The following is a 72089-nucleotide window of genomic DNA, read 5'->3' as shown; positions in this document are numbered from 1 at the left end:
AAAAAATAATGAAGACATATTGGTTGTAAAAAGGCACTTGGTTTCCTGTCATTGTCCAATTTTCACATTTATTAGTGGTTTTTGCACCATCTCATTCTCTTCCTATTGTTCTTTTGTTTCTTCAGAAATTATATCACTTCTAACAGAAAGTTTCCAAAAGCCAACACAGTGAAGACAACCTCATGGATGTTCACATACATCTGAGCCTTGCTTACCAGGGGGACATTCCAGTATTCTCGCTACACTGTTCAGGAGAGCAAGCAAGGAGATACCACATTTTAGAAAGGCTTCATCAATAAAGTATTCAAAACCAAGTTGTAGGGTAAGGTAAAAAGTATCAGGCTTCTCTGCCCTCCCGCCATTAGGATAGATGAGGGAACCCTGTGGTCCTGGATGCATGCCTGATGGCGGCACCTGAAGTGGGTACACCTGGGCTGAGAGACTGAGTTTATAAGAGCGGCGTCATGGGGACGCCAGCAGAAGCCAAGAACGAACGGAAGCCGAGAGAAGCAGCGAGAACGCCAGAGAGAGCCCAGGTAGAGTGAGGATTTGCTCTACCAGCACTCCTGCCTGCCATGTGCCTGGTAAATCTAAATAAAAGACGTGCAAAAGCCGCTGAGGACTCTGACTCCTCCGTTACCTGGTCTGCTGGATCAGAAAACCTGCTCAGTGCCCATTCCTGCCTCTACACAAGTCAAGTCCCCAGGTCTCAGATCCTCAGAAAATCCCATAGAGCCAAGTCTTTTGGGTTATGAGAAGACCTTAGAGGCCACCTCATACAGCTTTCTTTTTAGGCAATGAAACTGACAACTGAAAAGGCAAGGACCATTTGCTCTCTGAGACTGTGGAGACTAAATTGAGAATGAATTAATGTGTCTTATTTCAAAAACAGACACTCTTTTGTATGCATAGACCTTCTTATATAAACCTGTAGTTACTATATAAACACAGGAGCCATTTAGGTCTATTTGAGAAAATAAGCATGCTAAGAAACAGGAACTAGCTCATGACAGTGACTTTTCTTATGAAACTGTCAACTTTCAGGAAACAGTAGCCTCCCTAGAGAAGGTGTCTCTGTCCCTGACAAGTGCCGAGCTGGACAGAGCAGGGAGGCTGATGAGAACATAGCAGTGCTGCTGTCTTCTCTGAGCCTGCTTTCTGGAGGAAGCAGCAGGATCCTAGGAAATTAACCACCTGGGATCTGCTCTTAGATCTGCCATTAAGCAGCTGTGTGATCTCAGGCAAGACAAGCAGTAGCTTTGATTTTTCATCTGCAAATTAAAAACGTGAAATTCCTTCTAGCTCTGTAGTTCTTTGAGTTCATTATGCAAAGCCAGAGAGTGACTGTATGATTTCCATATACGTATTCAGGGAAGATGTGGGTCTGAACACTGCAATAGCACAGAATCAAGTGGGTAGAAAGGGCTAAAGGTTTAAGCATGTTGGAGTAGTGGCTGAACAAAAGGCCACAGCTCCTGATAGTGTATTTGCTATTTTATTGCTAAGAGAGGTTACAGAGAAATGAGTCTTTTTCCAGGGGAATCAAGAAAAACCAGAGGATCTTTTTGACTCCAGAGTTCAAGAACAATGGAGAGAAGTGATAGGCAGGGTGAGGACTGCACTGATAGAAGCAAATACATAACTCCAGTGGCACACATGAATAAATCAACCCAATAGGATTATGCCTTTATCATCTGCAACCAGCATGGTCTGGAACTTTCAAACATCTCTTAGCCCAGAATTCTTCTGTGGCCTCTACTGTTGGTTAGAGAACCAGTAGCCTTCACTCCCCACCCCCCACCTGCCCCGACACACACACACCAAATCTCAAGCAACCATGAGCTCCAGACAGACTGGGCTCCTTCTCAGACTCAAAGTGCAAAGTTAAAGAATCCCATTCAGGTGTTAAATTTGAAGAAGGCAAAAACACTAATTTGAAGGGATCTATGCACTCCTATGTTCATTGCAGCACTATCTACAAGAGGCAAACTACAGAAACAATCTAAGTGCCCAGTGGCAAATGAGTGGATAAAGTGGGTATGTATACACAGTGGAGTGTTACTCAGCTATAAATGAAAGATGAATTCTTGCCATTTGCAACAACGTGGATTGATTTGGAGGGGATTATGCTAAGTGAAACAAGCCAGAAGGAAAAAGACAAATGCCAGATGATTTCACTCATCTGTGGAATATAAAGGAACAAAACAAAGGATCTGACAAAACAAAACTAAAACCTACCCAACATGAAAAACAAACTCAAGATATTTGATTGCAGGATTAGTATACCATAGGAGGAAAAGGGGGGGGGGGAGCACAGGAGGAGAACAGTGGACTGTGGTGGAGGACTAGGGGTGCTTTGGTGGTGGGTGTGGTGTGGAATTATACATCTGAAAAGGTGTGTACTTTACCTTTAAATCATAGACACTGTTACAAAGCAACATTACTTCAATTAAAAAATTAAAAATAAAATGTGAAGAAATATAATAATGCCTAAACCCACACCCAGATGTTAATTTTAGTCTCTTGCCAGACATAGATCAATCACACAGTCAGCTTTCAAAAGTGAGCAGCTCTGACTCAGGTACTGGGTAAATAAGTACTCCATAACCACATTTCTATACAGAAGTGTCAGAGAATGGTAGAGTGAGGTCCAGTCTCAGTAAGAAGGAACAGTGAAGATGCAGTAATCATGTACTACTATCTCATCCTTGAAAGGACTGGCAAAACAGCTCGGATTCCAACCAGCCAGAATACCAGCTGGACCCCCTGGGCAACTGTCAGAAGATGGCAGAAGCAATATGTTTATGTTTTTTGTTTACTTTTTAAGAAAAAATTGTATTGGGCCTCCCCGATGGCGCAGTGGTTGAGCGCTGGGTTGCGAAGCTGCCCACAGCCTCCGCAGCTCTGGCTCCATCCCCGGCCGCCGGGCGAGGGTCCCACATGGCGCGCAGACCTCTCCTGCCGCCTGCTGCTCCCCTCAGCAGTGTATTTTGTCGGTCTGCCTGTTCTGCTCTCCGCTCTGGCTCTGGTGAATTCTCTCACCCTCCCGCGCTTCTGACTGTACCCAGTGCTTATATGTATAAATAAATAAATCTTTTCAAATAAATAAATAAATAAATAATTGTATTTTCTGTGCTGTCAAAGTTTTTCAGCATTAAAAATGTATTACTTCTATTGCTAGAAAAGTAAACTGTAAATATTTTCATAATGGTACGAAGAATGAATTTCTTCACAAGAATTTCTTTTAAAACATGATATATAAAGTAGCATGTATATGTGTGTGCATATATATTCTAAATGAACCAGTAGCTAGCATAGTTCTTCCAAGAAAAAAAATTGTGAATACTATTTTTTTTTCCTAGTGAAATATTACCTGGGAATTACATCTGAGGTAGGACAATTATAGACTACAATGTCATTAGCATTTCTCCATACGTAAATTCACAGACATCAAAGTGTAAAATGTGCTCATTCAATCTCCAAAAGAACCTCAAGTCAGGGCCTCCCTGGTGGCGCAACCTATGAAGCTATCTACAGCCACTGCAGCACCGGTTTGATCCCCAGCCAGGGAGATACCCATGCCACAGCAGACCTCTCCTGGCTCACCCACGGCTCCCCTTAGCAGTGTCTTTCAGTCAATCTGCCTGTTCTGCTCCCCACTCTGTTTCTGGTGAATCCTCTCACCCTTCCCCCACGCCTCTGGCCTGTACCCCAATTCTTTTTTTTTTGAGTCCTTTTTTTTCTTTATTATTTTTTTATTTTATTTTTATATTCCCCATACAATTGCAACCCCGATTTTGACCCCAATCCCTCTTTCCCCCTCCCCCAAAGAGTGTCTCTGGTTCATAGTTGTTTGTTGATTTTGATTTTTTTCTTTCTTGCTTTTTTTTTTTAAAAAGATTTATTTATTTATTCACTCATTCACTCATTCATTCAAGCACTGGGTACAGTCAGAAGCGCGGGAGGGTGAGAGAATTCACCAGTGTCAGAGCAAGGAGCAGAGCAGGCAGAAGGACCGAAGTACACTGCTGAGGCGAGCAGCAGGTGGCAGGAGAGGTCTGCGCGCCATGTGGGACCCTCCTCCGGTGGCTGGGGAGCAGCCAGGGATAGAACCAGCGCTGCAGAGGCTGCAGGCAGCTTCGCAACACAGCGCTCAACCGCTGCACCACGGGGGAGGTCCAATTTTTTCTTTCTTATAGTTATTCTTTTTCCTGGTCCATATTTAGGTTTTCTAGATTCCTGGTATGAGTGAGACCATCTGGTATTTTTCTTTTTCTTTTTGGCTTATTTTGTTGAGCATGATCCCTTCCAGCTCCATCCATGTTGCTGCAAATTGCATGTGTTTATCTTTTTTGAATGCTGAGTAATATTCCACTGTTTATATGTACCACATCTTCTTGATTCAGTCATCTGTTTTTGGGCATTTGTGTATCCCAATTCTTGTACGTGTGAATGAATGAATCTTTAAAAAAAAAAAAAAAGGAAACTGAAGTCTGATATAAACCCTTATTTTGAAAAAAATTGTCCTTATTTTTAAAGTATTCCAAAAGTTCTTGGGACAGCCTGTTATCCAGTCCAGTCATACTCACAGATCATAACATCTTCCTGTGTCTAAAAACAGACTTTTCACAGGTGCTGTCTAATGAAACTCCCTCTGTCCAGAGAGATGGGAAAGGCCGGTCGATGTTCTCCATTACCCCCCTCACTGCCCAGAGATGCTGATCTTGTCTTCTGTCAGCCTTCTCCAGAAAAATAGTCCACCTCCTTTCCTTATGTACATAACCTTCAGTCCCTGCCATCATTTTTCTCCTTTGATACAGGAATTCGATACAAATTTCATATATATGTTTTAACTTACAGACTCAAAGTGTAATGTGCAAACAAGACTCAACCTACAATGAATTTACACCAGAATTATTTCCCAGCTGCAAATGATACTTTTCTTAACATAGTCCAGGATAATATTGCTTCACAAATGCCATCACTAGGTTAGTGACTGGTATATTTCTGGAATGCCAGATCTTCTTTAGCCAAGTTTATTTAAAATTATACTCTCTCTCTAACCCCTTCTCCAACCACCAACTACTCCCCAAAAGAAGTCGCTATTAATAAATTTATATTTTAATTCTTCCAGTGATTTCTACTTTAAATAAATTATGTATATATATACCTCTTTCCTGATTTTTCAACTTTAGGCAGCCATGAAATTTCACTCATTTATATACCTTCCCTCTCTCTCCACCTTCTCCCTAATTCAGATAAATTCATGAATTTTTAGTTCTTCAGTTGGCTGGCTGTTATACTTCCATTTCTGGATCTAGCAGTTATGCTGCCATTTCTGGATCTAGTAGTTTAGTGAAAAATACTGATTTTAGCACTCTGGGACAAGAAAGTTAACACAATATTGCATTTCTGGACTTCAGGGTATAACTTTTAGACTGCTCACTGTTTACAATAGCTAAGCTTTGGAAACAACCCAAATGCCCAAAAATAGATGACTGGATCAAGAAGATGTGGTACATATATACCATGGAATATTACTCAGCATTCAAAAAAGATAAACACATGCAATTTGCAGCAACATGGATGGCGCTGGAAGGGATCATGCTCAGCGAAATAAGCCAGAAAGAAAAAGAAAAATACTGGATGGTCTCACTCATAGCAGGAATCTAGAAAACTTAAATAAGGGACCAGGAAAATGAATAACTATAAGAAAGTGAAAATCAAAATCAACAAAAAACTATGAACCAGAGACACTTTTTGGGGGGTGGGGGGCGGGAGGGGAGGGATTGGGGTCAGAATGGGGGGGTTGCAATTGTATGGGGAATATAAAAATAAAATTTATTATTAAAAAAATAACTTTTAGACTGCTGAAGGTTATAATTATTTGAGTTCTGTTTGTAAATACTGTTGTGACTTCTGATCTTATTTAGAAATGTTATTTATTGCAGACACAAGAAAAAGGAAATTCACGTCACCAATATCCTATTCAAAATAGTATTCCAAGCATCATTCAAATGGATTCCCTATTTTTTAAAATTTAGATATAATTAACCTAAAACATGTTAGTTTCAGGTGTACAATATAATAATTCCATATTTCTATATATTGCAAAATGATCACCACACTAAGTCTAGTTAATATCCACTACCCTACATAATCACAAAAATTTTTTCTTGTGATGAAAATTTTAAGATTTACTCTCTTGACAACTTTAAAATTGGCAATACAGAATTAACTATTGTAACACTGCACATGACTTTCTGTACCTGGGAGTCCATACTCTTGGATCACCTTCATTTCTTTCACCTTCCCAGATTCTACATTCTTACATTCCACCACTCCCTCAAAGTCATGCCACAACTTAGTTGACTTCTTATTTCAATCCTGGCTTTTTAAGGCAGTTCTATAAGTACTATTACTGATTGCAAGCAATGGAAACTGATTAACTGAAGGAACTCACTGAATGGATATAGGATAACTCAAAATCAAGAGAAAAGCTAAGACTCAACTATAAACTTTCAAGATATTTAGACTATGAAAGTATAAATAGTTCATTCTAAATTAAAATACCTGACTGACTGAGTCACAAGTAGGGGCAGGGCACGTTGTTTGACAGTCCCATCAAGGTAACATGAAATAATTCTAAAAAAATAAAATCAAACGGCTGTTTTTAGAACAAGAAAGAATAAAAGCTGGATGGGCAAAAGAACATTTATCACTTACAACAGCACTTGTTGGGTAATTATCTATTTGATATTGTCCTTCCCCATCAGATTATATGTCTACAATAATTTACATATACTATTTACTATCCTCATCCACATTTCTAGCAGTATATAGAACATGTAAGAAATGTCTGTTGAATATTGATAAGAAATGTCAAGGGTTTGTGAGATACACCACATAGACTACTTATATTTATCTATTTTAATAACAAATATGTTCATTTGACTGAATTACAAACTAAAAAAGGGATTATTCTTTCCACTGGCATATTATTATGGCAGAATATAACCTAAGTTTTCCACTACAAGTACATTTTAAAGAAGCTCATGGCAGTATTCCAAGATCTTGTCTACACTTTATCGAAACAATTAGTGGTGTGTGTATACTTATCCGATCTAAAGGAAGGTGGGTGATTTGATTTTTCCTTATGCATTCAGGATGTCATAGCCGGTGGCCCTCTGAAGCCAGGACTTGCTGCAGGACTATTTAAGACCTGATCGAATATCTCCCTGCTTGGTCAAGGAATCATTCCTTGTCCCCACACCTTTCTAAGCCACTTTGCCCATTTCTTAACAGACTGAGTGAGTTATTGTTTGTGTACCTGCCTCTCCAATAAAACTATGAGGCCTAAGAAATAAGAAAGTATGTCTGATTCATCTTTGCATCTCCAATTCCTAGTACTGGCTGTGGCAAATAGGAAATATTTATTAAATGCTTGTTAAATCTAAAGAAACTGCAGGAAAGAAAGTCTTTGAGAAGAAGTAAAATAAGCTCATATAAACACCAGTCTAAACTCCAAAGAGAGAAATTTTTATCTTCATCTAAATAATAAAAGCATAAAAAAGGGAAATGTGGGCCTCCCTGGAGGCACAGGGGGTTAAGACGCAACCTATGAAGTTCGCCACAGCCACTGTAGCACAAGTTAGATGCCAGGCCAGGGAGCTACCCACATGGCGCGGCAGACCTCTCCTGTCTCGCCCGCTGCTCCCCTCATCAGTGTTTTCAGTCAATCTGCCTGTTCTGCTCCCTACTCTGTCTCTGGTGAATCCTCTCACCACCCACAACTCTGGCCTGTACCCCAGTTCTTGTATGTATGAATAAATATTTTTTTTTAAAAAATGGGAAATGCAATGAAGGGAGAGAGGAAGGAAGGAAGGAGGGAGGGAGGGAGGGATGAGTTAGAGTTCTCTAAGCTGCAGACAAATGTTAAAGTATTTTTCAAGCGAAACCATTCATGAATTAACCAAAGGAGTAAAACATCTGATTCAAATGACAAAAGAAACAACTAAGAAGGCAGAAATTATCCTCTCGAAAGTTTTCATTCTTTTCAAATAAGGAGAATGTTAATGAGGAAGTTTCAATAGGAGTCACAAATCCCTCACAATGTCAGAAATTTAGTTTCACTTTTTGAAGGCTGCTTGTGGCCATGCTTGCAAAATCAAAACTGTAATTCATCTCTAGACAATAACTAATTACTACTGATTACTAAGAAATAAGTCAACAAAGATATTTTCCTGTTTACATTCTTATCAGACTGTATCAGAACCATCTGTTTTCAAGTTTGTTGTTGCTGCGGTTTTTTTTCTTTAATCCCAAGGGATAAATACTCCATTATTCTCAGAATGTATGCATGCAAAACTACCTCACTGCATAGCTGCAGTTCTCACTGAGACATTTGGGTGGGGAAAAAACACATATTCTTCTGGGGAAGTAAATGAGAAGCATTAGGTGTCTCACTGAATTTGTTCTGTCTTCCAAAGAAGGATGTGTTGGGGTCTCTCCCATTTCTTACTGCCATCTCGTAATTCATGTGGGTAACTACTGATTTTGTTAAAAGTATATATGTAGATTTTTCTACACTCAAGTAGCTCCAGCCTAGAATACAAAATAAAAGACTCTACTAGTATGAGAAAGATTCTACTATTTTAAAACAAAATACGTGACATCTTTGTCCTTGCTGTTCATCAACACCAAACGCCTGTAACACAAGCAATAAATTCCCCTTCTTTGGAGAAGCATAATTGTTCCATTGCCAAGGAAGCAAGAGTAGGGGTCTTAAATCGTGATACTCACCAAATTACTACATGGCTTTGGGCAAGCAATTAACCTTTGGTGTCTCAGTTACTTCATCTGTAAAATAGGGACAAGGATTTTACACAGGTGTGATGCCTGGACTAATTAATGTAATTATCATTATTGATGGGAAAATAATGTGGAATGTGGAATTCATGAATCTCATGTTAGCACCCAGAAATCACTTTTTTTCTCCTCTACGTTGAATTTTTTTAATGGAGTCTATTTTTTTAAAAAGCCTCATATGGAGACTGGGATGCTACAATTTAAGAGGTCCTTCATCCCCTTTGCACATATCCCTGGTGGATGAACTTCTGATCATTTGTATTTATCTTGTAGTTGTTTGCTAAACTTAGACTAACTATGTAAACTGCAAAAATATAAGGAAACTTTTGGAGACCCACATTTGGCTGGTAAACTGCACTGCAGCAAAATGTTTTCCAGTTCATTGGCAGGCAACATCACGACTATACTATAGTAGTTCTGGCTTGAGCCACGGAATTTAGTTATCAAAGGCAGGTAAAGGCATATGGTAAAGACATCCTCGGAGAACACCTAACATCTTCCATATCCATGTGCATAGCTGCCCCAGGTGCACTGCACCTTCAACAGCCGGGGGCCAGGTCAGACAAGAGGAACGAGAGAACTTTTCGAGAGCAGGAGCACGGAGCTGGGAGAGTAGGAGTCCTTAGGTGAGAATACAGCCCGTAGAAAGACTAAGATGAGGGAGACAGTGCTGGGGAGCCTCTAGGCTCTCAGCTTTGCTTTGTAAGTGCTCTGCAGTGTGTATCTGCTTTAAAAAAAATTGCATGTTGGCAAAATGGCAAGGAACAGAGAGAATTGTAACAAACAGAAAGTGCTGGAGAGAGCAGTACCCGACTCTAAAACCCCTGCCTCCCGTACTACAGACAAAGGTTGTTTGCGGGTCCAAACTTCTCACCCCACCCCCAAACTTCTGATATGAAGAGATTTCCTAGCAGCAGAGAATTCTCTTTTCTTGAAATGAGCCGACAGCAAGCCTAGAATGGCCAGTGTCTCTGAAGAAATGAGCCTCTCGGAAAATAATAGTGGGGACTGATTCCTTTCCTCCATACTTGACTCAAAATTATTGGCAACAACTTCCAAATGGAAACACTAAAAGCTGTTGCAGTTCTCATATTATCTTCACCTATCATAGGAAACATAGCAATTAGCGTTTTTAGCAGGATTGAAACTGCTAACACAACTTTTCTATGTCCTACACCATTAAACTTGATTAGAAATCCCTTCACGATTAACATTCATCTCACTGTATCACACTTGAAGGTTAATAATATCCACCATCTCCTGAGAGAGGGGGAGGGGAACATATTTATTAAATGAAGAGCAGCGGAGGCCACCAGGAGAGGAAATTTCCCCTTCGGTCCACTAGAGGGTGGCTCCCCAGCCGGCAGAGGACGGAGGGACAGAGCTTCACAGCTCCGGTCTTGCTTGCCTGCACTTTAGTTGGTAAGAGGAAGCCACATTAGTATTCATCGTTCTCTATTCTTCACCCTCTGTAGGTTTTAATTTCTAATAAAGCCCCTTCACAAATGCCGCAAGTCAGTTGCTGGACCAGAGCATGGGGTAGGGGGGAGGGGGGGGCTTCCAGGGGGGATACCAACCGACAATACCAGAGTGTGTAGGAAAATAGCCAAATTCTCCTAAATCAGGGATCGGTGAGATAAGCACATAACATGTATGAACAGATCCTAGGTTTAAAACCATCATGCATTATGTAGCACTATGTACGTGCCGCAGACATGGATACGGAGTGAACCAGGCATGTACATTATAGGGAAAAGCATCTACATTATATTTAATGCATAAAGAAATGCACCTAGCCTTTAGCACACCAGCTGTTTCTGCTTATAGGACTGAGTTACCAATGAAATGCAGCAGGACATTTTGTAGTAAATATCCTACTTGATGGATTTTTTTTTTCAGAGCTAGCTGCCTCTGCAGATTTATATAATTAAGGAGGAAGTATAAATATTAGCGATGAAAGACCTTAAAATTGCCCTACATTAAAATATGTTCTAAGAAAGAAGGGGATGGGGGTGTGAGGCTGTTTCAGTGGACTCCATCCACATGGATGGCAAAGCAAAATATAATACCTTTTTCTGCCTATAATACTGTTCACTGTAGCAAACCCTTTTGCTTGTTACAGTACAGTAAATGGGGTGTTTAATTTGGGATTCAATGTAGTCTAGAGTCAAGGTGCAGCAGTTTTATTACAGAAATACAATTTTATTGGAGGTTGAAGATTTAATTTCTACCCTACGTAGAGAGGCATAAAAGGCATGCCTATTTTACATTTTGCATAGCATTTGATATATGTAATTTCTGGTCTAATTTTAGAGTTTGTAAAGGTGGAAGAGTCACAATACTTAGAGTCAAATACTTCAGCATTTTGGCTACAAATATTGTTTAGAAATGAGCAATTTGTTATTTCTTAGTCATGGATTTAAAACTATGAGTTCCCTCCCCTGAGCTCTGCACCTCATCCTCTCCTCCTTCCTAATCAGGTGAGCTGCAAAGCCACCCAAAGATCACAAATTGTGTTAGAGCAAATGATTCCTTTGTTTAAATTTGTCTGGTAGATGGTATTCTACATAAAAGTAAGATGCCCAGACATTGTCTATAGTTTGCCTTCTACTGTATCGTATCTATCAGAGTCACATGTTAATGACTGATCCAATGGATGTATTTGGAATGAAATGATTTGTAACTGTATTGGGAAGATTGAATTTGGAAAAAAATAACATAAAATGGTATTAGTCGTGGATAAAGCTATATCAACATCGAAATCCAAATTTGTGGTATTGTGTCATTCTCTTTCCTTTGAACATATTCAATGCGCGCGCGACACATACGCACACGGGTACACACACACATACACACACACACACACTGCAGCCTTTCCCCTTTCCATTTGTTTGCCTTTGCAGCTTTGGTTCTCTTCAGCAACATTTCATACCTTCTCTTTACCACCAGGTGGAGCCCTTTGTTTATGGACATCTGTCCATTTCCTTTATCTCTCAGATGCTACCAGATAAATAGCTCCAGAGCTAAAATATTGTTGCAAACACGAAAATTTAACACCCACAGATAAAAAAAAAGTAAAGCTTTCTCAGGCATTGGTAAAATAAACCCTGCTTTGAGAGTCCTATTGCTACTAGATTTAATAGCTTACACATTTTCCTATTTACAACTTCTGCACACCAAGCAGCAGAAAATAATAATGGTGTGCAAGCCATAGTGCTGCTGCAGGTCTATTTTATGTAGCGCCATCGTTTTTATAATCTAAAATGTTTGGCAACTGTAGTCAAAAAGCAAATATATATGTATACTCTTTGCCTCTTAGTTTTCCTCAATCTTTAAAATATATACCTCATTGAGAGGAAAAGGTTTTCCTTCAGGCAAAAGAAAGTGGTATCAGCCTTAGGTAACAGAGAGCAATGTCACCTTCATCTCTTAGTCAAATTCATCTCTCTCTCATGTGATACCCAGTTCAAGGTAAGTCCAAATCTATCTTACCCTTGGTTCTATTTAGGGGCTAATAAAAATAAATACAATTAGCAAAGTGCAATTATTAGCTTGTTCAGCTATTTTAAGAAATGAATCAAAGATCTTCTCATGAACAAAAATCAGGAACATAAGAAAAAAATAGAACCCTGATTTGCATGTGCAAATAACTGTGGAATGAGCTCACTCAAACTAGCCTGCCAATGACCTCAACCTTGATCTGGAAAGATCATTTATTCACAAGTAACACATTCCCATTCTCTGTGTAAATTCTGCCTTGGAGCTTTTCTCAAGGTGTATTACTAAGTGACATTGGAGGGTCTATTAATAACATACTCATTTAGCAACACCATGGAGCTACATATTTAAGGGAATTATCATTTCTGTTGCATTTTAAAATTTTAACCAGGATTTGCTGTCTTTGTACTATCTCTCTCTCTCTCAAATATTGCTTAAGAATCTGCAAAGCCGAGTGTTAAGGAGGATTTGTGTATGCTTTATAGTCAGTCTCTGGGCCTGAGTAAACTGGCTTTTCTTTTGGCATAGGAACTGGTCTGGGATCCCCCATCGGAAGCTGAATCGGAAGCTGAATGAAGGAGCCCTCATACAACAAAATGCTGATCCACCATTTTGCTGTCTGCTCACACACAATAAAATGGTGGTAGAGAAAACAGTTAGCACATTGTGCCACAAGAGTTCCCTTTGAAATTACTCTACTCTCTAATCCAAATATCAAACTGCTTTTTAAAATAATAATACCAAGGGGTAAAGATATTCATTTTCTTCAACTATACACACACACACACACACACACACACACACACACGTATGGTATCTATGTGTGTAATACTGAAAGAATCGGTCATGCACATTCAACCACAGGATAGAAAGAACTGGTCAAAAAGATCATTCCAGCCGAAAGGGGAAAAAACCTAAATAAAGAGCACAGATTCTAAAAAAATGATCTCAGAGGTCACAAAAGCCCTGTGCTGAAAATGGTCTCGATGACTCCTTTCATTTTATCTGCACGCAGCTCAGAGTTAGGACATTTAAAAAGTTGGTATTTTTTCTCTTTTTCTTTTCTTTTTTTTATTTTTTAAAAAACACATCCTGAAAAAATAAAAAAAAAAAAAAGCCTACATTTGACTCTCACCTGGGAACACCACATTCTCCTTTTCTTATAAGTGGGAAAGAAGAGAAAACAAAACAAGCACCCACAGTCCTTCCCGCTCCCCTTTCTTCCGTCCTTCTCCTTAATCATTGAAGATGCTGCCCTGGCTCTGGCTAAGTGTGGAAATTCTCATTTTTCTGCAGCGCTTCAGACTCACACAGCCTCCGTGGGGGCGAGTGAGGCGCTAACCAACTGCACATGGGGAACGAGAATGTCCGTGGCTAGAAAAACTGCAGCGTTTGGGGATTTTCCACATGGAGTGGGAGTCATGAGCGCCCTTTTTCTTTTAAACATAAAGATTTTACTGGCGTACTGGGTGTACAATTGTAGGTTCACTTCTGAACATTTGAACACATGAAAGTGTCTTCCAAAATTTCATTTGACTTCTTTCTTGAAACAGTTTCACTATGTTCAAGCATATATATAACAAATAGGTTAAAACAGGATACCCTCCCTCTTCGCCTTCCCCAGACAGAACTATAAAAGGCTACTGTCTGTAAATGAGAAATAGCCCTGAGGACCCCCCAGCAGGTTATGTAATATGTGACATAGACCACCAGGGGCTGAACTGAAACCACTGATACTTTTTTCTTAGGATCAGTAGCTCGAGTGAAACAACGCGTCCAAGTGAAGAGATGGGGAGGCTGACCTGGCTCGCTCCATGTGCACGCCTTCACTTTAATTATTTCTGCATTAAAGTGAAGCACTGATATCCACTTTTATAATTCAAATATATGGTTACCCAAATATACCGTAGATGGTTTTCCTATTTCTCACTGTGATGCATGATGCTACCTACAACTGGTTTTCAATAAATTACCAAACCCCTCTTGTGAAAAAATGCGATTTAAATTTAAGTTCAAGGAGATAGGAGGAGTTAAATATTTCCTTGTACTTTATGAGAAAAAAAATGAATGGATTTGTTTTGAAATTTAGATCTTTAATCAAAGTCTACCTCCAACTAAGATGAGCAGGTCTGGGACTCGTGGAGTGAGTCTGCGTGCGTTCTTGACCTTGGGCCAACAGTCACAAGGAATAGTATGTTCTCGGTATAATAGCTGCTTTACAAGTATGGGGACATTGCTGAGCTTTTCATGCACTATTATCAGCTGCCTCATGTACCTTAAATAAAGTCAATCCAATAAATTTAAGATTGTGGCTGAGAAATAAATGTCATGTCAGTTACCCCCAGCCGGCTACCAGAAGGAGTATGTGATTGTTTAGTCCAAAAATTAAGTTTCATGTTTTTAATTGGTGCCATATCCTGTCCCAAGTCTATAGCGCTTAAATCAAAGGTGACCGCGTTAACCTGGAAAGGAAACGTAATAACAACTCCTTTCATCCCCTGGTTCAAATGTTTTTATGCTCAACCCTAATTTTTGTGAAAGCACTTTCAGGCAAAGACAACAGGAAACAGTAAACATGGCAACACCATGAAAATAATTTTCTGATGCACTATTTCTCTCTGTGTTCAAAGAGTGAGCTGCCTAGACTGCAGAGAGGAAACTGCTCTATCATTAAGCCCAATGTCAACAAAAACAGCCACCTTCCAGCAAAATGGATATCCCTCTTCATTTCATAAATCTTGTGCCCAACTAGACTAAAGCCAGGAATTGACGCCATCTCTCACATCAGTGGCCTGAAACTGGTGTATCACAGTAGTATGTTCAAAGGGAATCAGGAGTATCCAACAACAAATTCAGCGGCAGGGATACAATTATAACTGACAGCCAGATGTCTGGGCTGCTGCTACAATCCCCATCGAGACTGCAGATGGCCCTGAGACCCCTGCTTCCAAACAGCGAGGCCAAGGGAATGATAGACAGATAAACAGCACCACCACAAACCATCAACACACACTGAACAACTTGCTGGGACTGATCAAGATTTCAGATGTCAAGAGCTTGCCAGCTTCTCCCCCTCCCCCCTTCCCCAAACAAAAAGCTTGTTAGTGGTTGAGGGCCCAGCAGGAAATGTTTTTACACACAGGGCCAAATGCTAATCCTTCATTGAAACCTTTAATATATTTAAATATTTAGATTACGGAGGCCAAAAGGATCCTAATTGAAATTACTTTACGTGTAGAATATAGAGATTTAATATTTTGGTTAAGTCTATATTACATTTATTGGATTTCCTCCTCACAGGAGCACTTTAAAAATTCAAAGAGAAAGGAAATTTGCTTTAATTACCACTTAAACAATAACCAGTATGAAACTTTTTGTTCCTTAAAAATATGTTTGGGGAGTGGGGGTAATGAGTAAATTTCCCTTAGTAGATTATATAACATTTCTCAACCTATATAGGTACATACATTTCTTTATTTTCACAGACTCCATACTGAATTGTCTTGGAAGACCTTGTTATTTGTACAACTAGATTTGACATGCATTTGTCATTCATAAATTGTGACAAATAGCAAGCCATTTAAATCCTAATATGGGTAAAAGATTCTGGGGGAAACCTAGGGGGGGAAATGTCTTATTTCATAAAATGACTTATATTTATAATTAGTTTTATTACAGGAAATATATAGTAAATGTTTGTAAGAAATAATAGAACTATATATAACGTATTCATTCCTTCAGTGACTATTGGTGGGTTTTCGGTACCTTGAGCTATTTTTCAGTTTCCATAGCATCTCGGGCTAACTAAAAATCACGTCCTTTTCCAGCAAGTTCCTCTTCATGAAGTTTTCAAATAGCGCTTCAAATATGTTTCCCTCCTGTGCCGTTCTTCTCTGAATCGGTGGGGCACACTGCTGCAGCTGTCTGTCCAAACCCATTTGGAGGTCTCAGCTTTCTCAACATAAATGTCAAAAACAGAGGCTTTTCAAAGTAGCTGCTAGGAACTCGGAGGCCCTTTCTGAGCCAGGCTGAGCCTCAGAGACGCCCTTCATGTGGATACACACGACAGTTCTCCCAACAGAGAAACATCTCATGCGCTATCCCGGAAACGACACTTCCAGAAAATATGCTGACCAAGAACAAACAGCAGGAGGGAGAGAAGTGGCCAAAGCACCCGAAACATCTTAACAAGCACTAATTAAATGTCTTACTTAAAAATATGGCTTAAGAAAGCCAAATACAATAACTTCTTACAGATGGTTTTAGGAACTAACAAGACCTGTAGGAAATAGCACGGTCATTAAGATTAGTGTCCCTGAAGTCTCCTGCAGCCATTAGTGACTCACGGTGCTAGGCCCTTCAGGAAGAAATGATGAGAAGCTGTCTGATGTGAAACCAGTCACCCCTCCCCCATTTCTCTCTGAAGGGAATTTTGCATCTGTTTTAGTGAATTACACAGTCACTTATTGAAACAGCCAGTCAATTGCATATAAAAAAAAAAAGCAGTAGCAGCCTTAAAAACTATTTTTTAAGTCCTTTTTTTTTTTTTAAATTTATTCATTTATTTTATACAAGAACCAGGGTACAGGCCAAATGTGCAGGAGGGTGAGAGGATTCACCAGAGACAGCGCAGGAAACAGAATGGGCGGACTGAAGAAATACACTGCTGAGGGGAGCAGCGGGCGAGACAGGAGAGGTCTGCTGTGCCATGTGGGACCCTCACCGGCCAGCCGGGGATCAAACTGGCGCTGCAGAGACTGCGGACAGCTTCACAGCGCCACCAGGGGAGGCCCTTGAAAACTGTTTTTCTGATGGGGTACAAAGTGAATTGTGAACACAAAGAAAGCAGAAATTGTGTTTTAGCCTATCAATACTCCCAGTTCCAATGCACAGTGAACATTTGGTGACTGTTTGTCTGTTGAAAAAAAACTCGTTCAGTGGTTACCCTATGCCAGGCCAGGCAGTCACGTAGACAGAAAAGGTAGCCACCTTTTGGAATATAAATACTGTGTGAAGATACTTGTTGAAGAGATGGAGAGAGGGAGTGGGGAGGGATGGAGAGATGGATGGATGATGGATGGATGCACGGGAAAATGATTCTTAAAGAAGTGTTTCCCTCACACAAGTCATACATTTCTGCAGGATGAGACCCTTGGGCTGAGCTCATTCAAAGAAATGTAGAGTCAGATCCTTGGGTGAGATGACACAGCCCAGCAGCAGTAGCAGCAACAACATGGACCTGGAAATAGATGCTGCCATGACAAGGCAAATTCCGATGAAGGCGCCACTGGAGTTAAGTGAGGTTTCCTAGGATCTTAGAACCTGTTAAGATTACTACTAGCATTTTTGGTCGAATCCAAAAAGTACTTCTAGTCATAAGGAAAAATATAAGCTTAATATTAAAAAAAAAAAAGTCCAGCTAAAGGACTCGGAGGCCCTCGGGTGTTACATGCCTGACTCTATTATCAAAAAGAGACCTCTTGCTTCCAGTTATTTGTGTAACGCCTGGGGAAGATATGTCTTGCTAACCTCCAGCTTCCTTTCATTCTGCCTGGATCCTTGAGCATCTTGCTGTCTTTTTCTTTTAAATCCTTTGCCATGGATTCAGCTGCTTGAGACTGTTGTGTTCCACTTCTCTACCTGTGTTGCAGACTAGGGCTGGGTGGCAAAGTGAATCCTCAAACCAGTATGACTCGCTGGAGGAGCTGGAGACTGTCCAAACTACTCTTCCCAGAACAGCGGCTGTGGCTTTGGGGGTGAGAGGAGTTTTGAGCTGTGGGCCCTGTCACAGAATGGTAAAAATAGAGAATCAATCTAGCCAGCTCATTGCGAAATGGGGGTTGGGGGAAGGAATTCATCAGGAGGGGCAGGGGGAAACCCTGCCGACCTGAATGTTTTGGGTAAAATAACTAGCTAACTGCATTTTCCTTTTCCAGATGGTTCCTTTGTATTGTAATGAAAAGGAACTTTAGAGCAAGGGGTTGATGGGAATGTATCTGAACCCAACCTATAACACCTGTTCCAGGTCACTACCACCATCACCTTTAACCAGAAATAAACCTTACTGGAATCAGTGGGAGAAAATGACTTTGCTTTGAATATGATGTCATGGGTTTCATATATTCACTCAACAAACATTAATTAAGAAACTCTTCAGTGTCCTTTGATGAATAGAGCTATATTAGCAAGCTGGGAAAAGGCTGCCATAGGAACTGTGAAGGGTGACTGATAATGAAATTATAGCATCATGAATATGATTTTTAGCCTTGGGAGAACACAAAAACTAAAGGAAACCAGGTTGTTTTTTTGCTAATGTCATGGGCTGAGATGGTGTTTCTGGAAACACAGCTGATGAAGATGATGATGATGATAAGGCAGGAAGAGGATACATGGTGAGCACTGCGTGGTGACTGTTCAGTATACTGTGCTCAATTCCTTACATTTATTTTGTTAACTAATTGCTACAACAAACCTCTGAAATAGGACTCATTTGCACTTTATAGATGAAGACACTGAGGCTCAAAGAGGTTAAATAACATCTAATAAACGGTTGGGTGAGGATTCCAAGTTTAGGGAAAACTCCAAAGCCCACAGGCCTCTCATATGACCTAGTTGCTAATGGTTGAGGTCATTTGATATTCAAGTCAAAATCTGAGTGATTTTCAGCCACACCTGTGAGAGGGTGATATTTTTGAAATCTGGAAGTCCATTAAGATGGTATATTTTAAATGCAAATATAAGTGGAACATTCACGTCTATGGTCCAATGTTAGTAATATTTTATGGGGTTCACATTTCATTCTTTGTGTTGTCTTTTACATCATACCTCTCTAAGGGGTGCCACAGATGTGATGTTTCAGATCCAAATGATCTTGAGGACGCTAAGCTAAGTGAAATAAGTCAGACAGAGAGATAAATACTCTACAGTCTCAACTTACTTATGTAGTCTAAAAAACCAAACTCATGGGAAAAAAGATCAGACTTGGGGTTGCCAGAGACAGGGATTGGGTTTGGGTAATAGGTGAAGAAGATCAAAGGTACAAACTCCCAATTATAATGTAAATACATTCTGTGGATATAATGTATGACATGATGACTATAATTAACAATGCTGTGTTGTATATTTGAAATTCACTGAGAGAATAGAACTTAAAAGTTCTCAAAAATGATCATTACATATGGTGACAAACGTTAACTGTGTTTATTGTGGTGACCACTTTGCAATATATACATATGTCAAATCATAGTTATCCACCTTCAATTAAACTAACACAATATTATGTGTCAGTTATATCTCAAGAAAACTGAAAAACAGCCATTCATCACCAACTCCCAACCACAAACCACTCTTGGCCCAACTCTCTCAGCAGAGGACTGCTTTCTGACAGGTTCTCATGAGGTGTGTGGAAGCAGAAGTCCTGGAAGTCTTGATTTGTCATCTAAAACATATGAACTCAGGTAAGCCATGAGTCTTTCTAGATCTCAGTTTCCTCATCTGTAAAAATGAAATAATGATAAAGTGCATTTCACCATATCAATATCTAATGAGGTCATATATTTTCAATAACTTATTGAGTTGTAATTGGCATATAATAAACTGCACATATTTAAAAGATAATGCATTTGAAAGAGCATTTGTGAGCCATAAAATTTTCATCTCTCCTAGCTCATAACATCCCAGTAGTCCCCTAATTTCTTAAGTCATTTTCTGTATCATTTTTAAGAGCCTTTATAACTGTGCTGCACCTTACCTGACCAGACCAACCTCATCTCTCACCATTTTCTGATCTTGGCACTCTGGAATAATAACACCAGCCTTCTTCATTTATGTTCTTTCAATGGACTTTTCCCTGGACCACAAACAGAGACCTCTAACTCCCAGGACCTTCATTTTCCTGCATTCAACAGTCTTTGAACCCCGAGCATATACTGTCTACCAAGCACTGTCCTTGGTGCTGTAGATGCCTCTGTGAGCAAGAGAGACAAGTTCACAAGTTCAAGGGCCTCCTCCAAGAGCTTCCCACGGTAGACCTGACGTGCTCTTGCCAGAATCATCCTTTCCCAGGCAAAGCCTCTCAACTCCAGTTCCCTCTCTTCCATGAAACCTTTTTTAATCACTACCAACTAATTATCCCATCCCTCTTTTTCCTTACAGCACCTGTAAATGTTATATAATTTAGCATGAACTTCATTTTGTAAGATTATTACAGGTGTAAGCACCCTACAAAAAGGTTTATTTTTCTATATCCTCATAACCCAGAGCAGATTGTTATTTACAGGAGAGCATGTCAGAAAGGCAGGGCCTGTGTGAGAAACTTTAGGAGGGAGCAGAGTCCACACAGTCCCTCTGTGTCATCGGCCCTGGGAGCTGGTGGTTGTTTAGGGAGAGCGGCACTACTGAGGACAGACTGATTCACGGCTTGTCCAAAGCCAACCACAAGGGAAGCCAGGCTCAAGGACATCTTCCTGCTGCCAGTGAAAGACGAGTGTTTCCTAGCAACCAGATTCCAGGGGCTTCCTGTCCTAGGGAGTCTGCCCCTGCTCACTGCTTTGTTGCCCTGGGTTTTGCATTTGGGCACTGCTGATCTCTGCATTCATTCTGGATTCTGAAACTTTAGGAGTAAGTCTGACCTGCAGGCTAGCTGAGTAGGTGAGAGCTGGGAACCATTTCATTCATAACATTCTTTGAGCAACTGCTCGTAACTTTCATGGAACAGAAAGTTTGCTGTTATCTTAAAAAGGGTCAGTACCATTTTTTAAGATTTTATTTATATTAGGGCAGCTGGTTTAAAGATATATATAAAGGAAAAAGCACACATTCTTTCCATTAAATAATCAAAAAGTACTTAGATCTTTGCAAAAAAAAAAAAGATGCACTATCGTTCAGACCTCGTTAGAGCAATAAACCCCGTTAGAGCAAAATCACAGGTGCAGATATAAAGCAAGGTAAATTTGAAGAAAATGACTCAAAGTTTTCCTTAAAAGTATTGATATCTTAAAATTATGTCTGCTGTGATATGGCTTGAACAGCAATTCTCTTAGTATTCTTCCTAGAGATTTCTAACCTCAGTTCTGCAGAGAGTGCTGCATTTTTACTTTAGTGGGGTTAAATCTGGCAGTTGATGTGGCTTTTTCAGTTTTCTCTTTTTCTTATCAAATATTCATTACGACACAATAAGTGATTCATCTATTTTAAAAAATTATTCAGACTTCAGAGCGAAGAGCTCAAAACCAACTCTAAATATAGCCTTACTCTAAACATGAACAAAATTCTGGTTACTTTTCTCTTTCCAAAAGGAAATTAAATGCCCTCAGTTACATGCTAGGAGGACAGGTAAACCCAGAACTCTTCTCCAGGAAAATTACCAATGCCTAATGCAGGTTTCCCCCGCTATCTGAACGTAGAATGCTCCTATTTGGTTTGCGTTCACGGTTAGTTACTGGGTGCTCAGCAGCACCCAGGCTTAGAGTGTCTGCCGCATCTGTCTCATGTTGTGAGCTGTGTCGGTGAGAGTCATGGGTACTTTGAGGGCTCCCTCAATTCTTCCATCTGGTTCTTCCCCCATCCCAGCAAGAACAGTCACAAAGTCACAAGGCAAAGATTATTCATTCTCACTACTTTGGTGCTGGTAGAGTCTTACTAAACCTGAGTTGAGCTTTTTCTTCTCAAGGAATGCATTGAGTTTACCAGCTAGTTGCCATTGGCATGTGCCTATTCATCACCCATATTGGAAGTCTATCCTTAGATGGAATTTTACTAAGGACACAGGTTTGAATATTCAAAGGAACAGAATTACTCATGGGCTCTTGATGTCCAGTTTTGGGGTCCTGTACATGTTTCTTTTTAAAGGTGCATAATTAATCATGTGGTTAAAGCAGAGCTCTGCTGCATTTCCCTTTACTTCCTTGTCAAATAACCATGTACGTGGATCAAACCTTTTCTTATTGTCTCAGGTTACTCTTTGTTCCCTGAAGTGCTTAGGAGAACCAGGAAGCATCTTTGGAGAATGCAGAATCTTTGAAGTACACAAAGAAGAACTTTTGGTGGAATGGGAAAACTACTCTGCCCCTCCCCTCACTTGTCTGAGTTCTGGTTTCTTCGTCTTGATTTGACATGCAACTCCACTTGTTGTTTTAATACTAGTTCAGATAAATTCAGCTTAATTGCATTTTTTCAAAGTGGAGAAGGCAACCCTGACTTCTGCTCTGGCCCTTCTCAAACCTCTACTTGCAGTGGTGGAATGAGCTAAGGGTACGCCAGGCCTGGGAGGCAGGCCTGCGTCTTCTCCCCACATTTAAGTTGCTGCACAAGACACACATGATTCAAGAATAATAAACCTGAGTGCTAGTCTTAATCATTTCCACTTTGTTTTTTTTTTTTTAAGATTTATTTATTTATGCATACAAGAACTGGGGTACAGGCCAGAGGGGTTGGGCGGGGAAAGAATTCACCAGAGACATAGTGGGGAATAGAACAGGCAGATCAACAGAAATACACTGCTGAGGGGAGCAGAGGGAGAGTCAGAGGTCTGCTGCGCCATGTGGGTAGCTCCCTGGCTGGGGATTGAACTTGTGCTGCAGAGGCTGTGGACAGCTTCGTAGTGCTGCATCTTAACCCCTGAGCCACCAGGGAAGCCCAATCATTTCCACTTTCATCATGGTTTACACCACAACTGTAAATGACCAAATAGGTTAGCACCCCAAAGAAGCCAGGTTGGAAGGCAGTGTAGATGCATAGCTTTTACATTCCTACAGACCTGGGAAAGTAACTTGACTTCTCTGAGCCTCATATTTCTACCTGTGTGAGGGTCAGTGTGAGCATGAAATGAGACAGTGTACCTGAAGAATTTAACATTGTGCCAGTAACTACTGTTTATTAAATAATAAATTATAACACAGTGCTGCCATGTTTTGGTATATTCGATTATTTTTCCACTACAGGGACCCCTTCCCCAAATTTGGACCCTCTCGCTCCCAAAAACTCTATACTCTATAACCCAGTTGCTAAACATAGAAATCCATAGAAAAAGTAAAAGCTGGGTCCGACCTGGTGGAGAAAGGGGTTAAGTGTCAGCTCTATGAAGCTATCCACAGCCACTGCAGCACAAGTTAGATCCCTGGCCACGGAGGTGACCCACATGGTGCAGCAGACCTCTCCTATCTTGCCCACTACTCCCCTCAGCAGTGTATTTCAGTGGATCTGTCTCTGGAGAATCCTCTCATCCCCCAGCATCTCTGGCCTGCACCCCTGCTCTTGTATGCATAAACAAATAAATCTTTAAAAAAGAAAAAGAAGAAGTAAGAGCCGATGGACACACTTTTCCTGGAGTGATATCCATTCTCAGGAAGGTCAAGTCCAAGCTTGAGCTGATACTGCCTCAGTTGGTGCAATGTGGGCCACATCTAGACAACCAGGGCAATCAGTGAAAGAACAGTCAACACTCACCCAATACACGTTATGGACAATGACAATGTGCCAGCTGTGTGTAAAGTGAGGGATATGTCAGTCTTTCTGGAGCTGGTTTAAGTGGGATTCAGGTGCCACATTAAGCATTTCACAAACATGAATATTTTCAACTCTTCAACAAAGCTAAGAGGGAGGTCCTGCCATCAATTCTACTTTACAGATGGAAAAAACTAAGCACAGAGAGGTTGAGCAACTTGTCCAAGCAACACAGGCAATACACAGCAGAAATGGATTGGACAAAGCAATGTGGTTCTCTAGGGCTGCCCCTGTAACCCCATGCCTTACTGCTTCCTGACAGAATTTTGTCATAGGAAAGGATCATTTTAAGCTTCTGCCTTGGTTCACTGAGCCTGTTTTCGAAGGTGGATCCCCAGACAGTACAGTTGGGGCTTCACGCTTTCTTTTCCATTCAGCACTGAATACTTCAGAAGGGACTGTCAAATCCCCATGCACACGAGTTCGGCCTTCCACTGACAGCTCTGTGAGACACCAGTTACCATATTTAAGGCAAATCTCTTCCTCTTCTGAATAGGAATTACAAACATACTTAGATTCATTAAAAAAAAAATCTTCTTTAGGGGAGGTTTACATTCTAAACTTATAAAGCAGATTTCTAACTTGAAGGCTTGTAAGCCTTTGAAGTATTATTTAAATTGTCCCAGACACAAATTACTTATAAAATTGAACTGTCACTTTATAGTAGAATTAATATTAATAAGCTCCTCTTCCTTCCCGTGCTTGGGCATAAATTCTGCTATGTAAAATGTTCTGAAATGTGGAGAGTTAAAAATCTGAATCCTTTGCTCTTTCCAGGCGCATGTCTCTTGTGGCAAAAGGCAAAGAACACATTCTCTTCAAGTTCTTCAGTTACATTAGAGAAATAATTTAAAAAAGAGGGGGAAAAGAAAAATTGCCTCATGTTTGTAAAGGGAAATCACTGTGGAAAAAGAGAGAAATGGCTGCCCAAGTAGTCTCAGGACGTATTTTTTTTTTAAGGGACATATACTCTCCTGCAGACTCCTTTTTCAAACCCAGACCATGGTGCTCACACATAGATGACTGGACAGGGTGCTCAGGATTTCCCGAGGTTGGCCAGTGACACAAAGAACAAAATCGCTCCCTTGAAGTTAAAATCAAAGCATCCTCGTGAGCAGCCTTGTGTACATCCAAACGGAGAGGACACACGTGTGTGTGATTGAGGCCATCCAGAGAGAGGAGCACGCTTCCCAGGGGCTGCTTTAAACAATGACAGACTACAAAATCTGAATGTGACGTGTTGAAACATGAAACACACGCACGCACGCACGCACACACACACATTTGTGAAAAACATTGCCAAAGTCTCTCAAAGCCAAAGTTTAGAAGAACACGTGCCCTGCGCACAGCAACAACAGTTTCCAAATCACTCTATTTATGATCCCTTTCCTCATCTCTTTGGTCACTTTGGCACACTATTTAGGAAATAAGAAGGAAAAGAAATATGAAGCTGGAGACAGAAAAATTAGTTATAAAACAAAACCACCCACCTTGCTTTCGGGGTCAGGAAATACCATGGCCTCCTTTTGCAGCAGGAGTGAACGTAACACCCGTATGTTAAATGATCACATATATCTTTAAAAGAAAAGGAAACGGTTCTTTAAAAAAAAAAATAAAGTTGCAATACCCCAGCCCTCACAGCAAATCTTATCCAAAAAGTGAAAATAAGAGTAGCTTACTGTGGTTCTTTGGCACACAGCAGAAAGCACGATCCTCAAGTCACTATTCCCCTATTTTGCGAAAGAGAACAAAAAGCAACAGCAAAAGGTGCTATTTGGCAGGAGGGAAAGGACCTTAATACCCCTCCTGCCCTCCTGGGTCCCTCCCAGAGCTTCTCTGGGTGTGGACTGGAGAAGCCGCCGCACTGATCAACACCAATGTCACCATCCGCTGCCTAAATGCCACAAAAGTACACTTAGAAATGAGAGGAAAGTGACTGACATGGATATGCTGAGCCAGCCCCACTGCCACTAGAACAGCCTTAAATGCCCACACAAGGAGAATAAAAAAGAAAAGCACATTTTGCAATAGAATAAATTCTTTTTTTTTTTTTTATTGAGACCGCGGAAAGTCACATGACCCTGCCTGTAGCCTTTTAGGAAAGCCACCGAAATGGTAAAGAAAGGCGTGGGGGCTGCCTGCTTCCTCCCGCGGCCGGTCAGCCTGTCCTGCCGCGTGTCCGCGTTCTTCTGGGCGCATCTGTGGAGCTATTAAGTGGGATAATCCCTCTGGCCTTTGATACATTTCTGGACATGATTATTTCATTACTCGCAGTATATCAGTAGGATCATAATAAAAAGGACTTCTGACAACCTGCCAAGAGTTTTGTGGCCTTGTAAACACAAAAGTGCTCTAATAAAATTTTATTAAGTGTTAAAAAGTCATAAAAAGTGAAATAACATAAACTACAAAATTTACTGTCCTCAGCAAATGCTGAAAATATCGTCCACAGTAAAATTAAATTAGCATGTAATAGACAGAGGAGCAGTGTGGAGTGGATTTAAAAGAGGATCCAGGGAAAATGACACTGTAACCCAATCTGGGTCACGGGGATTTCATTCGGATTTTTCTCTCCAAATGTGAATAAATGTGCTGATTACAGACAAGAGCTCCGGGGGTTACTGGAGTCTCACACACTGTCAATACTTTGGAAGAAATAATACATTGCAGATTGTAATGAGCTGGGGGCGACCTGGCGAGCGTCGCGGGGCGCCGCGAGGGGCCGGGCGTCCACTAGGGCGCGCTGCGAGACCGGGAATCCTCACCTGGGCGCCCACGCGGCGGCGCCGCCCGCGGCCCCCCTCCAAATTGTATTTACACTTCGTATTTTGTTTTTTCCCTCTCCTGTGACATTTTTCTCCAAATCGGAAAATGCAGTGTAAGTCGAGCTTTGCTGCAGGCGGTCCTCGGTCTCCGCTTCAGACTTGGGGTCCCGGAGCGGGTTGCACTGCTGCCGGCGGTGCTAATCGAAGGGGTCCAGGTGCCCGGCCCCCAGGCCCGGCCGCTCCATCCTGGGCGGCCGCGAAGCGCGCGAGGCCGACCTCCGGCTCCTGCCCGGGCGCGAAGGGTCGCCGGTCCCGCCGAGGGTTCAAGTGCGCGCCCGGGGTTGGAGGCGCGGCGGGCTCCGCTAGCCAGTTCTCTCGGCTCGGCCCCTTCTCCGGACTTCACTGTGCCCCGCTGCCCTGGGGACCCCTCACCCCGGCCCTCCCAGCCAGGCGGGGCCACCGGCTCGGGCGCGCACCCGGGCTCACGGCCAAGGGGTCCCCCAAGCCCAACGTGGAGCCTCCGCCCGGGTAAGAAGTCCGACTTCCTCTCCATGCTGCTCCGAGGGGAATCTGGAATTGGCAGGAAATTGCTGGAAAACTCGGCTTGCGCCTTTGCAGTCAGCTCTCCTTTGCTGAGGAGAAGCAGCTCCCACCAGTCCTGTCTTCCCATCCCCCCAACTCCCCCCAAGCCCTGCGCAGGTTTGTAGAGAGGGTGCGAGGTCTGCAAAGTTTGCGTCTGTTAGGGAGAAAGCTGTCGTGGTTTAAGATACCCAGTGAAAGACGCGTCCTCGTGGCCAGAGCTGTACATCTTGTTTTGCAGTTTCCAGATGCGAACGCTGCCCAGGGAAGAGTCGGTATTAAGAGTATGTTAATTAGAAGTTAGCCAAATACGACATAAATGGGCACTGAACATTTCGTGGCATCATTTCCCCTCGGGGATAGCTGAGGTGCATTTAAGAGTTAGTTCCATTTTGCCAGAAAATATTTTGAAGTAAATCCGTTGCTAAAGCCTAGAAAAGGTAAGTTCAAGTTCCTACATAGATTGTCCAGTTTCCTGTAGAGGCTTGCGCAGGTGACTAGGATGAGGATGCCTTCTCTTAATTTTTCAGGTGGAATCAGATGGAAGAGCATTTGATTTTCATGTGGCAAGGTTAATGTTCAAGGGCAAATGGAACACCCATGAGCAATGGTCACTTGACACTTCTAGCCTAAAATAAAGAGAATTAATTTATACTGAGATTTATATCCCCACATTTTAGATTTTTTTTGCTATGCTATATGAAAAAATTGTTTTTTGAAGATTTTAAAAAGAAAAATACCCTGTTTATTGGCATTTGCAAACTAAAGGAATTTGAAATAACTTGGCCTGGAGCACTGGAGTTAAAAAAAAGCAAGTAAGTCAATTTAAATGTGGTTTGACATTTCCTGTCAAAACTTTGATAGTTAATAAAAACAGAATTTAAAGGAATGGAAATAAATAATAAAGTTGCTTCTTAACTCAATGTGCCTGCCTGAAAGGGACAGAGGACCTGTTGCTGGCTCTTGGTTGAGCCATTCTCTGCGGACAGCAGTTATGAATGCAGTTGGTCTCAGTGCCTTTGGAAAAAAAGGGCAATTATGTTTGTGGAAGTACAGAAACAAATGTTTTCCTCCATAGGATTTTCTCAATAGTTCTGACTAAAGTTTTGCATTAAAAAATTTCTGATAAACTGAATTTATTGAATTATGAAGTTCAAAAGGAAATTCTATACTTGTATGGTTTTGTTCCGTGTTCACATTTCCGATAGACTTCATTTGTCCTTCAGAAAAAACTATTTCATAAATATTAAAAACATCACAACTAGTATTTTTAAACTCTCTTGTGATAAATGATTGCCATAGGTAGGGTTATTTTTTATTTTAAGCAGGATTAGTCTAACTATATTCAAGGAGGTTGAAGAGGCTTTCCAAACCTGTCTGTATAAAATTGTAATATTAAAGGTTTTCATAAAGAAACAGGAATTACTATATTTTAAATGATTATAAAAAATGTATCTTAAAGGGATTCTCCCATACCATCCCTCCTTTCAAAAAAAAAAAAAAATGTCAGCGACTATTCTATAGGAGTGCTATAATAAAATGATCACCGTGAAAACAGCTCTGTCAAGATGGTGGACACCTCAGAATAGCCTATGAGGAGAAAGGAGCATACTCAGACCTTGATATGTTTGAGATAATTAAAAAGGCAAGAAGTTAGTAAAGACATTTTACTACTTAAGACGACATGACTGTTAAAGTGTGCAAGTAATTATATTCTGAATGACTGAAAAGTGTTTTTCTCCAATGATTTTTAAACTTCGATATTTTTATATGCACTACAATCAGTACTTTTAAATATTCCAAATAATTTGTTATATTAGCTAAATGATAAAAGCATGATTGGAATTTGTTGCTTAACCTTCTGCATAAATAGTTGAGAAATATTTAATTTTCTTTTATATATGCCTGAAATAAATTTAAACATGTGCTCTGTTGGAATAAAAAACAATCCAAGTTCGTTTTTTCTCTTCAAAACTTGACTTTGATCCTGATCTCCTAGTTTTTATGCATGCAAACTGCTAATGAGATGAATTGGGATATATCAGTTTCTAGCAAATAGTTAAAATTAAATCAGGAGGGCCTCTTGTAACATTCACATTTGATAACAATTTTAAAGGTATTTAGCATTCAGGAAGGAATGTATTTCTGTATTTCTAAGTTGTACTCTGACTATCTAAGTTATTCTATCCTGCAATTCAAAACTCAATAACCAAATACCAAATTTATATATTTTTAGGGTGACTAAAGTTTAAGGTTATGAGAAGCAAATTGGTTATATAAAAGAAAGCAATCATTTGAAATGGAATTTTAAAATAGAAACAATTTCAGTTTCTGACAGAAATTTTGTGATCAGTTCATCAATTTTCCAGATCAGCCTTAAAGCAAGCAGCATGTAAAAACTACCTTCTCCATAGGAGACGTTCATATTTAAATTTCCCTAACTGCAAAATCACTCTAAAACAGAGTGTTTTGTGTTAAGGACCATTTCATGTGTTGGTCCCATTGATTACATTGAATGTATAAAAATCTTGTTTAAAGACCAGTAAAAGTGAGGAAATTCCAAGTCAAACTGGCTAAATCCATTCATAATTCATCCCAAGTGCCTGACTTAGGAAACTTGCAAACAGTTTATAGCTCTAGGTACAAAATCAGTTGACTTGCTTATGTGGGGAAGCAGGGTTAACTTTGACCTCTTTGCTCACAGAGGCTTAAGTTGATAAACTTTGGAATGTAGGTTAAGCTTTTTAGTTCCCCAGGAATTTTCCAACCTCAACCTTTTTTTTTTGCTTTTTGCTTTTTGAAAATGTAAACACGGAAGGACAACTTTTGTGTTCTGAGATGGGGTTGACTTTCACCCACCCACTTCCTTCCCGTTTACACATTTGTTCAGCAATTCTTCTGAGTGCTGGGAGAACAACAGAATCCCTGCAGGGAGAAAATAGCACACACCATCGCTGTCCCCTTCAGCCATGCCTGTCCCCAGCCCTCCTTTTATTCTGAGCGAATGGGGCATGAATTTAGTACTGACACTCACATGCTTCAAACTGCTACAGCCACAGCCCAAAGTACTTTTGGGGATTGGCAAGACCTCCACATAGACTTTGCATTCTGAACAGAAAAAAACTACCAGGGGAATTCTGTGTCTCGATGTTGGGGAGCTTCCAGACTGTCTTTAAAATCTGCAGCAGCCCCTCTGCTTGTCTTCCAAAGCAAAACTGCCTTCAGGAAGTTTTGATGTTCAGGAAGACTTTAAAATATTTTTATAGTTTCTTAAACATTCAGAGTAACTGTAATTTTAAACCAGATTAGTTTTAAAGGTGAAAACTGGCCCAGAGAGAGTCTTTACACAGTAACTTCAATCTGATGTGAACTCAAATGACTTTTTAAAAATAAGATCTTGAAAACATGGGTTTCCAGTGGAAAAAGTTACCGTCTACTCAGAACAGGGATCCTCAGGATCAGTTAATATCCACCCAACACGCCTCATTAAACTGGAACAAACATGATGCTGAATTACTGGCTCCCCATTTTCCTGAATGTAGGTCATTTTGTGTCCTTACAATTTAACGTTTGAAGGGACTTCCTGTCTTTGAAGTACAGCAGTTCGTCACCTGTTTGGATAGCCTCCTTAAAAGCTGGAGTTCCCTTGCAACTAAGAAAGACTCAGGGACTCCATGGTCTCTGGCTAGAGTTCCCAGCTCACCAACGCTGAAGGCGGTGAAACCTGCAGCTGTGGGGCTCTCCTTACAAGTCAGTGCCTGCAGTGTGCATTTCCCAGGCTTCATTCCTTTAGGTCAGAGCCTACTAGAAAAGCCTGGAGCCACTCACTCACCTGGGTGAAGCCACAAAGAGGTAAGCTTTCATAATGAGCAGCCATATATCAAACTTTGTAGCTCTTGAGAACAGGACTAACTAGTGCTCAGGCATTAGTGTCGCATGCTCCAGCAAATCTCTGGGGTGCCCTGCCTGCCTCATGGGTGAGACCCATTTAAACCCACATTTAAACGTCCTTTAAAAAATGTGTTGAGGGCCTCCCTGGTGGCTCAAGGGGTTAACACACAATCTATGAAGCTAACCACAGCCACTGCAGCACAAGTTCTATCCCCGGCCAGAGAGCAATCCGCATGGCGCAGTAGACCTCTCCTGACTCGCCCGCTGCTCCCCTTAGCAGTGTATTTCAGTCAATCTGCCTGTTCTGTTCCCCACTCTGTCTCTGGTGAATCCTCTCACCACCCTACACCTCTGGCCTGTAATCCCGTTCTTGTATGCATAAATTAATCTTTAAAAAATGTGTTGAACATTTTGAATACATACTGTTTCTGCACCTCAAGCTATGTGTGCAGTTGAGTATTTCAGGGGAAATGTTATCTACTCATAAATGTTAGTTGCCAATGAGCAGAATGTCAGATTCGCTGTGATTGTGTCTAGGAACTGGGGGTATGATTGCTTTTACCAAATGATGCAATGCATGCCAAGGCCGTGGACACTCCATCATACCCTACAAGTGAAAGCTACTTCCATATATTTAAAGGACTCTGTTTATCTTTAGTACATCCACCAACTAATCAATTCTAAGACTCAACTTGTTCTCTTTGGAGAGCTTCATTAATTGTTTGAAAGCCTGGGCACAAGTAAGGCATCTTTACATTCCTCCTCCCTAAGAGTGTTTTCATTTTAATATTACCTAAACATTTAGAAGTTTATAAATCTAGGGGACTTTCTTTTCAGAGAACTGGACTCATATACAAGAAATGAAGATCTTCTGATAAGTGAGGGAGGGAGAAAATAAAAATAGATTTCAACAGTTCTGGATTAAGGTCATGACCAAGTAAGATTGTAATCAAATAGAAATAAAGTGGACAAAAGGTGAGCATGCCAAAGGAAGGAGTGTGAAGCTAAATTCTGTGCATAATTCTTTCCTTGGATCTTCATCACTTTGATCCATTTAATTTCTCTGGATGAAATAATAGCCATTGCAACTGCATCTGCCCAACTAGGTTGCCTACTAGTCAGTAGCCTGAGAATCATCTAGAAAAAAACATCACCTTCACATAGCATCTGTCTTCGTGAAAGCTCTTGTGTCTTTTACAAAACAAGTGACATTGTCCAGCCAAGGATGAAGATGAGATTCATGTGGTTATGACAGGTTTGGGGGTTATCTTCCTGGTTCCTGCTCTTGGCAACTGTAAGCCAAGTGTGTGTGTCAGAACGGATTCTCTAGCTACCAAGTGAAAATTGGTCTTTAGTCACACACTCCTACACCTCTCACATGGGTAAATCGTTCCCATTATTTCTTGATTACATCATAGGTGATATGAGAACCAGACAAGTGGAACAGGATGAGAACAGCTGAATATCCCCACAAACTCAGAGCACTTAAAAATACTTTGAAGTCACACAGCTGCTCTTTCTTTTTTAATTGTCTTCAGTGAAACTCCAAAAACCCCATAATGTCTACCTTAAAAGCATCAGGAGTATTTTAATTGGGTAATAACCATCCATATTTTCCTTCTGATAAATTAAGAGGAATTAAGAATGAAATTTTATGATGATTATAAACTGTATCACTGACCCAAGGGACAGGAACAATTATGAAAAATATGTCCCACATATTTGGCATGAATATGAATTTAGACTTTTAAACCATTCATCTTAAATGTTCAAGCAACTTATTAAAACTCATAAAATAATATTCACCTAATGATAACAGGGTAACTCATAATCATGATGGATATTGTATCATCAATATTGCAGTAGGTGCCATGCAAAATACTGATACTGACTTGGTCTTTGCCTGTTGGACTGAGGATAAAAATAGATACACTATAGGGCCTCCCTGGTGGCACAAGGGGTTAAACACAGAACTGTGAAGCCATCCGCAGCCACTGCAGCATGAGTTTGATCCCCGGCCAGGGAGCTAACCCAAAAGGCGCAGCAGACCTCTCCTGTCTCGCCCGCTGCTCCCCTCAGCAGTGTGTTTCAGTCAGTCTGCCTGTTCTGTTCCCCACTCTGTCTCTGATGGATCCTCTCAACCCCCCATCTCTGTCCTGTACCCCAGCTCTTGTATGCATAAATGAATAAATCTTTTAAACAATAAAAATAAAAGTGTCAAAAAAATAGATACACTATAAAAGAAATCAAAGATGGTAACAGATCTTCTGCATGTGTGATGACTTTTAGGTCAGTGATTGCTTAAAAAATGCTTTTAACCCATACCTCATCTCTCTTTTCCCTCCTGCCCCTTTTTTTTCTCTTATCCCCCCGCCACTCACCTTTCTCTTCCAATTAAAATGACAAATTATGAGAAGGAAAAGGATTTTTGACTGCTTAATATTGGGAGTGGACCTGTTAGAGATTGTATTCAGCTTACATGAACGTTGCTCCTCATTGAGAACAAACCATCACTCTACTTAACCCATCTTCAGCTGGGTGCAGGGTGACAGTATTCTTGGACTACAAGAGCACTTCTAGCTTTGAGTCAATGCTACCTGCCAGCCCTCACGACAGTTAACTGTCATGGAAAATTTTTTTGAATGAATTAAAAGCGACTAGGGAATTATCTAAATTTCTATAATTGGGCAAAAGTGGGTTTGCTAAAAAGAGGGGCTGCCTGTATCAACATTTTACTTAGAGCTATCCCTGCAGTCTTAGCGGTTGCCAACCAAACACTTTTTTTTTTTTTTTTTTTTTTTTTTTATAGAGGCATGCTTTATTTATTTGTTTGCTGGTTTCTTTGTTTGTTTTGTTTATACATGCACTGGGTACAGTCAGAAGCGCGGGAGGGTGAGAGAATTCACCAGAGCCAGAGCGGGGAGCAGAGCAGGCAGAAGGACCGAAGTACACTGCTGAGGGGAGCAGCGGGCGGCAGGAGAGGTCTGCGCGCCATGTGGGACCCTCCTCCGGTGGCCGGGGAGCAGCCGGGGATCGAACCGGCGCCGCAGAGGCCGCGCGCAGTTTCGCAACCCAGCGCTCAACCGCTGCGCCACCGGGGAGGCCCTCCAACCAAACACTTAATTGTATGTTAGCAGGGCCTCCCCGGTGGCGCAGCGCAGCACCATGAAGCTGTCCGCAGCCTCTGCAGCCTCTGCAGCCTATGCAGCCTCTGCAGCCTCTCCACTCCCGGCCGGCCAGGGAGAAACCAACATGGCGTGGCAAACCTCTCCGGCCTCGCAGGCTGCTCCCCTCAGCAGTGTCCGCGGTCCATGTGCCTGTTCTGCTCCCCACTCTGTCTCTGGTGAATCCTCTCACCCTCCCGCACCTCTGGCCTGTACCCCAGCTCTTGTATAAAAAAATAAATAAAATCTTTAAAAAAAAAAATTGTGTGTTGGCAGAAGCTCTTAAAGTACATATTTAACTGTCAGTAGTTAGTTCCCCTGAAGCATTAGGCGTAGACCTGCCTCTGTTATGACTACACAGAATACCCAAAGATTTAACTTCTACCCATGGGCATGGGGTTTCTGTTCCAGTTCTAGTGTGTGACCTCTGGCAAGTTATTTAACTAGTGTGAGCTTTGGTTTCCTTATTTATAAAATGAAGGCAGCAACGCCTCTGCAGTGTTAAGTGTGAGTATTAAATGATTCAATATCCATAAAGAATCTGGAGCACCGTTTGCTGTCAGTAAATATCTGTCACTGGAATTGCAAGCAAATAACAAGTGTAAGTTTTTAACCTTATGATTTTTCATGACATAAAAGTTTAGAGAAACTTCAAGAAGAAGAAAGCAAGCATCTAGATGCACAGTTATTATACTACCATTTGTTCACACTCAGAAACACAGCTCTAAATTCAAGCCTGAGATTTCGTGTTAACCAGCCTGCCCGCCTCTCATCACAACCTGAAGGAAAATATATTTTGTGTAACACAAAAGAACTTGATTCTTTTCACTCCATGTGATAACTTTTACCAGACAGGTCAGAACTGACCCAGAAGCCCCAGAGTACACAAATTCCTTGGAGGAAAAACAAGCATAGAAGAAAGACTTACTGATGTGTTTGGGGGCCTATGGGTAACGTAAGAATGGCAAAATGTGGAACTTCTTTCTGATTTGTATTGTTTTCAATTTATTTGTGGGAATTGGCTTTCATGTGCTAAGATTTATTCTTTGATTAGTTTTTATGACCAAGTTGTAGACTCTTAAATCTAAGGCCCCAGTTTAGAAATGCTGACACACCTGTAACTAGAGCTGAGTGATTGACATCCCCAGCATACTGTAACTGATATGCAAAATAAACTTAGGATAATTGCATGGCTAAGGCAACAGAGAACCTGTGATAACTTTTAGGTAAGAGCATATTATGAGAGTCAGACAAGCTGCTTGATCTGTCAGCAGTGGGAAGCCTGTTCATTTTGTTTCTCAAAAGTCCTTGGCAAAACATCACTAAATCTTCACCTAAAGATGGTTTACTACAGTAAACTGAGATTTTTAAACTGGAATCAAGAGATACCACACATATGTTGCTCTGTTTAATGGTCCTTGAGAGTCAATGAAAAGACAGTGTACAAGTACACATGATTAACACATGAATGAAGTAGTTATGAATGAATCTGTCCATATTCTCAGTGATGCAACAACAGAAAGATATGCTGATACCTTACTGCTGAAAGAAATAGAAATATTCCTGCATATTTCACCCGATGACCTCAGTAGACCATACTGAGTTTTGTAGTCTTTTACACACTCTTCCAAACTTCCATTAATTTTGATTTTCAGGTCCCACCAAATATTCTTATGGCAATTGCCGAATTTGGGACCATCTTTGAGATCTACCTTTTCTCTTTATAAGTGCCCAACCCATCCTAGAAGGCTTTCCAATCTCACCCTCTCCCTCCCTACCTCCTTTCATTCCTTCCTTTTTTGGCAACAACTCTGAAATTTAATTCTCCCCTGGCTTTCCCTGCTGACCTGCATGTGCCTAGATGTCCTCATTTATAAAGTGCAACTCTTCAAGAGTCATTCTGAGATGGCAAAGTATCAGTGTATATTCAGTAACTTGAGCCTAAACCAATTAGTACTTTTCAGAAGACCCTAGGATGTTCTCGTCCCTTCTCTAAGTAGGTGGAGGGGAGGTAGCATGGGATAGGGGACCCTTGTTTGCAAAGAGAGGACATTCTACTTGGGGTACAAAGATATCAACTTATTTGATAAAATAGACGATTAAGAACCAAGTTGTGTGTATGTGTGTATCTCAGGGCTTCAGGAGATCAAAGGAACAAGAGCTCAATGAGAACAAAAAGATCTACAAAACATTCTCCAGAAGAGGCAGGCTGCCTGTTTTGGTGAAGGGTGGGTAGCTTTGGATGGATGTTAAAAGAAAAAAAAAGTTTCCAGAAGCAGAACATGGTGGGTGAAATTGCTGAGGCAGGAACAACCTGAGTATGTTCTAATAACTGAGGATCTCAAGAGATCGTCTCACTTGTTTCCTCTGTGCTGACCTGTTAGTTTGTCTAATCAGCTGGTTCTCACGGAGACAGATTGGTGAGCCTGTCCACACTGGGGTCTGCTTCATTTTAGCTTTTCATCTTGTTGCTCTCCAATCTGGCCCAAATGCTCTTCTGAGTCATGTCATTCCCCTCTTCAAACCCACATGGCACCCCATGGCTCAGTCTCCTGTAGATCACTGTCAAGGCCTTCATGACTCGAACCCCTCACCACCCATGACCCTCATTGCCTTCTGGAGGAGAGGGAAAGAAGTGAGAGCATGAAGTTCAGAGCATGAAGGGGAACCTGAGGTCAGAGCATGAGGGGGGCAGAGAAAGAAGGACATTAATCATGCACATTAATAAGTGGGTGTAGGACTGTTGCTTGTTATTATTTACTGTGTGCTCAGACTGGAAGACTCAAAAAGACTTGACTGTGCCCTGTTCTGCTTTAAAGATTGTCTCAAATGACAATTTTCATGACTTAAAGCTAATAAATCAACAGGGAACAAAGCTCAGCCATCAAAAGTTTGTTGAATAAAATGATGCCAAAACAATAAAGCACCCCCCGCCTCCAAGGTCTCAAGCAAAAGGCCCACATGTGACATAATGAGCATGGTCTCAACTCATGTCTTCCCAGCAGTTTCTTACATGGAGGTAAAAGAACATGAGAGTAGGTAACTTCAGCTTCCAAGGGAATTTTGTTTAAGAATCCACCTTCATAGAGGAAGGCAGGGGAGTGCATGATTATCTAATAATAACAATATAGAAAATGGTTGTGGTTTTGTTCTTGTTTTGATTCAGTACTGGGTTGGGGGCTTGTTTGGTACTATTGGTATAATTAACAAAGTAACTTTTATCAGGTGAGAATCAGGGTCATGACTAAGGAAATACAGTTTCTCTGCACACAGGGAAGAAGTTTTAGGCAGATCTAAAAGGGAATGCAAAAAGAAGGAACTCCTTTTTTGAAATACCTCTCCATAGCTGCAGACCCCAGAGTTCCTCACTTGTGTGGGTCACACAGATCCCTCTGTAGGGACATCAGGCCCAGGCGAACGTGCACAGCGTCACTCAACACGCTTGGCGGGCTCCCACGCCACCATCCCCCGTCAGCACACACCATGCACCAGCTTGCTTCTCTCAACACTTGGCTGCCGGCCTTTGGGAGCCGGTGAGGGGAGGCTTCTAAGGAAAAGGCACACGAGAGAAAGGGCTGGACAGATACCACGTCTTTTCAAAACTGGCAAGCTCTCATCATGCAAATAGTTTTCCAAGCCCTGGGCTTGATTTCAGCTCCATCATAAAGAAAAACTGATCTTCATACTTATTGTGCAGAAATTAGGCCACATCAAAATTCTCTGACTGCCAGAGCACAGGACCTGGCACCCAGGCGATAAACATCCAATAGCAGAACGCAATTGGTGCACAAGGACTTAGTCCCAGGAGGGACATGTGAAAGACAGCCCCCCATGAGGAAGCTGCTGACACCTCCCCTCTGACCTGAGCCTCAGTGCACACTGTGTGAGGCCTTGACGGCTCCTCAGCAGAGTGCAGTGCTATCTCCTTGGTATGTAGTTGAAGTTTGAGGTCTTCCTCGTCCTTTTCTGACCTCCACTTTTGATATTGTTCGTGAGAGGAGGCGCAGTTTGGTCTGAAAGCCTGGGGCACTGTGGGCTACATGATCAAAGACCACTGTAAGCATTTGGGCTGATGCCAGCAGGTTCAGGTTGTGCTTTAGAAGGTCCTCCAGCGGCCCCCAGCCACGGTAAGGGCTGGCTGGGTTTGATCTTGAACTGCGTACATTTAGGGAGTCTTTGGTTCCTTGTTGATAAGCCCTGCTTGGCAGGGCTCTGCTTTAATTAACGTGGCCCTTTGGGTTGGTTCGATTTCCCATGTTTCAGCACCTCACTGGGTGTAACCTTATCTTTCCCTTTCGTACGCATGATGGATCTGAAACAACACAGGTGAAGTTTGTCTTTGATTCGACAGCTGGATTACTTCCAAGTTTCACAACCCCAGAAGAAAAGTCCCAAATCCCAGTTCTTCTTATCATTTGACATTTTATGGAGCAGCCACGGTGCGTGAGATGCTAATATGGTTAGACACGGTTCCAGTAAAATGAACTTAGTGCTTTAAACTTTATTCATGGACTCACTGTGTTACAGGCAAAGGAAATCAATAAATGACAGATGGTACTTGGGGTGACAGCAAGGTGTCTCTCAGATGCTTCAAAAAAGGGCAAGTGGTTGACCTCTAAGCTTTAAGCTACTTAAATAAATGCATAATTGAAGGAGACAAAATGTTTTGTTACCCTTTGGGCAAAGTGATTTTAGAGGAAGCAGGACAGCCCAGCACCTGAGTCACACAAGTCTTGCAAGATGCGTCTCAAATCAGTTTTGGACAATCGTTGATAGCCACGTGCCCATTGCACTTTCTTTACATTTGCATTTCTGTCAAGCCCTTTTTTTAAACCATGAAACTCCATCACCACTCCCAGCTTTTTTTTTTTCATTTTTACGTATACTCTTTAGCATAGTAAGGAACTCATTTGCAAAACACAGTCTCAAATACAGCATGGCACAAGTTAAACAGAATCCGGATGAGGTGCACCAGGACACAAGATAAACAGAGAGGCAAGGTTTTGTGACTTGTCTAGAAATGCCTAAGAAAGAGCTGGTGATGGGGGCAAAATGGTGGATCACTCTGCTCATGGAGGTCGTGTGAGTGTGTCTGTGTGTGACTTGAGATGTTATCTGTCCTTACCATGCATGGAATATCCCTCGATATTACTCACTCTCTCTTTACCTGTTGCTGAATAATAGTGTAGCTTCTCAGAGAATGTGATACCAGAGAAATGTGGCCAGGAAGAGAAAAAGGTATTCTGTACTCTGAATAGGGAGATCCTCCCCTACAGAGAGCCAACATTTTCATTTACTCCGTCCATTTTTTGTGAGTTAACTATAGTGGGGTCCGTCTGGATACCTTAAAAAGACTCTGATCAGAATAATATCTTTGCCATTTACTAAATGTATAATCTAGACTCTATGTCTTGAGTTTTTCATTTTTTTAAATGAAAGGTGCAGGGGGTGAAAGGATTCACCAGAGACAGTGGAGAACAGAACAGGCAGTTTGACTGAAAATACACTGCCGAGGGGAGCAGCGGACGAGACAGGAGAGGTCTGCTGTGCATCCCTGGCCAGGATTGAACTCATGCTGCAGTAGTTGAGGATAGCTTCATAGTGCTGACACTTAACCCCTTGTGCCACCAGGGAGGCCCCCGAGTTTTTCATTTGTATATTCACTTTACTAAAATATCTTGGGACTGTTGTATTAAAAAAGATAACATGTTTAGTGCCTGTAACCTTACAAGCATTCCATAAATATGTTTAATATTAAATTTTGCTTCTATTGTGATTCTCTATTTCAGAGATTGACAGACATCAACACGATTTTATGATGTGCAAGAGCTCTTCCAACATGTTCCTCAAAGGTCATTGTTAATGAAATGTACTTTACTTTGTTTTACTCACCATACATTCCAAAGATACAGCCACATACTCACAGCCACGTTTCTGGGCAGTGTCACTCACCTTGCCAAACCCAGAGAATATAAATGTAGTTTCTGCTTTATGAATTTTACTCCCTGGCCGTGGGTCTGTGCTATCAACATCATTATTCAGTCACTGAAGGTCATAATGAATTTTCTTTCTGAAGAAAAGATTGTTTTTAAAAGATTTATTTTATTTATAAAGAGCTGGGTTACAGGCCAGAGGTGCAGAAGGGTGAGAGGATTCATCAGAGAATGAGCGGGGAGCAGAACAGGCAGGTGGATGGAAGGCACTGATGAGGGGAGCAGTGGGTGAGACAGGAGAGGTCTGCTGTGCCATGTGGGTATCTCCCTGGCCGGCCGGAATCAAAGCTGTGCTGCAAAGGCTGTGGACAGCTCCACAGCGCTGCATGCAACCCGTTGCGCCACCAGGTAGGCCCTGGGGAAAAAAAATTTAATTGAAAACTTTTTCTGAACACAGAATCAAAGTCTCAACTAGATGAAACTACTAGGCTGAAGTCTAATTGCACATTCAAGAAATTATTCAGGAATCCCAGTTTTCTTCTACTTTTGATATTTTGTGACACAAGATGTTTAGGTCATAGCTGCCTTTTATTTTTTTTAAAGGTTTGTTTATTTATTTATTTATTTATTTATTTATTTATTTATTTATTTATACAAGCACTGGGTACAGTCAGAAGCACGGGAGGGTGAGAGAATTCACCAGAGCCAGAGCAGGGATCAGAACAGGCAGACTGATGAAGTACACTGCTGAGGGGAGCAGCGGGCGGCAGGAGAGGTCTGCATGCCAAGTGGGACCCTCACCTGGCAGCCGGGGATCAAACCGGCGCTGCAGAGGCTGCGGGCAGCTTCGCAACCCAGCGCTCAACCGCTGCGTCACCGGGGAGGCCCATGCCTATTCTTTTTTTAAAAAAAAATGAGATATAATTGACATAGAACATTAAATTAGTTTCAAGTGTACAGCAAAATGATTTGATGTGTTCATATTGTAAATATCACCACAGTAAATTCAGTTCACATCCCTCACCACACATGGCTATAATTTTTTTCTCATGATGAGAACTTTTAAGATTTACTTTCTTAGCAATTTACAAATTTATAATGCAGTATTATTAACTGTAGTCACCATGTGGCACATTATCGCCTCAGGACTTATTTACTTTATAATTAAAAACTTGTCTTGACCCCTTTCGCCCATTTTGCCCACCCCCAGGCCTTCCTTTTCTTGAAAATGAGTTGAATAGTGCCTCTTCCACCTCACATGATATTGAGGCAAGACAAGAGATGATATGTGTACAAGGTGAAGAGTGTTTATACATAGGTGATGTTTCTAGCTTCTCCCCTACACTGTGAACTCCCCAAAAACAGGACCATGCATCTCTGTACCCAGGGTGCCCGTTACATAGCAAGGAGACAGTTACATTGAACGAGTAGATACGCTGCTAATGATCAACTGGTTGGAGCCTAGAAAGTTGCCGCTGGAAATGCTGAATACACCCTGGGATAGAAGCTGGGTCCTGCAGGGGAGCAGCAGCTTAAAGGATGCAAGTAAGAAGTGGGCCCCTCCAAGCTGTTGCTGTCTGTAGCCGCGGAGAAAAGGAAATTTAGATTGGGAGAGGGAATGACCCAAAGGATTCGTTTGCAGGTCTTTATTCTAACAAAAACCGGTGGGAAAGGTACGAGCTCTGAGCTGCTGAGAGCGCCGGTCTGGGAGCAGCAGGCTAGTCAGGGGGAAAACCAGTTAGGGTGCTCTGCTCAGTGCGGCTGAGCGTGATGGATGGCGTGGTGTGCTGTTTATCTAGTGCAGGTTGGTATTTCACCTCTGTTTTCATTAGACTGATGGTAAGGTAATAATTCTTTCCTCTGGCTGAAAAATCTGTCTTCAGCCATTTGTTGATCATCTTGAATGGACACTTCAGGTTCACAGAAGTCACCCTGAAGGAGGTTTTAAATGAAAACTTAAATAATGCCGGTTGGCGTCCATGGAGCTCGGAGCAGCACAGGCGTCCACTGGACTTGCTGGGTTATTAGGTGCACAGGCACATTTACCCAAAGAGAGCTCCTAAGGGATGGCATGGGGGCACCGCACCTGCAGGAAACACAGAGAATGTCACACTTTATTTCTTTGGAAAGATTCAAACTGATATGAAAACTAAATCAAAGTAGTGCAGTCTCCATGGGTGTTTCCATGAGTGCGTGTTATAGTGGAAAGTGCCGAGATTCTCCCCCCAGCAGATCTTTTCCTGTCTCTGAGTCTCAATTTCTTCATCTCTCAAATGAAGATAACAATTTATGTGGTGGTTTTCATTGAAAGCATTTTTCAAGATATCAAGTGCTTACAGTTTTTAGTTTTTCTCCAAGACTGCTAAGAGAAAATGAAAATAATAATGAGACAGACAGCACTGAACACTGGAGTCCTGCAGCTTGTCCTAACTCCAACATCTTTGCTGAGAAGCATAGAAGGCAAGAGGAAGGTATTGGCTCCATTAGCATCAGTCAGGAAGAAACCTCCCCTCAGCTGATGGGGTCGACCCTCCCCAGCCACGTTCTGACTTTGAGAGCTGATGAGCACATGAAGATGCTCCACCTGGAGGAAATTTGCTAAAAATTTTCATCCTCTTGATAGGACGTGGTTGGGCCATTGGAAGGGGTAGAATCACAGCTATTGGTCTCAAATGAACATATATTCTGCTTGGTCCTAACCCGTCCAGTTTATGGTGTTTTGTGTGTGTATTTGTGCCAGAATAAATATTACAGCACCCCCATTAACTTTCAAAGAGTTTGAGTTTAGAAGATAAATTATGTGACACCCTAAATACAACATTATTAATTTTTCTCTAGTCACCTACTCAATCCCCAACAAATGCATCAGGCATAACGTTAATACCCTCTCTGCCATCAGCTTAGTTTATGATATACACATACAAATAGATTGCACCATATCATTTTCACAGAGCAATCTGTATTAATCAATATACATTTCAGGGCATTCCTAACTTGAGGAGAGACATTTTGAAAAGTTGTGGTTAATATAATATGAAGGATTTCCCCCCAAATCCTTTTGTGAGGATCAACCAACATAACTTTTGTCAAGTACCAATCAAATGTAAGCTACTAGAGGAACAATTTTGAAATAACAAAAACTAAAGAATTAGTTTTTCCTTCACTCCTCAGTTAAGCAATCATTCAATAAATATGTGTGAAATATTTACAGGCACTATCAATATGTCTGAAGTAGAAAAATGCAAAATGATCTCTAAACTTATAGAATATATAGAAAATAGGAATGTGAAAAGACAGTCTGGCTAGGGCCTCCCCGGTGGCGCAGCGGTTGAGCGCTGGGTTGCGAAGCTGCCCACGGCCTCTGCAGCGCCAGTTCGATCCGCAGCCGCAGGGCGAGGGTCCCACATGGTGCGCAGACCTATCCTGCCGCCTGCCCACTGCTCCCATCAGCAGTGTACTTCGTCAGTCTGCCTGCTCTGCTCTCCCCTCTGGCTCTGGTGAATTCTCTCACCCTCCCGCACTTCTGACTGTACCCAGTGCTTGTATAAATAAATAAATAAATAAATAAATCTTTAAAAAAAAAAAAAAGTCTGGCTAAAGTAGCACAGGATGGGAGCACCTGACTCAGCTTCAGACGTCTAAAGAGTAGGAGAGGCAGAAGGAAATGGTGGTGAGGCGAAAGCCCACCTCCAGATAATGGTGATGTGCAGTGAGTTTTGAAGGATGTGTAGGAGTTAGCCAAGGGAGGAAGAGATGAAAAATATTTTCTTTTGGATCTTTCTTAGTATTTTTAAGATTAATTTTATCTATTTAGGCATACAAGAGCTAGGGTGGAGGCCAGAGATAAGATGGGGTGAGAGGATTCACCAGAGATACAGTGAGGAGCAGAACAGGTGGATCTGTTGAAATACACTGCTGAGGGGAGCAGCGGGCGAGTCAGGAGAGGTCTGCTGCGCCGTGTGGGTTGCTCCCTGGCCGGCCAGAGGAATGGAACTCATGATGCAGAGGCTGCGGAAGCTTCATAGGTTGCATCTTAACCCCTTGCGCCACCAGGGAGGCCCCTTCCTTATTTTTTTTAATGATTCCAAACATTTTATTTTTTTATTGAGGTAATATTGGCTTACATTATTATTGGTATTTTTGGAGTTATATGATCCACCTTCGAATCACCACATCCTTTTCAATATTAGAAAATAATAAAGACAACTTAAAAGTCAGGTAACATTCTTCTGCTTGGAGAATGCCTTTGTGTTGAGTCTAAAGGAAGCTGTTACTAACAGCAGAGACTTTGAGTGATCTGGAGGATTCAGTGGTTGAATAAGCTTTCAGAGTTAGGTGACTTCCAAAACATTAGAATCCTATAAAAGTTTTTTCCAATAGAAATTTGTTATCTACATATGGAATCTTAAATTTTCCAGGAACATATTATATAACTGTAAAAAGAAACAAGTGAAACTAATTTGAGTATATCTTGTATTTAATAGGGTATTAAATATTACCATGGCAATATATAATCAATATAAAAAGAAAGATGTTTTGCAATCACATGTCCACATTATGGTTTCCAAATCCAGTGTCTTTTTACACTTAGAGCACATTTTGGTGACTGGTAGCCACCTGCGGCATGTGGCTCTCACATTGAACTGTGTAGTTTTATAACATCTAATCTCACTGCGGTCGCCAGTGAAAATAAACCCAAAATGTCCTGGCTGGGTTTACTCATGACTATTAATCCCCTCACTTACATAAATAGCACACACTTCTTCAAGAAGGGGAAATGAAGACTCTATAAAGATCTCTGTTCTGTTCTAGCTACTTCTCTTATATAGTTTATAATAAGCAAAAAATTGTTTATAATTACAAACCTTTACCTCATGACCAAATAGGATACAGTCCTTGAAATATAAATGTTTGTATTTTGGGCTTCACAGGGGCAGGTTGCGATTATGCATCAGAACCGGTGATTTCATCACAAAAGCTGTGTTCAAGGCAAACTTGCACGGGTAATGTCACCTGTAATCATTTCTTTCTTGTCAAGGAAGTCATGGTGCTATTTGCAATACATGTATTTTCATCGTTTGAGCCAAGACAGAAGGATGTTTTTAGGGGGACAGTCCCCCTGGGGAGTCAGCATCTGGGTCTCAGTTTCTCTTTCGTGCAATAATTATAGTAATTGGACCCAAGGACCTGGTGCTGTGAAGATACTGAATATATCTTTCTGATTCCCAATTTAGTATTGGGATTTGAGGTTTGCAAAAGATGTTCTCAACTTCCAGAAGTGTTAATGAGATATGGGACTGTCCGATGAGTCACTTTCTTTATTCTCTTCAGTGGGTCACTCACAGTTTGTGAAAAGAGCTTTCCTAATTGCATCGCCACTGCCTGGGGCACTGTGGAGTCACTGAGGAAGTCTCTGTTAGCTACAACCCGTGTAAAAACCGATTATTCTCTGGAGAGGCCACATACCATCCTGAGAGAATGCTGGGCTGGTGCCTCAAAGTTCTTCCAGAGACGAGGTGCACAGCCTGGGGCCAACTATTGTAACTGCAGCCTTCTCAGCTGTGAAAAATGAGAACAGCAATCTTTACTGCTTTAGAAGAGAGTTGTGTTTATTAATTAGTTTGTATTTCAAAGTGCTTTACAACTGGAAAGTTTCACTATTGAATTAGGGAAAATTTCTTTTCATTTCATCCCCCACCACATTAGGATGAAAAGAAACTGTGCTCACTGAGCCTGGGAGAAAAATGGAGGGATTCAGGCAAAAAAGCTAACAAACCTGACTTCCAAAGGTAGTGGCTCATTTCCCCGACTGGAAAATGGCGCCCATTAAAGGGAGCTTTGTAAATTAGGTATCTCAAAGGGCAACGGAACCTGCTATCTGAGGAATTGCTTTCCTTTCAGACTCCATTTTTATGATCCCTTCAAGAAAAACAAACAAACAAAAAAGAAAATGAGCCAAAAACACACTATGTGGGGAAATTTAAAAATGAAACCTCCCCTTCTTCCTAAGGAATTGGCAAAAAGGCATAAGGTTTTCTTTTTGAGAAATAGGAGCTTTGAGCTGCTTTTCCCAACTTTTAGGTTTCCTGAATCTTGTCCTTTTTTTGGCTTATGCTAGCAAGTGAGTCAACCGGCTTTTCCCAGTAAGTACTCCTTTATCCTCTGAAGAGTAATTGCTCAACAAAGAGAATGCGTTCATATTCTCTTGTGACTACTGCCCACTGAACGTTTTGTTTCCTTCCATACTGTGGAAATGCAGCGGCCAGGCTCCTTTGCATCTAGCTGGGGTTATGTGACAAGTTTTCACCAACAGAAGGTGAGCCAAAGTAGAATTTCTAAGAACTGGCTATGCCTTCTCCATTGTCTCTGAGGCTGGGAGTGGTTCTAAAGACCTAGGACAAAGCTGAGTCTCAAGAATGCTGTATCTCATAGATAAGAAACATCTGCTTTGGATTGTTTTCTGAGTGAGAAATAAAATTCTATTGTGGCAAGCCATTAACTATTATTAGCCTAACACATACACCATCAAAACTGACATTCTTCCCTGACTCTCCCACTGTAGTTGTACTGTTCATCTTGTTAGTGAAACTCCTTTAGGACCTTCATGATACCCAGTAAAGTGCAAGGCATCTAAAGGCACTTAACAAATGCATGTGGAATGGAGGAAGGACAGACAGAAGGAGAGATGAAGGAGGGAGGGCATCAGGGAAGATGATTGAATTAATGTCTATGCATTTACAGTGACTCCTTTTTTTTTTAAAGATTTATTATTTATGCATACAAGAACTGGGGTACAGGCTAGAGGTGTAGGGTCTGAAAGGATTCACCAGAGATGTAGTGGGGAGCAGAACAGGCAGATCTACTGAAATACAGTGCTGAGGGGAGCAGCTGGCTAGACTGGAATGGTCTGCTGCGCCATGTGGGTCACCTCCCTGGTCGGGGATTGAACTCGTGCTACACTGGCTGCGGATTGCTTCATAGTGCTGAGACTTAACCCCTTGGCCCACCAGGGAGGCTCCATGGCTCACTTCTTTTAAGTTTTCACACTCAACATGCCAACCCCTCCTCCCTGCCATTGAATGAATAGTAAAGAGGGAAAATATTCCTCCTTTCATCATGGCCTTCCAAAGGGTGGACACACAGCCAGGAAAGAAATCTCTGGCCAGAGGAAAGCATCCCCTTAGAGAGAGCAATCCAAATATCATCACCCAAGGGAGCTGGGGCACTGCCAACATCTCCATCAGCAACTTGGAAGAGTTGTCTGTCTTCCCAACACAATAAAACTGGAGACACGAGCATCCAGCGCCCCAGCCAGCACAGTGCTATGAGGCCAAAGCACATTATCACTTCTAGGTTCCAGGATTTATGATCAACTATGATGGAAAATAAAGACAGAGATACTTGTATGAATTCATCACTCACAAAAGGCAGTATGTATTAATCATGAAGAAGTTATATATATTGTACTTTTTCTAATGAAAAACTTAATGAACAGAGCAGACATGGATGCCAGCATCTTCAGGAAAAAAGAAAAATAAGAAAGATTGTCAGTTTGCTCCAGTTCAGAAAATATGCAACTGCTACAATCTACAATCTATTTTTGAAAAACTCTTTCAAATGCATTGAGACAAGCATTTCTACTTTGGCAGTTTCCCGGGTTGGGACATCACTTCTAATTTCAGTGGAACGGAGTAGTAGGTTTACATTCGGATTGGTATCCGCTGATCAAGTGTTAAGTGGTGAAGCGAAACTCTTTCTCTTTCTAGGAGGCCCACGTTTCCCATTTCCCATGAGACGTTCCTTCCTCGGCAGTACGCAGCTGTGGCTCCCTTGGAACCAGGTTCTTCACCCAGCAGAGCGTTCTCCAGCTGTGTTACACTGGCCGTTACTTGTCTGCACGTCAGGATTCCACGCAGGCCTCTGGTGTTCCTGACTCAGTGCTGGCAGATGCCCATAAATTAGTGCTCTGTCTAGGTCGTGATTTTTAAGTCATTCAAATTCTTCACACAGGTGATTTGTTTTCACTATCCATTCCTTCATAGACAGCAAAAAGGTAAAGCAGTGTGGTTTTGGTACTCAAGTTTTTAATTATATAAGTGCATGTTGGTGAAACCGCTATTTAACTGTCTATCAGAACTGGAATGACAACCTCAAAACTTCTGAAAGATGGAAAAGATTGTTAAGGAATGGGAAGAAGATACCGCGTTGCCCCTCAGGCACCCGGCACATCCCTAAACCTGTGGATGCTTGGAGTAGTTTCCTAAGCCCTAAAAGTGTATTTGTTTCCAGAACACCTGAAACCAAGACCACATTTTTATGATGTTTGCCTTTCACTGTGAAATTTACATTGGGGAGCTATATTTTCCTTATATTTATTTTTAAATCACTTGGGTTTTCCAATAAAATAACATTCTCAATTTCTCCCCTCTTCCCAGATGAACATGTTCACTGTTTAAATCCTCAAAGTGCCCTACAAGGGGCTGTGGTCGCTGGCTGGGATGCTCTGGCAGGGAACTCCAGGGAGGAATGTGTTATTTGCATTTAAGAAAATACTTAGTTGGCTGAATGTCTAGCCACTAAAACAATAATAGTTCATCAAAAAGCAGTTATCCCAAATATCCTTCCAAGAGTGGAAATCAGATTTCCTAAAGAATCCAAGGAAAAGAAGAGAATTATGAGGAGGGATGACCAGAGGGACAAATCAGGTTTGGAAGCAGGACATAGGTCAATGAATTTAGGATTTGAAATATAGGAAAAAGACTGGGCAACACATGAATCTTCTCCTCTGTAGACATTCAGTTTGAACCTAATCCAGGTTAGTGGGAAGTAAAATCATTATCTGATGTTCTGTGGTCACCTCAAAAATGCATAGGCAGTTTCGCCAGACTAGAGTCAACATTGAAAAACCACCAGCACCAAGGGCTCGGGCTAGCACTGCACAGCTATGGGTCAAATCCTGCCCGCAATGCCCAGTGCCACTCACAGCCAGGATGGAGGTCAGGACGAGCAGCAGGCTGTCTGCCTGTGGCGGGGCTGGGGCATCCAGTCCTCGGCTACTCATTCAACTTGTCTCTGAAACAATAAACAGAGACATGCAAGAGGCTAAGTTCAGCACTCTTAATTCTCGAAGGTAACGATAGATTATTTTTTTAACTCAATAATAACTTAGCATATATATAAAATGTATATTATATTCAGGCCTACCTCACAGGTGCTCCTAGACCACTGTAATAAAGTGAATATCCCACAGCACACATAAAGAGAGGCACACAAATGTTTGGTTTGCCAGCACGTGGAAAAACTGTGTTTACATTACAGTATAGTCTATTAAATGTGCAATAGCATTATATCTAAAAAACAATGGACATACCTTAATTAAATGTGACAGAGAGACACAAAGCAAGCACAAGCTGTCAGAAAAAAATGTATCCATAGACTTGCTTGATTCAACATTGCCACAAATGTTCAATTTGTAAAAAAGAAAAAAGCAGTGTTAAGCCCGGGCAAGAAAATAAGGTTTGCTTGCATGATTATATGTGCATACACACATTCATGCGTATATATATGTGTGTGTGTGTGTGTGTGTGTGTGTGTGTATCATATCCATTGTTAATATGCTTTATTTTTCTTTTAAAAAAATCATACACTGAGTGTTGTTATTGTAATTGACTTCTCCCCTAAGCTTTTAATTTCCTCAAGTCTTAGTAGTTCCAGATACGCTCCCCGATTACTCGATGTTGGCTAATGAATTATAGTTGTATTTCAATTTTAGAACTGCCACACCAGGCCACATTGTACATAGTATGGGATCAGCAAAAATAAATAAACCAAAAGATGAAGTGACCCAGAACAGCTTTGTCTCAGTGCTACCCCCATCTCCCCATGTTCCCGATGCTCTCCCAGTGCTCCCTGAGCTTTTCCTGTGCTCCCTGAGCTGTCCCTGTGCTCTTGGGCTCTCCCTCCCTATTCCCGGCTTCATACTCACCTTCTCTGGGGTGCCTGCTTACTGTGGCCTCAGGATTCATCTTTGGAAAGATGATACCCTCTACATCTATGATGTGGATGGGACTGGCAGAAGTTGTTGTGAATGTGAAAATTGTTGATTATTTTTTAGCTTATCTTCAACACTAGTTCATAAGCGATAATTCAACCTTACAGTGTCTTTGTGTGGTATAACTGCAGTTGTTTCCTAGGTGATCCACTATTATAAGGCTTATATTAATCCATTTCATAGGAGTGATTCATTTTTTTTTTTTTTTTGGATGGGCTGGTAAATCAAGTGACTAACAAAGAGCATAGAGCCAAGTGATCTTGGGAAAGATAAAATTTTAGAAAAATTTCCAAGCAATTGGTAACCTTTATAAAACCATTAAAAATTCATTACCAGTAAAAAACAAAGACATACAAAATATCAGTATGTCTTAATTCCTGAAGGTGACCATAATTATTTTTTAACTCAATAATAATTTAACATATATATAAAACATAAAAAAATAGATCTTTTTAAATGACAAATTCAGCCCCAAACAGGAATGTGGTATGATAGAAAGAAGGAGAAAAGAGTTGGGGAGAGGTGAGGAGGAAAAGAAAAGAGGAGGGGATTGAAGAAGTGAGGAAGAGAGGGAGGGAGAGAAGGGACGGTAGGAGACCTCCACAGATAAGCTGTAGTATAACCTTACAACTCTCAGCATCCACAGACTCAGCCTTCTCATGTCAGCTCTCTTTTAACCATTTTGTGGGTACCAGAATACTTTGATAGACACCCCATTCTACCCTCCCTCCACACAAAAACACACACACCTGCATGCCCAGTGGTGGGGTCCCATGGCAATGCTGGCTGTTCTTCATCTCTCTGCACAGACCTCCGCAGCCTTCCGAGGGCAGACCTCCCACATCCATCAAAAATGCTCAGATGGGCACCTCTGGGTTGACAAAGAGGTTTGCTCTTGGCCTTGTACTTGCTGTTTGTTTTTATATCTTGGGCTTTTTACAAGTGGATCCTATATTGCAACATCCTTGAAAGAAAAAGGCCTGCTAAAATGGGTAATGGAGGATAATGTTAATACTACCCTGGGAATACAGAGCACCTTTCTTTCTAAATGCTTGGTGTGTCTACACTTCTATGATCTCTTTCATCTTCATGACATTCCTGTGAAATAGGCCTAAGCAGACAGCACACAGCTAGATTCCAGTCCATCAAGTTGCCCACATTGCTAGCAAAAACTTAAGAGACATTGTACTGAGTCATAGGCACTTTCGAAATCTTGCCTTTTCTAAATTAAGAGTTCATTTGTTAAATTATTTTCTTTGCTTTTGGGTTCTTTCCAAAGCTAATTACCAACCTTAATGAGACCTAGTTATGAGATCTCCATGACCAAATTCTTTGTAAACATATGCTACGTTATTAGTTAAGTCTAAATATTTACAAAATCTTTCAATCCAGTAGTTAGACTTCTCTGATAATGGTTGTCTTTATCTCTTTATAAAAAAAGGCATCTAGCCTTAGTGCCCAAAACTTGCAGGAAACAGAAGAGTTTCTACTTCCCCTTATTTTGTCTTTTGTGTTTTATTTTTAATCTGAGCTTGTGTTGGCTTGAGAAGTTGGAACAGAATAATACAGGTAAATTTCCATGGTATTTGAAATAGCAGGCACATCAAAGATAAGGGAAGGGCCACACTTGTAACCAAAGTAAAGACCACACAATACTGGTAGTATCTGTAGTATCCAAAAAATGAAAAACTGTTTTCATGTTACCCCTAAATGACCTGTTCCTGCCCAGTCTCTCCAGGGTGTTTTGACTGTGCCTACAAACTATACTACTCAACCAAGAATCTGAGCCATTTGTCTGCATATGAAATTATTCCCCCACAGAGGCTGTGAGAAGACCCACGGGTATGTTCACATCAGTAAGAAAATTGGTCCATAGCTTTACGGCTGTGTTTCTTAGCTAAGGTCTTTGGATAAATTTCAAAGCAATAAATCATCACCTGTGCCAAGAGAGAATTTTTTTTTTTTTGGATAGTTAGATCCACCTATATGACCCTAATATATACTGCCACATAACAGCAACAATTATGGACACCTTACCTTTATATACCATTGTGTAAGTTACAAACTACTTTCCTGCTTATAATAAACATGTCAGTAGAGGTACCTTGGGTTGACCTATTTTGCTGTATGGTATAAGAAGGCTTTTTCTCAAGTGCATGAATGGAGATAAATTGATCAAATGAGCAGTAAAAGCTAAAGATTAAAGTGCAAAGCATCTTGTTTAAATGGGGGTCAACCGTGCAAGGAATCACAGAAAACCAAAGTGTAAGTTAAAAGGTAGTAAAAATTATAACTAAATTGAAGTAGAGAAAAAAACATAAGGAGTACAGTGATCACACACTCAAATGCCTTCATTTGCAACTTTATGACAACAATACAAGCTTTGCCAAAGAACATTCTAATTCAAATTTTGGTCTAAACATTAAACTGGCCAAATCAAGCACTCTTCAGACTGTATTGGCTTCTTGACCACCATTTTCTAAACCCTAGAGGATGGGATTGAAGAAGTCGGTCCCCATGGAGAGTGCAATGGAGATGCCAAGAGGAGACAGAGAACAGATCCCATCAGGTCAAGATCATGTCACTTGGGAGAGACAAAGAATGAGGAATGACCAGAAGAGAACTTACAGCGCCCTCCGGCCCTAGGGACTCTGCTCTCCCCTCCAATTCCTGTCCACTTGTGATCTTGTGATAAATCCTTTTCTGTGCAAGAATGAGAATCTCTGCCTTATGGTCAGACCAGCCTAACAGAAACCAGCCACAGGCTTTTCTGATTTTCAAAAAATCCCTACATAGTTGTGGACTGGATATTAGACTTAGGGGTCTCAGCTAGTGCTGTTTTCAATACACCCCACAAAATTTATCTTCAGCAAAGTATGACTGAGAATCAAGGGTAAATGTGCCTCCTAATGTGGCTACATTTCAAACCTACTTGATTCCCAGTTGCTGTGAAATCATCTCTTTTCAGACCCTCAGAGAAAAGGTGCTCCATAAAGAAGAATTAATGGTGGTCTTGCCAGTGCCAGAGAGTTAGCCTCTCAAACTGATCCAGTTCTGTCTTCAAAAAACCACACAGAGGATCTGAACACCTAAATATGTCATCATGTGAAGAATATAAAGTAAATATGTAAAATAATACAGCCATACATTAACCTAAATAGTGCTAATAAATTGTTAGGCTTAGGCTTAGCAGGAAATGGAAAACAGCTAATGGAATAATGAAAAGTTTGTTTATTCCTAGAGCAGACTGCCATCATTCGTCATGTTCCCAGTTCCCCTGCCAAGAGCAGCAGCTAACAGAGTTGCTTGGGAGATGAGATGAGCCCAGGAAACCACTGCTTTCTCAGTTCTAAAGGAAGTGAGGTTGTCCCTCCAGGACTAGGAGAAGTAGCAGGGAGAATAATCCACAACAGGTGAACTTTGTCATGTGAACCTGCGAAGAAGCAGACCGTTAGTGATTAGGGACGTGGCATTTGGAGGTAGTCAGGTTTGGATCGTGAACAGATTTTTAGAGCAGGGGAAGGCACCTGTCCTAAAGGAAATCAGTTCATAGGCTAACAAACAACCTTTTATAAACAATGTGTATATAGCCTTGAAAGGTGACCTTGCCTTGCTGGTCTCAGTTTGACCTTTTGTGAAACAAGAGACTAATAATACCTAACTTAAAGGGCTTTTGCAACTACCAGATAAGACACAGCAGATGAAGTGCCAAGCACATTCTTAGGATACGGAACACATTCAACTCAACAATTATTAGTTATTTCTGTCAGTTAACCAAAGAAACAGTCACATATCCTGGAAGTCAAGATTCTGTCTTGAAGGTCAAACTAGGTGGCAAATTTTTCCATGCTTCTATTCACTAATCAGAGCAAAAGGGAAGTCCATTAAGCCCAGGTGGCAGATCACAGGACCAACTACAATTCACTTAATTTTTCACTCAGCAGTCTGGATTAAAGTAGAGGGAAAAAAATCTAACTGCTGTCAGAGTGATCAAAACTGGATTTGTAGAATGCTATCTTATCCTGTAACAAAAATTAGAGAAAGTAAATCATTTTTCTATCTTATTGTGAAGAAAAAGGTCATAATCACAAGTTGCGACATAAAGTAAGGGACGTGCACACCCGCCATCTTGCATTGGCACACAAGTCAGCGCTGGCGGCCTTACTGCACCCATCGTGAAGAACACAGCCTGCTCCCCAGTCCCCAGAGTGTGCCACAGCGAGGGATTAAAGGCTAAGAGACTGCTGACAGGGATCTGTATCTTTGTTATTATTTTCAATTTTAAGGTTCTTGAAGGTAGGAATAGTATCTCGCATACTTATGGTATCAATTACCAAATTGAAGAAATTGTGGATATAAAAAATGAGCAGTTATCAATTGCAATAATCTCAGTATTCAGGAGTCATTTTCTTTCTTAAAGTTCTTTATGAACTTCAGGCACATATCCATACAGCCCAAGGCCAATTTAAAAGAGAGGTTTTTTTCAGTCTCCTCCATGGTAAGTGATTATAAGGGAGGCAAAGAGTCTGACCTAAAATTGCGTCTTTCTGCTCTCTCTCCCCCTCAGGTCCAGGGCCAAGCCCCTCCCTCTGTGCAGTTACAAGCAAATTAGAGACCTGACTTGTGGAGGCTGGCCATCTTTGGACCTTGCTGGAGGCCATTTTCTTTTCTTTTTCTTACAAGATTTATTTATTTATGCATAGAAGAACTGGGGTATAGACAAGTGTGAGGGGTTAGAGGATTCACCAGAGACTGAGTGGGGAACAGAACAGGCAGATTGACTGAAACACACTGCTGAGGGGAGCAGCAGGCGAGTCAGGAGAGGTCTGCTGCGCCATGTGGGTAGCTCCCTGGCCGGGGATTGAACTCATGCTGCAGTGGCTGTGGATAGCTTCATAGATTGCGTCTTAACACCTTGCACCACCAGGGAGGTGGAGGCCATTTTCCTTCTGCCCTTCTTGTGTGTGTTCTTTAGTTTCCTTGGAGCTGCCGCAACAAGTCCCACAGGAAAATAGTGCCACAACGCAGCTGGTATCACTGGGCTCGATGGGAGACCAAGACACGTCCTGACACAAGCAGCAAATGGCCCTGCCTGGAGACCATCCCCAGGATGCACCATTCTACTACATCCTGTCTCGGGGTTCAGATACCGCATTCTCTCCCACGTCTAAGATACGCAGCAAGAACACATGGAAACTAAAATAAATGCTTCTAATTAACAAAAGAAAATCAACGGAGCCTGGTGAGAGCTGTCAGATGTTTTCAGAAGGCTCCTTGGCTGCTGGGGCTGCCCATGACAGATCAGACCATTTAAACACATTATGACCACAAAAGGGATGGGAGGCTCAGATTCCTTCATCCTCAAAATGGCTTTTTGGTTCACTCTGCAGAAGATTCTTTTTCTTTCTTGTAATAAATGAGTTTAAGCCAGAATCAAATTTTGATACCTAAAAAAAAAAAAAAAAAAAAAAAAATCAGCCAGTACAATTGATAGCACCAGTTAAAGGAATGAAACACTTTTGCATGGAAACAATGATTCATGAACTGCTCTTCCCTACAGGAGATGAAACCATTTGGGCTTTCCTCAGAGATGTTAATATTACTGGCAACATTTAAAAAAGCTTCATTATATAGAGAAAATTCCAACCTTCAATTTTTCTTCTTGAGAGGGTTCAGTGGTTGCTTTGGTATATGTGTGTCTCTTGGTGAATGTGTGTGTGTGTGTGCGCGCACACACGAGTGTGTTTCATAAAATTAGATTCTAGCAAAGGAAAAGTGCATTTATGCAAAAGCAATTCATCAACCACTTCTGTGCTCAGAATTCACCGAGGTAATTTAGATACTTTAATGGCAAGGTAGTTTAGGTAGGTAGGAGGCGATATCCCTTCCCCCATCCTACATCTATGGTAATAGAAAACGTGTGCTCTAAATGAATCTTTTCAGGAAAGTAATTCTCGTTTTAATTATTTATCCACTACCAAATATAAAATATAATTACATAGCCAATGTCCATGGGAGCAAAATCCAAAGCACAGTATAAAGTAAGAGAGCTTTTCTGCTTTTAGAAATTTTCCATTTAAGAAAGAAGATATTAAAAAAAAATAAGATTAGCCAAATGTAGCTTTTAGTGCTAATCTGATTTTCATAATGTTAGTGTTTAGCAAAAGCCCATCTCCTGATCAAGCACAATGGCTCCAGAATTTGCAGTGTTTTTACCATGGCCTTGACCCTTATGATGTCAGACATATATTACTTCTCTGCTATAATTTACTATTGACATCATGGATTAAATTTGTTGTTTCAGCTAATGTAACTGAGCAAGCAAGGTAGACTGTGAAACCCAAGCCAGCTACTGAAATACGAGGGTTGTCAAGTATAAATTTACAAAAGATATTCAGACTGGGTGTGGAAGACAAAAATAAATGGACAAAGAAGCTGTTTTTGACAGACTGCAAGGGGCTAGAGACTTCAACTTGAACATTGTAAATCCAAATGTCACGAAACACTGCCGCAGAGTGAGAGACATGTCTATTCCTCAGGAATATAAATGGTGATGGGAAGCCAAACTTTCAAGACGCTGTGCATTTTTAAAAAGTGCATCCCCGCTGCCCGATAACCAAGTCACTGCTCTCTTTCTCCTCTCTCCCACCCTCGCTGGAAAATCATCACAATTCCCCACCTCGGAACAAGTATTGACCACAAAGCCAGTGTTTCCTGGGACACCAATAGGACAAGGAGTCAAGGAATGTCAAGAAATAAGTTAAGATGCATTTTTTTAAAAGAAAAATAAATTACCTTGGTGACTCTATTCCCCAAACATGAGCCATGACCAGTTTTCATATACCTTACAAATAATGTTTCTAAAACCAGTTAAGTCACTTCGGAGGGGATACTGTAACCACAGAAACATACGAAGCTCCCCCCATCACTCAGCATGTAACTCCTTGGAAAGTCATTAGGCCACCTCCATGGCTGGTCTCTGAAATGGCCTGGCATGGAGTGGGGGCTATGTGTGACTGCTAGTTCTGGTGGGCTTTCTTTGTAATCTTCTTAATGTTTTATTTTCCCAGCTACCCTGTAAGCTAAACACATTTTAGAATTACTTAGGCCCAAACTCAATAAATGTGGGCAATGCAGGTCTATTGATGGGGGAGCTAACTCACCAGAACAAGGAGCATAGAAAGTGAAAATGCTTCCCATGTCTCACAGCCTGTTGTTATGGACAATATCCATTTGGATTTCTCAACCTGGTCTTGGCTTGACTATTCACGGACAGTATTCTGTAGTCATGCCTTTGGGGCACTCCTGGGGTCGGGGGGAGAACCTGGGCTTCCTCTTATCCCAACGAACTCATTAAATAATCTTTTCTTTTTTTTTTAAGCTTTATTTATTTATACAAGAACTGGGTACAGTTCAGAGGCGCGGGAGGGCGAGGGAATTCACCAGAGAGAGTGGGGAGCAGAACAGGCAGACAGACTGAAGACACTGATGAGGGGAGCAGTGGGCAAGACAGGAGAGGTCTGCTGCGCCATATGGGTTTCTCCCTGGCCGGCCGGGAATTGAACCCGCACTACAGAGGTTGCCGACAGCTTCACAGCACAGCGCTCAACCCACTGCTCCACCGGGGAGGCCCTAAATAATCTTTTCTATGTTCATTCTTTTCTATGGAAGGCAAGGAAGCTCTACCTGAATCCATGAGTCAAACATACAATGGATATCTATGGAATAACACGTCGTACTTTATGCTTGGCCTGGACATGATGTAGTAATAATTACAAATAGATTTTGCCCTCAAGTCAGCAGTGTCTGGTCCACGTGTGTCTATGCATAAGAGAAAAGGAGAACATAAATATCTTCTTTCCTCCTTGACGCAAAGAGTGACTTTCAATATCAAGTTATCAAAAGACTTGAATGGGGCCAGCCTTTCTGGGTAGTCATGAAAAGAAATGACACAGAAAGTTCTCATTTTCATCCACTTTGATAAGCCATGGCGCTTCCTAGATTGAGAACAGGGTGACCTCCAGAGACCCATCACCTTGGGTGGGAGAAGCCTAGAAGAAGTTGGGCTGTGAACCTAATCCAAATAAAGGGACCAAGTGCCCCTTGACTGATCTAGGTGAATCTCACAGAGTCACAACCTGCAAAAGAGGCTCTCTAACTTGCCTATTGATACCACTAAACTTATTTGTAGGTGGGTGACTGTAGGTTAATTGGACATTGTCCTGGGCTCCCTCTCCTGGTGTAGCTCAAAAGCCCACATCCCAGGTCTCCTTGATTCTTGGGCTTACATGGGTGAGAAATTTATTCTAAAAACTGGTGGCTTCATTCCTCCTGAAGAAGTACTATATTTATAAAAACACCTCCTTGTTTAAGAAAATCCACACCTCTTACTTTGCCTGACACTAGCACTTACTTAACCTCTTACCTCCTGCTTTCATGAACTGTTTACTTTGGGTTGTAGCCACTGTGTATTAATTTATCTTTATCTCCCTCCAGGTCAGTGGCGTAGTTTAGATGTGTTCAGCTGCATTTAACAAAAATCCAAACACAGTGGCTTTACCAATATTTTCTCATATGTCATAAAATTCACCAGTAATATGTATACAATTGGTGCAGAAGATTTTAAGCCAGGCTCCTTTCAGTTTGGTTTCAGCTTTTTGCTCTGCCATCCTAACACTTGACTCATCCTCACCGTTTCACACAGGCTGAAGAAAATGACAAGGATGAAGAATGAAGAGTGGCCTTTATCAAGAAAGAAAAACATTCCAAGAAATCCTCAGCAACATTCTACTTGGTCAATTTTGGTACTCTTGATGGCCAAGGAGAGTTGAATACAGAGCTGTTATCTGAGCACATGCCATCAAGAATGAAATAGGAGTCTGTGGGCAAGCAGAAAGGAATAGAATGGAGAGTGGGTGCAAACAGGTGTGCGGCCGCATCAATATACCTAGTCACTCCGCAGTACGTGTTTTTGTAGATGATGCAGACTTTGAAACTGCACTCAGGTTTTCTGACACACACACAAAATTGAAACTCACCATAATATTTTTTTTCTGAAATTTGGGAAGATGATAAATTTTCCTGATTTGCTATATAAACAATAACTAAAGCACCTTGGACAATTCCTTTCTTGTAAAATAACTAGAACAACGGATCTTGAGGAGGAAACTTGGGTTCTAGGGCCTCCCTGGTGGCACTGGGGGTTAAGCACTGCACTATGAAGCAATCCGCAGCCTCTGCAACATGAGTTGGATCCCCTGCCAGCCAGGGAGAAACACACATGGTGAGGCAGACCTCTCCTGACTCGCCTGCTGCTCCCCTCAGCACTGTATTTCAGTCAATCTGGCTGTTTGTTCCCCACTCTCTCGCTGGTGGGTCCTCTAACCCCCCACACCTCTGGCCTGTACCCCAGTTCTTGTATGCATAAATAAATAAATCTCAAAAAAAAAATAAAAAGAAAACTTGGGTTCTAAATGTGATTCTGCTACTGTGTTATTTTCTCTCTCTGGGCTTCTGATTCCTAACTGTCATTGCCTAGTCTTGGTACCTCTATAAGTCCATTCTCCACCCACCAGATACCTATCTCTCCACTGCTTAAAATCCCATGGTTTGAGTAGAATCCTAAGTCCCCAGGATCTGGTACTTTTCTCCATCTCCTACTTCATCTTGTGCACTCTCTCCTTTGCTCATATCACTCTGCCACACTGGCCTCCTTTGTTCTCTTAACCACATCAAGTTCACAGTTGGCCTTTGCACTTGGCTCTGTCTAGAATGCTCTGTCCCAAGGTCTTCAATGACTGGTTCCCATTCAAGTCTTAGTTCAAATGTCACCTCCTAACAATGATAATATAGAGCACAATTTTCCACCCAAACCCTATCACAGAAGCCTGTTTTCAGAGCACATAATCTTTAAGTATCTTGATAAGTTGCTTGTTTGTTGCTGTCTGCCCCCCATTTAGGATGTAAATATCACTGAGGATAGGAACTTCCTCTCTCTTATTTACAATGGAAATAATGGCCTAGATTCTGGTAAGTACACATATAACAGATTTTTTTTTTTTAATAAATGGAATGGACAATGAGGGGTTTTGACTTAATCTCACAGATTCCTTCCAACTCTAAAGCTCTTGGATTTCCATCCCATAGAGCTATGATGAAATGAGACAATACACGTAAATGTATTTGTGCACAAATGTTAAGGTGGTTTTAAAAATAGTGTGATTTAGGACAATTTGTAAACAGTTAAAAAAAAACTTGGCTCTTGATCATTGTTTGCAAAGCAATGCTTGAAATGATAGAAATTAGATCCAGAGCCGATGAACCATTTTAAAATGAAGTGCTTACTAAAGAGGTAACATTCTGGAAAACAATACCAACTGAGCAATTTTTCCCTCAATCAGCTCTGTAGAAAGTACTATTCTTCTCCTACCCTATATTTGAGGAAGTTCTATTTGTAAGTCTTTTCTAAAGGGCAGCAATTTGTTTTGTATTAGTGATTCTGTGAACCACAGACCTCACTCAGTGAGAACATATATCTCTGTAACACCTACCAGATATGAAATTCCATTGATGTGAGTTCAAGATTATAAAAGATATACCCATCTCCATCATTCAATCTTGAGAAAACAGAAAGGTTAAGTAACTTGCCTGAAGTCAAGCAGCTCAGTTGTACCATCAAGCAGTCTAACAGCAGAGTCCTGCTCTTAATCATGACATGTTACTGCTTTCATGAGCCTGGCAGTTAGGAGAGAAGCCTGTAATCAGCCCCATGGAATAGAGTCAAGACTGGGAACTACGCAGACCAGGAGCCAGTGATCAAGACAAATGCCCAGGCACAGGTGGGGCTGGGACAGAGAAGGGAAAACCAGGAGAAGTTTCTTGATGCCAATCCCATTCTCCCTAAAAAAGTAGAAAGGCGTTTGATCCATCCATGGAAGGAGATCTGGGGGTAGGCTCTAAGGCCAGATAGTCCTGGCTTTAGATCCCAGTTCACCACTGAACAAATCGACTTTGACCTTGGATGAGTTACTTAGCCATGCTAAGACTCGGATTCCACAGTAAGCACTATAGCAGCTTCTCCCTCACGGGGTTGTTATAAAGACTACATGAGATTACGCATGGAGAAGTGCTGAGCACCTACTAACTGTTGTTTTGTACTTATTCTTATTACTGTCGTTGTTACTAATTTCAAATGTCCTTTGGCCTTCTCTGTGTTGACAAAGCAAACTCAGGGTATAAAATTTACTCCTAAATTATGTCTGGTCCTGGTCTTGGGCCAAGAATCTCTTCACTTTAAGGAATTTATTTACTCAAAAAATTTTTGTGTGCTTACTATGTGCATGCACCAAGGACTCAGACACTTAAGAGACAAAGATGAATGAGGCGTTTTGTGCCTTAGGGTAAATAAAAATATATTATATAAAAAAGACTTAGAGGTATTGTAATCAGTAGTATTCAGTGGCATGTATAAGTTGCTATGTGAATACAAAGAACAGAGTTCCTGGCTGCTTAGGAGGGACTTGGACACTGCACATTTTAGATGGGTCTTAAGGAGTGAGGAGGACCTTGCAAGGCAGGACGGGTGGCTGACCTTCCCTAGGAAGGGGCAATATGGGCAAAGGCGCAGAGATGAAAAGGAAAAAAAAAATGATTCAGCTTGGTTGGCGTAGATTGTGGAAGGAAATGAGTTTGGAAATGAAGGCAAGTGTTAGAACCTGTAGACAGTGGAACACTGCTGAGAGAGTTGATCCAGAGGCAATGATGGGCTTGATTTGTATTTTAGAAAGAGTATTCTGGCAGTTGTCTTAAAATTAATTAGCAAGGGCCTCCCCAGTGGCGCAGCGGTTGAGTGTTGGGTTGCAAGGCTGCCCGCAGCCTCTGCAGCGCCGGTTCGATCCCCGACAGCTCCCCGGTCACCGGAAGAGGGTCCCGCATGGCGCGCAGATCTCTCCTGCCGCCTGCTGCTCCCCTCAGCAGTGTACCTCGGTCCTTCTGCCTGTTCTGCTCCCTGCTCTGGTGAATTCTCTCGCCCTCCCGTGCTTCTGACTGTATCCAGTGCTTGTATAAATAAATAAATAAATCTTAAAAAAAATTAATTAGCAATGTCATCCAAAACTCAGGAAAAACTGAGGAGCATATGCCTATCACAATTCTCCCCTAATCGTGTGTCCCTAAATGTCTTAATATTTTGAAAAAATGACTTCCTTTTTTCTTAAAATTATTTAAAAATGCACTTTGTATCACAAGCATAAATGACATCAGTGTCATTTGCCTTAGAAATGAACACCATGGCAGCAATATTATCAAAACCATGTTATAAAATTTGATCCAAATACTTTTTTTTATCAAAAGTATTTTGTCTGAAGGGCTGTTCTGATTTTATTTAAAAAAAAAAAAGCATAACAAAGTAGTTTAACCTGTGGCAGTTGGGTGTTAAGCTGTGTATACCGGCACTAGCCTGAAACTTTCTTCTTTTCCCAATTAGACTGAATAAAAAAACAGGAAACGCAATAACTTTCCCATCATCCAGTGTTTAAGTCCAAATTGCCCAAAAGCATCTTATACTTTGGGTATCATAGATCAGAGCAGAGTTTTTAAGATCCTTTTGATAAGGACTTGCAGAAGAAGTACATTTAACATCTGGAACTAATAAAAGCAAGAGAATGTAGATTCTCTCTTTCTCTCTCTCTCTCTCTCTCTCTCTCTCTCTCACACACACACACACACACACACACACACACACACTCAGAGTTCTAGGCAATACTACTCACCCTGACTTTCTGCAGTGTCCTCAGTATGCTTGATCCCAGTCTGTTCTTCTTTCTTTTCTATAATATTGATGGGAAACCCTAAATTCACTAATGCAACATAAGAATATCATACGTTGAAAAACTCTGAATTAAGGGAAGATGGACAGGAGGTAAGAAAACAAGAGAAGAGACTACTGTAATGGTCTGAACAAAAAATGATGGATTTTATGGATATTAATGAAATGGAGGTAAAAATTGACAGAGCATGTTTGTAATACTCACCTTTAAAACATGCTAATGGGGCCTCCCCGGTGGCGCAGTGGTTGAGCGCTGGGTTGCGAAGCTGCTCGCAGCCTCTGCAGCGCCGGTTCGATCCCCGGCTGCTCCCCGGCCACTGGAGGAGGGTCCCACCTGGCGCGCAGACCTCTCCTGCCGCCCGCTGCTCCCCTCAGCAGTGTACTTCGGTCCTTCTGCCTGCTCTGCTCCCCGCTCTGACTCTGGTGAATTCTTTCACCCTTCCGCGCTTCTGACTGTACCCAGTGCTTGCACGAATAAATAAATAAATGAATAAATAAATAAATAAATAAATATTTTAAAAAATAAATAAATAAAACGTGCTAATGTTTCACATATATATCTGTTTCCTGTGAGTTAGTTTATTGTGAATCAAACTCCCTAGCCATTGGTCAACTTTGGGGTGACTTTTAATGAAAAGGCATCTCTGCCTGGAAAACTGGCCGCTGGTATCAACCTTTCAAAGCAACACCCTCAAGAGCATCAAATCTGACAGAGTGGTTTCTATTGCGCAACAGAACACATTCTACTTCACAAATTCCATTCACACCATGCTCTTCAAGAAATCTTCAACCATGGAATACACTTGGGTTTTCAAGTCCATACAGCAACTGTCTTGGATAACAGCTTGTTTTGTATCCCGATGGTAGCCAAATGAATGTGACAGTGATGGAATTAAAATTGTGATTACATTGTGCTCATGTTGCCTGTTTGAGTGAGGCCTAATGACTGGCTTCCCTTGAGCAAATGCAAAATATGAAAATGTTTGAGGTTTATTGGACAAGGGGAAAAGCAAACCATTTTCTTGTCTGGCTCTGGAATAAACCACCTCTATTTACAAGTGTGGCTGTAAAAATAAACAAGCTTCATCTTTAATTTACCGTTGCTACCACACCAAGATGCCTAGGTGTTAAGAAAGGGCTGTATGCGGATACATTTGCCAGACAAAAAGCTTTCCCTGTTATTAATGACTGGTGGTGCCCCAGTGTAATCAAAGGGCACAGCTGTGGTGATATACGGCGGTGACAAACCTCAGGATCTTTCCCGCTCAATGCTCACCTAACAGCGAGCAGCCGAGAACTTCCAGCGCTGTATATCTACAAGATAAATAGCACAAGATATGAATATACGGATTGCTTACAGTCTTGAAAAGTATTGTTATATCCCACCTCCACAATCACTCTAAATATGACGCCGGTGCATTTTTCACCATTTCAGTACAATCCTCGTTGTTTGTAAATGGCAATAGTTTTCTAGTAGAGATTTAAAACCCTCCAGCTGGACCGGTTACTGCAGTCTGATTTGAAAACCGGTGCGGACGCGGCTGACGGCGTTAGCAGGCAGCTTCCGGAGATTCATAACCCCTTTTACGTTGACAGGCAGCATCAAAAGAAGGAATCACTTCAAGAATATACTAGAAATCATTTTTATTTTTGCTCCTAGATCATGTCAAGATGATCTAAAGGGAAAACTCGGAGTCACTCATGATATGAATTTGACATGAAGGAATCCATAAGAAAAATTCACTGGTGTTTTTATTTCTAGCTATTAAGCTCTTTTTTTTCTCTCACTCCTGCTTTGAACTTATGACCAGTAAGTGTCATATTTTGTTTTGTTAAGGATTCCAGAAATGCATTTAATTGGGAGTTATGGCCAAGGTAAAACACTAAATGGACAGCATGAAGAGAGTTCAGCTTTCTGCACATAGCTATGAATTCAATTTCAATTGAATTCATAATCACTGATCAGATTGCCATTAAAAATATAGTGAATAAACCCACTGAATGGACAAAGCAAGGTCTTTTCCCAGATCAATAGCAAAGGCACGTCCATGCACACACACAGAAAGTCGGTGCAGCTCCATGACCTTTTCATGAACTTTCTGGGAGACGGAAAGATCATTCAAAGGGCAGAGGTCAGTGTTCATGCTGGTCCCAAACAAAAATCAGATTTAGCCTTGTAAGGAAGGATTCGGGGCTCTCAACTACTGGTGCAAATTAAATACTATTATTACACATTTCCTACATGACCAATGGCAGCATTATTAGCAGTATTCGCAGCATGTGTTAACATCTATTTACCAACTCATTATTTTGCTGTCTTTATCAAGAATCACAAGATTGAAGATGAGGTTTAGATATCAGAAAACTGCATTCAAGATGGGGATCTTTAGTTTATCTGGGACAAATGCTCAGGACAGCCCCCTGACAATGAAGTTTGCCCTCCCCCCCACCCCCACCCCCAACACAGGTAGCACAAAGCAAGAGCAGGATTCCAGAAAGACAGAGTAACAGTGAATTGAGGGAGGAGCTTCAGTTCTAAATGAATTCTATGGGTCATGAGGGGAAACCTGGGTGTTGCTCCTCTGTGGACACAGACCACCTCCCAAAGACACAGAGCAGCTCTGTTTTTGCCCCTGGGAGGTTCAGGGCAGAAAAGACAGCAATGGGAATAACGAGAAATCTGGAGCATTTTACAAAAGAGCTTTGTTTCCAGTAGCCTGGACTCTGCATCACTGTGAAACACGAAAGCTCAGATGGTTGCTGGGGAGGAAGGTGTCCACACGGGATGTCAGCTGGGAACTTTCCTTGAAGGTGTTTTTTTAACAAAGGGGACCCCAAATGGACTGAGGTTTATTCAAATCAACTAGTGAGGAAAAAAACTTTAGAGAAATCAGACAAATATTAAAATATACGAATCCTACTATTCTGAAATTTCAATATCCTAGCTATCAATTAAGAAAAAAAAAAACCCATTTTCAGAAAAACTGAAGTGACCACTATAAGTCACAAGTGACTTTGCCTCTCTCCCAAGATGGTGATCAGTAGCTCACAGGTTGGAGTGATCAGTAGCTCAAAGGTTGGAGGGTTCTGAAGCCTTAATGAGTGCACGTGTGCCATAAAGTCTGGGCCCTCTTTCTCTGTAACCTAAAGACATACACTATTCCTGTCTATGGTATATTTTCCTGAATACAGCTTTAATTTTTAATTTTCTTTTTTTTATTGTATCTATCTATCTATTTATTTATACAAGCACTGAGTACAGTCAGAAGTGTGGGAGGGTGAGAGAATTCACCAGAGCCAGAGCGGGGAGCAGAGCAGGCAGAAGGACCGAGGTACACTGCTGAGGGGAGCAGCAGGCGGCAGGAGAGGTCTGCGCGCCATGTGGTACCCTCACCGGTGGCCGGGGATCGAACTGGCACTGCAGAGGCTGCGGGCAGCTTCACAACCCAGCGTTCAGCCCACCCCAGGCCCAGCTTTTAATTTTCTTACTCATTTGACAAAATGAGATAAGCAAATTTCAATATGTCCTAAGACCATTCCTACCAGGAAATGTTTTGTGAAACTTTAATTCTCAATGTTGTGTGCTGAGTTGAAAATTGGCTCTTAGCAAAACAGGTTTACCTATGTGGGAAGGAGGGATGTGAGGCAGGCTGGGAGGGCGGATGCTAAGTTGAGAGAACATGAAATTCAGAGGGAAATTTGGGGAAGCATTCTTGTTTACTTTCTTTGTTTTCTAGAAAAGAAAACCAGTTCTTGGGGTGTGTGAGTGTGTGTGTGTGTGTGTGTGTGTGTGTAGTAGTAGTAGTACTAGTAGTAGTAGTAGTAGTAGTAGTAGTAGTAGTAACCAGTCAAATAAAGGCAGGCCCTGACCAATCAGAATAGATTGTGGATATAGTGCTGCCTCCCCAGCAACGATAGATTGTGGGTATAGTGTCGGGACCAGATTCTAGAAATCTTCTGCAGGTATCAGTTTAACCCTTTGGCTGGTGAACTATGGGAAGGTGGAGGATATACTGGAAAAGATACTGTTAGCTCAGTAATACATAACATATAATATTCTTAGTCCTAGTTAGAATCCATACTATACTAATTAGAAGATGAATATCCTCAGACAAATTATATAACTTCTCTAGGCCTCAGTTTATTCATTAACTTCTCTAGGCTTCAGTTTATTCATTTTATAATGGGGATAATAATAGTAATTTCAGGGCCTCCCCGGTGGCGCAGTGGTTGAGCGCTGGGTTGCGAAGCTGCCCGCAGCCTCTGCAGCGCCAGTTCAAGAGTCCCACCCCGGGGGGAGGATCCCACATGGCGCGCAGACCTCTCCTGCCGCCCGCTGCTCCACTCAGCAGCGTGCTTCTGTCCTTCTGCCTGCTCTGCTCCCCTGCTCTGTCTCTGGTGAATTCTCTCACCCTCCCGCGCTTCTGACTGTACCCAGTGCTTGTATAAATAAATAAATAAATAAATCTTTAAAAAAAAAATAGTAATTTCATAAAATCACAGAGAGAAGCACGAATAATGCTCATTATCTAAGTGCACTGTTCACCCGGCCTCAACAAGCCTGGGGAGTGGACACCTTTTCTTACCTGCATCTGACAGATGAGGGAGCAGAGGTTCTGGCAAGGTGACTTACTTGCCACCATCTTACAAATGCATGTAGCAGAGAAGGGACTCAAGGCCAGACATTCTGTCCAAATCCCTGTGTCAATACAGATCTGGATCCAGAAACTCCATGCAAGGCAGCTTTGAGGGCTCTGCCTAAATGGTCTCCCACCGATAGTTGTAGTATTTATATAAAATAAACAAACTGTTTATAAAAGGACTTAATGTCATGGATGTCTGCCTACCTTTTTCTGGTGAGGTCAACTTGTCCAAGTTTACACAACTAATTAGAGACAAAATCACATTAAGAGCCCTCTTCTGACCTGGGGTGCTATGTGCATCCCCCCCACACACAACCTTGCTTTCCAAACAGATTGGAAGGTTACTCTGGCAATCCTGGCACTGTGGGTAGGAGCATGGACCCAAGATAGACTGCCCCTATAGAATCCTTGCTCCCTGAGCTGTCCTGTGACCTCAGGGGAGCTCAATGATCGCTCTGTGCTTCCCCCTCTTCATCTGGAAAATGGGGATGATGGTGCTAGGAACTCCCTCCTCCAGGAAAGATTAAGTAGGAACGCATGTGAAGCATTGAGAACATCTGGTACATTAAAACCACTCAATAAACTTTAGTTATTACTTTTTTTTCTCATTTAAGCACATAGCCCCTATGTAATCAGATCAACAGCTGAATTTCAGAAATTTTGACCTGTACTTTTTAGAAATATGCAGGTCAAAAGGACTGAAGTGGGTACATGGTGGACTAAAGTACTAAATTAGAAGGATAGAGAGTTATTTTAAGTCTCCTGAAGAGGAATGGTTAAGCCTTAGTTCTGAAATCAGATAATACTTCAAAGAATCTTGGTAACATTATAGAGAAGGAGGTCTGAGAAAGTATTCAAGTTGAAATAGGAAAAAATTAGAGAGGAATCCATGAAAGCATACCATATCCCAGTGACAGTAAATTTTACTGGGGGAGGTTTGGGCTTGCAAGAATCATGATACTATTCAAATCAGAAAGGGAGATCAAATTCAGCTAAATGTAACTTGTAGGAGACGTTTTATTTAAAAATGTCTATTCTTTAAAAGAACTATAATATAGAATGTAACACAAATATGTCTTGGAATGAATGGGAAATTATGATTAACCTGAAATAAACATTAAATCCAATTTGGAAGGGGAAAGTATAAAGATTTTTAAAAATCTACTTCTCTCCATCTACTCTAATAAAATTTTTATTTAATTCTTTACAGAGTACAGTCAATAGTAGATTTCTGCCTCGTCTCTCCCTTTAATATGTTCAATTTGGTTTTAAGCACGCATCGGAAAGCAGCTTACAATGAAAGCCTTTTGTAGTCGTCTGCAGACAGCATGTCAGAAGCTGAGCGCTGGTTTGAGCAAGGCATGAAAGGATTCCCCCTGATGCCATCTGTCCTTCAAGGTCAAGCCCTGTACAGCTGCATGCCTAGGATGGCCTGGAATCACCTGGGTAAACTCTGGGTCATGTTCGTACTTGAGATGTGACCTTAGACGAGGAAGAAAGGGGAGTAATGGTAACATGATACTTAACAGATTCTGGTCCAAGTGATCACATTTGGCTTCCTTCGAGGCGTAAATCCATTATCTTCAAAACAGGGCTGCTGGCATTGCAGGCATTCCTCTTAAACAGCTGCAAGTGATAAGCCTCACTCTACATAATTTTCTTTAAAGTTCCTTAGAGATATGATAGGCCCCATTTTCCCGGTTTTAATTTGAAAGATCTAGAAATTTCAGTGGCTTGCCTTTTTTTTTTTGGCCTATGAATGGGTCCTTCAAAGCTGCCTCATTCTGCTTTCTCAGATTCTGCTAATGAGACCAAACCTTAAAAAAAGAAACTTTTTTAAAGGTACAGAGCTATTCAACCATTGTACTCTACCATTCCACTTTTCATCATATAAGGAATAGTTTTATCTGCAATCATTTGGTTTTATCTGTTTTAACTTTGTTAAACAAAGTGATTTTATCCAAGAGCTTCTGTATGGACACTGGTTTCAGCAGTGCTTGGTTAGGTCAGTATATATTGATATTTAGGGGCAAGGATACAATTGTTTTCATAGTTTTTGAGCCAAAAGTTATTTTTTAACCAATGGAGGTCTTATTTTCCAATTTACTAAATTATCATAGGATCACAATCATGTAACTTAGAGAGGTTTGCAGCAATGTATGGAAGTCAACTCATAGCTGACAAACAAAAGCCAGTTGCATCTGTCTCTTCCAATTCAAGTTTCGTAGTTTCAAAATAGCTCTGGTGGAAATATTTACATATTGGATGCTGACCAACACTTCCTTCTAACACCCTAAGAGCTGGTTGTAAATATTTAGCAGCACACCACAGATCTAGTAGGACATGGGTTCACCTGGACGTCAAAGCTGGTAAAGGTTATTTCTGTGGACACCTATCATTAAGATGCATTGAAGAGAGGACTTGAATAGTGCCTGCTATACTCACCTGTGCCTAAATTAGATACACATGAATGATAGGATATAGCGGCAAGAAAAAACCTAGTGATCATGCTTGTTAAGCTAGTTTTAATAAACTATATTTTCATACAATAGGCAAACGACTACTGAGTAGAATACATTAAACTTCACATGGCAATCACTAAAAGATCTCATAGAGGGTGGAAAAATTGACATTAATGAATCTTCTCAAAACAGTCTTTCTTAGTCAAAAGAAAACTACCTCTACTATATGTATTTGTTCTTTTTTCCCCTAAGGAAAAAAATTACCTAACACGTTTAAAACAAACCAACAAAACAAGAATGTTTCCATGTTTTACATTAGTGAAACAGCTCCCTCACAAGAAACTATTATTAAATAAAATGGATTTAACTTTGACTCATTATTAGTTCTGCCTCCTTCCTCATTTTGGAGTTCTTGATTTTCAGTAGTACACATCCTTCCAGAAGAGTTTAGTTGTAAAACCATTGAGGGAGTTTAGCTTTTATTGATTCTGAAAGAACAATATAACAAGACACTGACAATAATAAACACATACAAGTTTGTTTCGGGCTGGAAACAATGCAGCGATATAACCCTTGGTGGTCTATTTTATATGAACTTTTATTTTTCTCTCCACACTGACTAACTCGGGAACCATCGTCCAACCAATCTAGCAGGTTCCACTTGCTCAGGAAATGGTTAAACTACTGCAGGATCATCCTGTAGCCTCACAGAAATGCTTTGTTTGGTCTCCCACTCAAAATCAATTTGAGTCATTTATTTTACTAACAATTTCCAAAAAAAGCACGGTTCTGCCCAAGTCTCCTTTTAAGAAAAATTTACCTTCCCACATGCCTTTGTCAAGAAAGAGTGTCTTCTGATTAAAAATACAGGTTTCATGAATTTTCCTGAAGTATCTGTTAAGTCTTTACTTAAAATGAAGGAATTGCACAATTTGGTAAATTTTTAAAAACATTCACACAATTCCAAATTCATTTAATCTGATGTAGTTTCTGACTCATAAAGTTTGACTCAGAAATTCTCTGGGAGTAAACATACATATGCACTAATTACTCCAAGTGCTCCAAGCCACGGGCTAGGAGGTTGTAGGTCCCTGGCTCTTGAATCTGGTGATTATCCAGTCAGTCAACACATACATATCGAGTGTCCTCTGGATACATGATATTGTGACAGGTGCTTGTTTAAGTCACTTTTGCTGGAACATTGCGAATATGTCTGTAGCTCATCTTCCAAAACAGTTTCCAAGAGGAAGAAACTCCAACATAAACAATATCTTCTCAAAGATTCACCATCAAGTCAAATTCTCCCTACTCAAAGGTCTCTGTAGGAGCAGTCAGGAAGGAGGGTGCAGCACCATGACCCCCACAGGGTCATCCCGTGGCTACCAAGTCATTGACTTTAAACCATGTACACAGAGTGAGAAAGATTTTTGGTGATGGTTGAAGAAAAACAAAAATTAAAAAGGAAGAAAAAAAGAATCAAGAAATTTCTGCACTTAGAAATAGGAAGAAAATCTCTTTTGAATTCCAGTTTCAAGGCTAACTGAATTCAACACAGGCCACCCTCAAACAGGGAAGCATAAGGACACCAGTCTGTGTCAAGTCGTTAACCTCTTTGGACTTACTCAGGGCAATGTAGTGTGACTTTATTAATGAATGCTTTAATGTGGACTATAAAAGCTAACAAACAGGCACTTGCTATGATTCATCAAATTTAATATTCCATCAAACCTTCTTCTTTTAAAGATCAGTGATTTTTTTTAAATACCAAAATCTCAAAATGGAAATAAAATGCCCCAATTAAATTGAATGCATCAAAAGATAAAATTCATAAGAATTTAATACTAGGTCAAATTTTTGAATAAACAGGAAGGAAAAGTAACAAGTGCTGTGCACCATGAATTAGTAAC

Source organism: Talpa europaea, assembly GCF_964194135.1.
Source record: "Talpa europaea genome assembly, chromosome: 1".
In the NCBI taxonomy this organism is placed as follows: domain Eukaryota; kingdom Metazoa; phylum Chordata; class Mammalia; order Eulipotyphla; family Talpidae; genus Talpa; species Talpa europaea.
This window is presented reverse-complemented; position numbering follows the sequence as displayed.